The sequence below is a fragment of the Arachis ipaensis genome, chromosome B6 (assembly GCF_059453495.1).
Source record: "Arachis ipaensis isolate K30076 ecotype BB chromosome B6, ASM5945349v1, whole genome shotgun sequence".
Classification (NCBI taxonomy): domain Eukaryota; kingdom Viridiplantae; phylum Streptophyta; class Magnoliopsida; order Fabales; family Fabaceae; genus Arachis; species Arachis ipaensis.
Window position 1 is genome coordinate 151,777,370 of NC_142441.1, and position 72,089 is coordinate 151,849,458.

Sequence of the window (72,089 nt, forward strand, 5' to 3'; positions counted from 1 at the left end):
ATCTTTCCTTCTCTTAGGGTTTTTTATTTTTTCTTAATTCTGTTTTTAAATCCTTTTTATTTGTCATAATTTGTTGTTGTGATTCTATTTTAAAAATTTTCAAGTCTTAGGGTTTTATTTTTTTAATTCAATTTATTTTTTACAATTTGTTGTCATAATTCTATTTTTAATCTATAATTTGTTACTTGCTGATTTTTTATGTGTAGTTTTTGTTGTAATTTTTGTTCTTGCCTCTGTTTTTATATAGCCAATTCTAACCACTTAATTCTCTACTTTTTGTTATTCATTTTTTGTTGTATTCAGTTTGCTATGTATTCGTAAATGGGGTTCTTTTAATTTAGTTGTTCTATCTTTTTGGTGGGTTGAATTTTTAAGCTTCTGTTGGCGACACGAAGATGAAGGGGTTGTCATCCTTAGAGTAATGAAAAATTGGGAATATATGATATACATAATTTGGAGAATTGGGCAAAAGAAAATTATAATGATGCAAATCCATACTTACACAATGCCAATGTTTCCTTTGATTTGTTGAACTTTGAACTATCTTAGTTATTCTATTGTATTATTGCAGACTATTTTTAGCTATTTTGCTCCACTCTCAGCCCTCAGTCTTGCTCATTTTCATGATTAATTGAACTTGATTTTTTCAAAATAAGTTCCACTAATTTGTCATGAATGTCACAACCTTCATAGCAATTTTACTATTTTTTTTATACTTCGGTCTTGGCTCTAACAGTTCTTGCAATTTTTAAACTTTTTTTCTGAAATTAATTGAAAAATCGAACAAACCGAACCAAACCAAACTTATTTTAATTGGTTTGGTTTGGTTCAGATGGTCTCGATAAAAAAACTGAACCAAACCGAACTGCAGTTTAATTAATTAATTGGATCAGATGACTTTTTTCTATAAAACCGAACCAAACCGCACCGCGAACACCCCTATTGGTAGGGGGAAGGCATCCTTTGGACAGGCTTTGTTTAGGTCTGTGTAGTCGACGCACATCCGCCACTTTCCGTTAGACTTTTTGACTAGTACGATGTTAGCCAGCCATGTCGTGTAGGGGAGTTCCCTGATAAAGTTTGCTTCGAGGAGGGCTTTGACTTGTTTTTTGACCTCGGTTGCTCGATTCGGGGACATTTTCCATCATCTTTGTGCCACGGGCTTGGCTTTGGGATCTACGGCCAGCCGGTGAGACATTAGGTCAGGGTCTATTTCTGGCATGTCGGCTGGTGTGAATGTGAATAGGTCTCTGTTTTGTTTTAGGAGTTGTGAGAGGTCCTCTTTCAGGTCGTATGGGAGGTTTCTATTGATAAAAGTGTACTCATCTTTGGTTTGCCCTATTTGCAGTTTTTCCATGTCACCTTCTGGTTCCGGCCTAGGTTGGCCGTCTTGTCGAGCATCCAGGTCGGCTAAGAATATGCCGGCCGCGTCACGGGACTTCTTTCACAGAGCTAGGCTGGTGTTATCGCATTCTGCTGCGATTTTCTGGTCTCCGTGGATGGCACCGATGGAGCCGTCTTCTGTTGTAAACTTCATGCGGAGGTATTTGGTGAAGATGACGGCCGAGAGGTCGTTGATTGTTTTTCTTCTGAGGATGACATTGTAGGCGGTGGAGTCTTTGAGGACCACAAACTCGGATAGGATCGTCTTCCTCTGTTTTCCCGTTCCTATGGTGAGGGGAAGGACGATGGAACCGTCTGGTTTGAGGAAGTTGTCTCCGAGTCCCGTGACTCCGTTGCGGTGTGTTTGGAGATTGTCGTTGCAAAGTCCGAGCTTGTCGAAGGCTCCTCTGAAAAGGATATTAGAGTCTGCCTCTGTGTCCACCAGTATCCTTCGGACTAGCCCAGTTCCGATTTTTGCCGAAATGACAAAGGGGGCGTCTTCCGCTGAGGTTCTGTGTTGGCAGTCCTCGAGTGAGAATGTCACCGCTTTGTCAGCGGTGGTGGTTGGGGTTCGATTTCGGACTGCCAGGACTTTGAGATCTTTCTTTAATATTGATTTTGACTTGCCCGAGGTATCTTTGCTTGTGATAACATTTACAATTATGGTCGGGTCTGCTCCGGGCTTTCCCTAGAGGGTTGTCTCTGTGTTCTTAGGTTGCGTCCTTCTCTTTCTGGTGACTGTCTCTTTCGGCGCGTTTCGGTTCTTTGATGATTTTGGCGAACTCGGGGAGCTTGCCGTCTCTTATTGCTTGTTCGAGAGCGTCCTTTAGGTCAAAACAGTCTTGTGTCCTATGCTCGTAACCTCGGTGGTAGTCACAATATAGGGTTTTGTTGCCGCCGGTCCTTTCTTTGAGTTGTCGGGCTTTCAGGATGATACCTCGGTCTGCTATTTGGTGGTATATCTCGGTGATCGGGGCCGTCAGGGGTGTGTAGTTGGATAATTTTCCGATTTTGGGAGGTCGGTTTATGTTTGCTGATTTGGGATGGTCCTTTTGATTTTCTCTAGGTGGGGGGTTATGCCAAGGTGCTGCGTTGCCGTGTTGGGTGTTGCCGTGTTGCCGTTTATTGGCGGCTCTGACTTGGCTTACCTCTTCATCGTTTATGTATTCCTTGGCGACGCTCTGGATCTCGTGCATGGTCCATACCAGTTTGGTAGTGAGGTATTTGCGAAAATCTTCATTCATGAGTCCGTTGGTTAGGCAAAGACTTGCGACTAAATCCGTGAGTCCGTCGACCGTTAAGCATTCGTCGTTAAAGCGGTCGAGGTATTTTCTTGTGGACTCGTCTTGTTTCTGCGTGACTCCCAATAGGCTGATGGGGTGTTTAGCTTTGGTGATTCTGGTGGTGAATTGGGCCATGAACTTCCGTGAGATGTCGTGGAAGCCAGTTATGGATCCGTTGGGGAGGGCGTTGAACCATTTGATCGCTGGCCCAGCTAGGGTTACTGGGAAAGCTCTGCATCAGACTACGTCGGCGGCACCTTCCAGGTTCATCTTGGCCTCGAAGGCCGTTAAGTGCTCTTGGGAATCTTTGGTTCCGTCGTACTTCATGTCCGTGGATTTATCAAAGCCTTTAGGGAGTTTTGCTTTCAAGATTCTCTCAGTAAAGAGAGTGGCTCCCATTATCAAGTGGTCGTTTCTCGTGCGTTTGGTCTCTCGGTGCCGTTGGTCGTCGTCCGTGTGAGCTGGGTCGCGGGAGACGCTGCGGTTGTACCTCTTGCTATGTCTCCGTTCTGGCGACCTGCCGTGTCTTGGGTCACGCGAGATGCTTCGATTGTACCTCTTGGTATGTCGCCGTTCTGGCGACCTGCCGTGGTGAGATCTTGATCTGGAAGTTGCGTGACTTCCATTTTCGGCGTTGTGTTTTTCCTTGGTAGCAACTCGGCCCTCGAGTTCCTGTACTCGGAGGCAGAGGTCTTGGATTATTTGGGCTGCTTTGTCTCCTGGATTTTCAGGATGTTGTGCTTCGACGATAACGGGGCTGTTCTCTTTGTTATACACTCGAGCAGTTTGGCGGATAGCGCTTGCTATCCTTCCGTGGGGTGTAGCTTCTTGGTGTTCGGGAGTTATCTTGGTGGCTTACGGAATGCTCTTTGAGTTCGTCCGCCATTCCGACTCAATCGGTGTAAGTTCCCCACAGACGGCGCCAATGTACAGGATGTCTCCTGAACAATTTGAGAGATGAGTCGAGAACTTGCGGGTTGAGACGGATGCCGGATTGCTTGATAGGAGCGACGGGGGTGGTACCTGCAAAGACACTCCGACGCTCAAGTCAGGGTGGATCTAAAAGGAGTAAGATGTGTGTGGGATGAATGAATACCTGGAGAGACTTTGGTCCTCTATTTATAGGTGATGGTGAATATCTTATCTTATCTTATTTGGCTAAGATAAGGGAGACGTTTGATTCGAAAGTTGGTTAAGAGCTCTATTGGGCCGGTTTCGGACCTTTTGGAATGACAAAGTGGGTCGGACCCGGATAATCGAGTCCGGGAACCGTTCCGGATGTAGGATCTGTGGGCTGGATCCGTAACAATCTACTTATGAAATAAATAATAAGAGATCATACTTTATACTCTAAAGTAAAATTTAAAATTTAGAACATCCAAATCTATTTCTCTTTTCTTACTTCACATAATCACATAGCCAGTTCTCCTCGCTTCTTGCTCTGGTTTTAATCTCACAGCTTTTGATACCACCGTCTTCTTTATAATTTACACATGGAGTTTTTGCCACTAAGTTGTATCCGAAACTTTTTAAGTAGAGAAAGTGTTAATAGGAATGAGAAACTTTTTAAGTAGAGAAAGTGTTAATAGGAATGAAACGACATATAAAAAACGGTCTATATAATAGTAACACGTTATTTAAAGAGTTAATTTTTTAAGAGAAAACATTTGTATTTCTTTAAAAAAATTATTTATAGATATATTAAAAATTCCTTTTTCTTATCATTTTTTTCACAATATTAGTTGCCCCCGAGCAACTACTAATTAATAATGTCTTATACAATGATATATCTTTTTTATATTTTTCTTATTTTAAAGAATATACATATCTATATCTACTAATAAAAACATAAAATTAAATGCATAAAGAAGAATATTGAAAGGGGTGTAAAAAAATATGCATAAATAAATAAAGAAAAACTCTCTACATGAATATAAATAAATACATTAAATTCATGAGTGGAGTAGTTTTATTAAATTTGTAAAATAAAGTTTAACTTAACCCATTCGTCTATCTCTTGTTTATACAACATGACTATGTGTACATAAAAAAAAGGATCAATATTCAACAATATCTTTGAAAATCGATATAAAAAAAAAGAAAAAAAAAAGATAAAATAGAAATAAAAAATTAAGGAAAAAAAAAAAAGATGGTTCACTAAATTATCTAGTTGATTTTTTTTATTACGATTAATTCATCAAAAGTGAACCAGATCTTCTGGGATCCGTAATATTAATCTTCCAATGTTGATCGGGCAAACCTAATTTGGAAGCTTTTCTTCTCTCCCAATTGAGGTTTGTACGACGTCGTTTTGTGAGCCTACACATGCGTTGAAGCTTTTTGTCCATTTGGTCATGCAGCTTCCACCACTTATGATGTGCCACGTCACTAGCATACACCCTTTGGTCCTCAACGTCCCAATTGCAATCATAGTCCCTATAACAATACCATGGCTTTAATCCAAGGTAGTGTATTGAGTATAGCTTTGGTGGCTCTGCTCCAAATAGATGGTTCTTCTTGCTTGCTTCTAATGTTGTGTTGGCCCAAAAATTCTTCAAGTAGTTCACCCTCCTTGGTAACCTGTTTACATACACACTTCATTAAATATATTCATACAAAATTTAATTAATTAATTAAGTTATAAGATTCGAGTGTATGACATTCTTAATTTTTTGGTATACAAAAAGTTTAGCTAGCTTCAACTAAAGTTACATTGTAAGAGTCATGATGCACCTCTTTAATACTAGCTAATTATTTATATAAAATTGTCTTTGTATAACAAAAATAATAGTTTAAAATTATTAGATGATAATTTAGTTAAATATGTTTAAAAAATTTAATTTTTTATTTATTAAAGAAAATATAGATATTTAAATAAAAAATTATGTTATGTATACATTAAAATTAGTTACTAAAGTCAATTATCAGTATAAAACTTATGTTAAAATATAAATACATGTGTTTATAGTTAAGGTTATGGAGAAAAACCTGTGCCACCAGACAAAAATCTCGTTAAGGAAGCCTTGGTCACCACCATTATATGAAACAATATCATATCTACTCTCCATCAGCACATTAAATGTGCAATTTGAAGGCTCAATCACCATAATCCCAGAATTAAATATACTTTGATCATTCCCAGTGGCCGACATTTGCGGAAAATGAAACAGAACATCAAGGTTCCTCAAAACAACAATGTCAGCATCAATAAAAATAACCTTGTCATAGTCTGTTAACTGCCACAACCGAAATTTACTGTAGTTGTACTCGTTGTAGGAGTGTTTCTCCGCCTTTGGGTTTCTGATCCGAGTTATGATTCGGATCTTCCACCCAGAGGTGGAGAGCGCACGACGCTTTGCAGGAGAGATGGAGTTGTCGAGAAGGAGGATTAGGTCACGCTTGGTTCCCGTTCGGAGGAGGCTTTGTGCCAGCATTATTGCGCCGCACACATAGTCGTCGGAGGAGTGAAGCACTGTAGCGTACGCCTCACGTTTTGTTTTTGCATTCTTTCTAACCATTTTTTGAATCTTGGACGTGTCATACACTTTGTCAATCCCTAAAAGCCAAAAGCATATTATTAAAAAGAAAACGTAATTTTACATACAGTGAAAATTTAGGTGCAGTCGACTTCGTTGATATCTGAGAGCCATTAAATAATTTGACTGATTTGACTAAATTTTCATCTAACGGCTCTCAGGTATCAACTTCACGTGAAGTCAACTTCACCTGAATTTTTACCTTTACATATACATTTAATTATGTAACGCCGTGTTAACAAAAGTAAGTATATTTTATATTAACTGCGTGAACAGTTATCTAAAAAATGAAAATATTTAATAACTAAAGAAAATAAAAAAAATAATTAGAATTTATCTTATTTAACATTTATTAATTATTGCGACAATTAATGAATATTAAATAAGACAAGTTTTAGCTTTTTTTTATCTCGCTAGTATTATCATTTAAAAAAATAGATATAATTGAACGATTCCCTAATGTTATGAATGCATCAAACTTAAACTCATATGCATTCAATGTTAAAAAAGAAACATTTTTTTTTTAATTTAGGAAACAATAAAAAAATAACATTTAGTAAAAATGATACGAACTAAGGAGCATACAAAGAAAAACAAATTTATACTTGCTACTAACTAATTTTACTTTAAAAAGGGTTAGGAAGCCATCAATTATAGTGGTTAGCTTAGTTCATCAGATTAGGAAAAAAAGGATGCAGTAGGTTAGTTGTTGTTTAGTGGGAACACATTATAGTAACTTTAATGAGAGAATTATTCAGTGTTGGTAGATTTTCAATTCAGATATATATAAAGATTAATTATTATATCACTTGAAGATTATTTGGTATTTTGGAAATTTTAATTATCAACAACGTGAGTCAGCCAAAACAAAATAATAATGTGTGTGGGTCTAACCATCCTCCAGTTCCCTAACCAAAAGGTAATTAACTAACAACTTTGATAGAAAGATGTTGATAAATTGCAATGCAAAATTGCAAACAATCGAACGAAATTGACTGCTAGTAGCTAGTCTACATAGTACTGATGATCATGATGTCCTTTAAACATATAATCAAACTTTATCTTTACGCTAGTTCACTATATGAAATTTTTTGAAATGCTGAAAAAAAAAAACGTGATGCCTTAATGGGATTTATGTATAAATCACTTATTCACATCCTCTAATGGTTATATATCAATCTTTTATGTGTTTTGAAATTGACTCGTGTTCTTTTAACTGTTAATTTTCTTTCCTGTTTCACACAATGGACACAAATAAATGTTTTCGTTGAAAACTGTCTTGATAACTTATTTCTTTAAAAAAAAAAAAAAAAGAATTTATAATAAATCAAACAAATGCTAATTAGAATTATTCTTCCGTTAACAAACTTTTATAAACTAATGTTAAGTGCTAAACTCCAAAAGAACCAGAAGAAAAATTATTGTTTATATGCTTAGAGGAGTACTACTCTTCTCCAATTGGCATAATAATCTTCACCATATCTATTAATATATAGTAGACTATTCCACCTAATTTTTGTTTCCTTTTATGTAATTTTTTTAACTACAAATAATGTGTGTAGTACAACATTATAACCTATCTGTCTTTTAAAAATTTATTTAAACGAAATTATTAGTTGTGAATGATGTGAGATATCAGCTAATTCAACAACTTCACGATCCTTACATACAAAATAATGATAAATGTAATAAAGTATGGGTGAGGTTGGCCACATCCACGTGTCAGTTATAAATAATAAGAAAAATTAAGAAAGATGCCGGCAATGAAACAAAGAAGCGCCTGTAGCTCAGTGGATAGAGCGTCTGTTTCCTAAGCAGAAAGTCGTAGGTTCGACCCCTACCTGGCGCGATTATTATATCCATATTTTTCATACAATTTTGTCATTCTAACGAAATAGTTTATATCTTTTTAGATACTTTATCATATTATTTATTTTTCATATAATCTTGTCTCAGTTCTAGTTTTTAAAAACAAACATTATTTTATGATTAATCGATTACGATTCATAATCTTTTAGATATCTTATTATATTATTACTCATACGTGAAAGCATATACTTTAATTTGCCGAATAAAGGAAAAATATAATGTTTCTTTCTCCCTCTTTCTCTTTCCTTAACTAAATTGATGATTAACAATTGGCAGTGTTTAGAGTGCTTTCCATATAAAATAAATTTTATTATCGAGCTAGAGAGGAAAATAAAAGATATACAAGATTTAAGCCAATGGACGTTGGTCAAAGCCTAGCAATTTTTCAATAAAATTTAATTTTAATAGATTGTCAATATAAAATTATTTTATACGTGTATTTGATCACATAATATTACATTAGCAAAAATAATTATTTTTTACATTAACAGTATAATAGTTATTTAAGAGAATGATTATGATTGTACGACTATGTAAAATATTTTACACTTAGTGCATCAAAATTATATTTTTTAATATATATATATATATATATATATATATATATATATATAGTTTCCTGAAAATAATGAGAAGTTTATTGTTAAAACTTTTGTTAGTAAGTGATAGTATTTCTTAACTTCTAGCTGAAGAAATGGCCAATGGACATTAACTTTAATTTGAACTTATTTAACTACTTAGCTTTCTTTCAAACCTTAGTAAACTTAAACTTTAACCATATTTCTAGCTATGCAATTTACTCTAAGTAACTAAGAAGATGCATGATATTAAACTTTGAAGGTAGGTTAAAAATAAAAATTACATACATACCTTGTTCCCAAAGAGGCAAAGCCAACTTGCATGATCCAATAGGCAATGAAACCTTTTGCTCCAATCTCTTCAAATCAGGCTCATAGTACCACCAATCACCATCATTCTTAACCAAATCATTGCACCTAAAAATTTCCAACATTGGCCTACACTTGCTTAAAAAAACAACCTTAGTCTTCAATTTCCCATAATCCCTCTTACCCTTATTATTCTTCACAGCCAAATTTGCCACAATTAGATGAACTTGTAGCCTATAAACATTCCTACCCCACCCTTCTTTATTATTGTTGCATGGCAACTTCGCCACAATTATGTCCATGTTTTGATGCACATTGAAATCCGGCATGGGAATATCTGGACAAGATGGAACATCGCTTTCTTCTTCTTCGTCGATCCATTCGGGGAACAAATCTGTCCAATTGAATTGGGTTGATACCTTCTCAAAGTGAATTGGGATGATTGTTTTTTCACCTTCCATGTTCCATTCACTAACATCATCTTCTTCTTCATCAAAGTTCACCATGCCAATGTTCTTCACTCCTTTACCCATAATTTGATCAAAGAAACTTGGCTTCTCTATCTTCATTGCATTCTTCTTTGGCATCTTTGGTGCTTTCACTTGAGCCTCTTCCATCACTGCTTTCATTTTTATGCCTTTTTCTGCCTAAAAATATATTATTCAAGATATTTCATATTAACTTACTAGTTATGTATTGCCATAATATCGAAAAATATTTAAATTTATTATTTTAAAATTCATCTAAATACATAAATGTGATTAGATTAAGAAGACATTATTCTTGTGAAAATTCAGGCGTAGTCAACCTTACGTAAAGTTAATAATTGAGAGTCGTTAGATGACTGATTTGACTAAATTTTCATCTAACGACGACTCTCAGCTGTCAACTTCACATGAAGTCGACTGCACCTGAGTTTTCACCCGTTATTGAATTAAGAAAAAATAAAAAGTGACAAATTTTTTTAAGAGTATAGGCTCACCTTACCTTGTGATGGCATTCACTTATGGAGCATTTGACAAGTGATGCTGCATTCTCAAAATAGATAGAAGAAGATGGACGAAATAGAAGTGTTGCATAAACTATGAGAAACATTGCAAGACAGAACAAGTTGATTCTAATCACCAATGCTTTTTTTCTAGAAGGTGATGTTTTCAACACTTTTTGAAAACTTGATGAAACCTCCATCATCCTTAGGGAGCTAAAAAAAAATTAATGTTAGATGCAATAATAATGCCCCAAATGAGTACTTGACAATATATATGAAAAAACAATAAGTAATACCCCACTTCTAGTAGCCAATTAATGATGATGCTTAGTACAAGTAAGCAATGATTATATTATGGAAAAGTATGAACCAACTCCAAATCAGCCAAAAATAAAACAATTTAATTAATTATAAATATAGTAATTAGTTTTATTTATTTATGATTTAAAATATTGGTTATTAAATATTTCATCACATTCAAATTAGGAGGAGATACGTTCAGTATCATTGTAACGTGAATTACGAAAACTGATTTAATTAGCTTCCGTCTCTTCAGCCTCCTTCCCTTTTTAAATGCTTAAAATATGATAAATTAGAAAATAGATTCAGAACCATCTAATTTACAAAAAAAAAAATTCTAATACCTAACATAAATACTATCTACGTAAAAATTTTGGATTCTTCAAGAGATATTTGACTGGTTTTTTGATGATCTTGGTTCCTAACATTATTGTTATATTATTTAGGGAGTTAGTAGTTGTTAATTAAGAGGTAAATTAATTATGTGTAAATCATAAATAAAGATATGATCGATGACCATGGCGGCCATATATTTTGTTCCATGTGTCCTTTTCTTGTTGGGGATTTTCCTTTTGCTATAGACAAATGAATTGCTTTAGTTATATTTTTGGTTGGTGGATGGCACCAAGAATATGAATTTGTGAACAAATTTCCAAAAAATGACCAAAATGTCATTATAGGATGCTCTTGTCTACTAATCATTTTTGTACCATATCATAGGGATAGAGTAGTAAAAAAGCAAATTCTAATCTAGTATAAAATTGGTGCAGTGGCGTTAAGGGCAGGTCCAAGAACCTAATCGATCAGTTGCCATGTCAATTTCTCTATATATAATTGAAAGGTTATAATTATTTGTGCTCATGAACTAACATATATATGATAATATAATTATAATAATAATATGAAAGCTCTACCAATATTCTTCATATATAATTATGAACCACTTTTGGTTATATTATATATTTTGTACATTATTATTGACATATAAAATATGTTCGTAGGTTGCACGTCACAATAAAAATTATTTTCATGGCATGTTTTCCACACTACTGGTACAACTAATTAAAGATATGGGAATGGTGAACTATCACAATTTTTGTCCCCATTATTTTTATCCTTTTGAGTTTTGATGATTAGACTAACTAGAGTGTGGGATGGACCAATTAACTCATATTTACATTGAAAATTTAGCAAGCAATTAAATTACCTAATTTGGTCAACGGTCAACTATGCAGGTGGAGTTAGTACATTATTTATGGATAAATAATGTGGCAAATCAATTGTTGTAAGCCTTTATTAATTAAGTAGAAAGCAAAAAAAAAAAAAAAAAAAAAAAAACTTTATCAAGTAGAGAAATTCATTTCTACTTTATAAATTTAATATTGAATATGAGTTCTTCTAAATAAATAAATAAAAAGATTTTGTTATGTTCTATTATTTTTTATTTTGTTTTTGCATGAACATAAATTCATTATATTATTATATATATACAACAAAAGTGGATTTTGGAAAACAATCAATTATTCTATCAAGTATTTCCCATGTGCAAATACAGCCACCCCTCACAAAAAAAAAAAAAAAAAAAAGAATTCAATATCTTATTCTATTATTTAACTAAACTAAAGAATGCAATAACTAGAAGTTTAAGTGTAATTTTTATTATTAAAATGTCTTACTGAAAATCGTGATCATTTGATTTGACTATTATGTTATTTGAGGTTATATATCATGATAAGTTCGTTGTTACATCTTTTTTATAAAAGATAGATGAGATGCTAGATAGTCTATAACCATCAATAATTGTCAATTTGTCATCCCTAATTTTAATCTTTGAGAATTGAACTTCTTAGTTCTTACACAACAACCTTTTTTTTTTTTTTTGTTACAAACTTCAATTCCTAGCAGATGGAATTTTCGGAATTGGGCCACCAATAACCTTTCACTCAAAATGACATTAATTGGGTGGAATAATTGTTGTTATTACCAAACTGAAAGCCCTAATTAATCCGTCGAACAAAATACCAAATAAAACATTCTTTGATGAAAAAACTAAAAGTTGTAATCAATAAATTTTTTTAGGTTTTAGGATTTATCCATCATGTTAAGATTACAAATTGAAAAAGTTTTTGGACGGTTGCTCGGGTATTGGATGGGTCAGAGTGAAGCTTCGGTTGATGAGACGGGAAATCGCCTGGTGCCGGGTTACTGGGTTGGAGGTGGAGTAGTCGACGTTCTGAGCTCTTCGTGTGGAGAAGGAGGGTGTCACCTGCAAAGACACTCCAACGCTCTAGTCAGTCAGGTGTGCAGGCGAAAAAGGTATAAAGTGATGTGTGTCGTACTTTGGGGGAAGGATAGGACCCTCCCCATATATACTGTGTCAGAAGTGGGTCCCGCAAGAGCAGACCCACCTTCCTCGAAATTTCCTCTTACAGCTGTAATGATGAGTTGCTAAAGACGCGTGTCTGGGTCAATAGTTGGGCGGCTCATACCCGACCGTTCGAGTTAGGTGGTCTATGAATTGGATCGGCCCACATTATATTTGGGCCAGGCCGTAACAATTTTTATTGAATATACAAAAATTTTAAATTTTTAATATATTTATTAAATAAAAAAATTTAATATCTTTCACTAATAATAAGCTTATCATAATAATATCATGTGCCTTTATAGCACATATTTACTAAATCCTATTTTTTTATATATTTTTTATTTCTAGCATTAAAAGTAAGAATTAATTTCATATAATATTATATAAATAATTAATCTTGTATTGTTATCTTAGTAAAATTAATAAAATTTTTAACTTACTATATATTCATAAAAAAATAATCTAAACACAGAATCTAATAAAAAGACTATATGTAATAAAACTTTATATATAATGCAAAAATCATTTTCTCAGTTACTCAATGATGCAATTAATTTGTAATTGAGACTTCAAGGAAATTCAAGTGCATGTTGCAACAATTTGTTGTTTAATATTTGACCAAGTCAAAATGCTTTCAACTTGAATTATTCAGAATCGGACATGCGTATACTACTATTTCAGAGAGAATAATCCTAACAAGTCCCAATATATAATAATTGAGAGAACATAGCCTTAGAGAATAAGATGGAATTTCATTCTTTATCTCCGAAAACAACTGCAAACAATAACACATTAACACCCACTTTAATGATTGGACATTTGGATACTATTTTATAATTTATATATAACTGTTAATTTAGTCTTCCTAAAATATTTATTTTACTCTCATTTATATTGGAAATTAAATTTTAGTCCCTCCTTAAAATTTATCCTATCTTTGTCCTTGTTCATTTGGCTAGTTTTTTTCCTTTTTCAAAGAAAAAATATAAACTCTCTTGTTATTGTAATTTTAATTTGGGAAAGTACGAGGAGCCAATGGAATATTTATACAATGCGTACAATGGAGGTTTAGGGAGTATTAGAGATATAATCATTAGTGTTATCTTTATCCATCAGCTGAAGCTTTTGGGATGAGTGGTATCATGCATGGTATTAGAGCGCTAGATCCGAAAGGTCAAGAGTTCGATCCTTGGTGAACCCCAAAATTAGTTTAAGCTTTTGGGAAGATGTTTATTATCGCTAGTACTCGGATGGTTATTCTAGATAGTAAAGAGGATGTTCATTTTCTAACTCAATAACTCATTGTACACATTGTATAAATAGTCCATTGTTTCCCTAGCGGGATCCTTTTAATTTTTAACAAAATTTTTAGACTTGAGTAGTTTAGTATGAAAATATTGTATTTTTTAATTTTATTTTTTTTATATAACATTATATGAAATTAATTCTTACAAAGACATTATTGATCTGAATCTGTCAATCCACCTGTTTGATATAGTTCTACTAATAAATTCTAATTTTATTTCATAATAAATTCTCACATTAATATTCTTTAATTTTCATTTTGTGATGCATATTTCACAAATCCTACGGAGTATGATTAATTTTATAAAAGAGAAAAAATATATATATACTATTTTGTGCGGTATATATATTTCTCATACGGTGAAATGTATGTTGCTTAGCTTCATAGCAATTTTTGCGGTTTGCTTGTGACCTTTATTAGATACCAACTTGAAAATCCATTAAATGTATGATACACGTGGTTAAAGAATCTAGGAGATATGATTAATAAAATCGTTTTTTTTTTTTTTATTTATTTCTAGCAGAGTTAATTAGGAATTAATCTCGTGAATCGGATATAGATTCCAATGAATTACCATATATATAAATTATAATGTAGTGTTTATTTTCTCTGATGACTTGTTTAATTTATCCCTCGCTTTTGTTATTATTTAGAGTTATTTATTAAGAATAAATGACTATTTGTATTCATGAAAGTGAAATATGTATCCGCACTAAATCGAAATTAAACTTGTATTTACGGAAGATATTTTCTGTGTGACAAAAATATCCTGTTTTTAGAGAATTGGAGTGCCATGTAGAATATTTTTGTCACATAGATGACATCTTACGTGGGTACAAATTTAATTTCGATCTAATGTAGATACATATGTCAATATTTTTATTTTTTATGGATACAAATGGTCATTTATTTTATAAGATAATAATAAGATATTACTAACGATAGATAAGATAATTGACGCAGACTGATCTTATGAGAGAATCACACATAAGATAATAGACTGATGAGAATCAGAATAAATAAAGTAAATAAAACTTCAGAAGCACAAAAGCTCAAGTAAATTAATTAGCTTAACGAGTAGTTTAGATCATCTAAAATACAAAAAAAAAAAAAAATTATTTAGTGATGAGACTTATTTTTTTTTATAAAAGTGATTAATTCAACAACAATAATTATACTCTTATTTTTCAAATTTACTAACTTATTAATGACCTAGAAAATAATTCTTGATTTGTATGGATCAAATTAAACCAATTACGAATATTTGAATCATTCTTTATAGATATATTAATTTGTTATTTTTATCAGTTTAAATTTTTTTTAAAAATTAGTTTTATAATATAGTATTAGAACTTAGACATAAAAATTTAGAATTCAATGTTCATTGATTACAAAAACAAATTCCAGTATAAGACACCATTAAAAAAAAGTTCATATGAATAAATACTAATTTATTAGAGGATAATACTACATGACTAATAAAATTTATTATTTTTTATTAACTCTAAATATTAAAAGATTAAATTTTTAATCATAAATTTTAAATTCTAAATTCTAATAGTATAAAAATAAAGCATTGGCTCAAAATATTAGTTAATATTGATAAAAGTATTAATTTCTATAATTTTTTTAATAAAAATAAATCAATAAATAAATAAAAATTATTGGAACTTATTTAATACGAAATCTTTGCAAATTAAACACTAATGAGAATCTGGCATTTCTAAGTAAAATGATAAGTTGCCATTTTTCCGCTGATGAAAGAGAAAATAAAAGCTATGATGTAAGCATTGATGATGTAGTTAATTAGAAAAATTTTGTCCTCATATTCTACATGATTTGTACAAAAATATTTAATAGCAAAAAATATTTATTAAAAATTTGTTAAAATCGACAACTTTTAATTTTATTTAATATATTTAATAATAAATAAATATTAAATAAAATAAATTTAAATTATTTGAACAGATTATTTTTTTTTCTTTCTAATATTATCGTATATTTTTGCATTGATTAGAGGAGAAAATGATGAGTTTTCCATGGAGAGAATCAATTTGCTGACAAATATATAAACATACCACATGTGACTCATTTCATTCGAACCCTTGAAATAAATGGGAATAAAAATCATTCATCCCCTAATCTTATGCCGCCGCCTAAGATTTTTTAATTAATTTCCTAAACTCCAATAATTAATTTACAATAATATTCACAAAACTTCTCCAAATTAGTTGTCCTTGCATAAAGAACGTCAAATATATATAACCAAACAGTTACTTAGTTATGCTAAAATATTATTTTATATGTTTTTTATAAAATAATCAACTATTATCAAACATTTTTCATTGCTGAATAATTAAACATGTCATAACAAAATAATTAAACTATTTTTACAGTAATATAATTAATATTTTTATAAAAAAAAAATATTATTTTTATACAGTGCAATAATTAATTAGTAGCTAATTTTTTATAAGGATAAAGTATACTTTTTGTCCCTGAAGTGTTTGACAAAAGTTTTAAAAATATCCTTTAAGTTTTATTTTGTTTTAATTTTATCCCAAAAATTTTCGATTTGCATCAAATATACCCTCAACGGCTAAATTTTCAAAACATTTAAAACTAATCTAACAATAATGCATGAAAATTATGCTTGAGTTACTTGTGTTGAAAGTTATTCTTATGAAATTGTTGTTGAATTGGTCTTAAATTTTTTGAAAAATTAGCCATCAGAATTATATTTGATATAAATCAAAAATTTATGGAACAAAATTGAAACAAAATAAAAATTAGGGGTATTTTTAAAACTTTTGTCAAACTTTAGAGACAAAAAATATATTTTACCCTTTTTATTAGGGGTGCACGCAGAACGGATCGGATCGGATATGGCCAAATTTTCGATCCGATTCGCACTAAAATTATTGGATCGGATCGGATTCAATATCCGCAGTTTTTAAGATTAGATCGGATCGGATATCGGATATATCCGCAAATCACAAAAATATTTTTAAAAGTTTATTTTTATTAAAAAAATATCAATAAAAATCATTTTTCTATTCTTTTACATATGTTTACTCTTAAAATAATATTAAACATGTATTTTTAAAATAATAAATTAAAATAATACAACATATATGATAATTATTAGTTAAAATAAAACATAAAAAGAATATTTACTTATTTTTTTCTTTATTTTTGCGGATACACGTATATGCGGATACCAACACAAAATCCGCAATCTGATCCGATTAGTGTGCAGATCCGATCCGATCTGATCCGAAAGCCTTGCGAATCGGATCTATATCCGCAATTTTCGAATCGGATTAGGATAAACACCGCGAATATGCGGATCGGATTCAATTCATGAACACTCCTACTTTTTATAATTATATGTATTGGCTGATTTTTCTCTCTCTCTAGGAGAACCAATAAAAATGTGAAGCTATTAACGTGATGATGAAGCTAAGGGTTCTATATTGTTGTTATATAAAGCCCTCTTACACTACACATATGATTGGGAGAGAGAGAGAGAGAGTAGAGTGGTATAAAACAAAAGAAGATGCATTACCCTCGTAGCCCAACACCTCATCATCATCAAAACATGAAAGATGAAATAAAGAAAGTATTGGAGAAAGCAGATAAAAACAAGGATGGTTGTTACACCAGGGATGAACTCAAGAATGCTTTCAAGACTCTTGGTTCCAAGATCCCTTCATGGAGAACCCAATTTGCTCTCTGGAATGTTGATTCCAACGGTGATGGACAAGTCACTGGTGATGAAATTGATGCTCTTATTGATTATATCTTTCATCGCCTCAATAATGGTCACGGCAAGCTTAATTAATTACTATTATCCGAACTTTATTATATACTAATTTAAATATGTTACATGTTTTTGAGCCGTAGTTATTATATAAAAATATCTTTGTGTGAAGATAATATTATAAAATTATTAGATAATTTTTTTTTTTAAAGTGGATATATTTGAATAATGTGTTGCATAGAGGACTCGTGAATATCTACTTTAATTTTCATGTATGTCTTATGTAACTGTTTATATATATATAGAAGATAAATAATACTAACTTTCTTTTGGAGATTAATTTCACTTTTATGTTTAAATCAACTTATATATATTCTCTCCGGGGTTTATAAACAAAACCTTAAGAAAAACGGTATGTATATTGATATATTTTGAATGGTAGAAATAAATAAAAGAAATTCTCGTTAAAAGACTTGTAAAAACCCTACTTTCTAATCTCAATGGTAGTCAACAAATTAAAACTACTTCATATATATATAGATTATCACAACACCTTCACAAACAAAAATATCAAGAATTGATAAATTCTATCTTATTTTCTCTAAAATAAAAGAATAAATTATTTTTTATAATATATCTCGTGATTATTGATAAATTATCCTTCAACCAGAACTCCAAAACTCAAACGAAATCGTCGATCCAATCACCACCACCTTTAAGCAAGAGTAACCTGATTCTAAAAGTAAGGGACTAGCATGAAATCCAAAATGCCATTTTTTTATTTGCTTCAATAGTTTAAGTCCCATTATCAATATTCCTATATATGTCTCGGCAATGAACATTTTTTAACTAAATATTATTTTCTAAATTATTGAGTATACCAACGATGACTGTGGCTCCGAATAAGGGTGGGATATTACTCTCACAACCATTCAAATTCAAATTTTAAGAAAAAACTAGGGCTAATAGCATAGGAATTGATAATACAAATATATATTGGAGGCCATTATTACTTTATTAAAACACTTTTTTTTCCTATGCAAAATAATAGTTCGTTTGATTTGTACAATATTATTTCATATAAGACTCTCGTTTCTCATATAATATGACCGGAAAAAAAATAAAAAGTTGAAAATTTGAAGGGTAAAGTATACTTTTTATTCCTGAAGTTTGACAAAAATTTTAAAAATACCCTTAAGTTTTATTTTGTTTCAATTTTGTTCCAAAAGTTTTCGATTTGCATCAAATATACCCTTGCCAGCTAATTTTTCAAAAAATTTAAGATCAATTCAACAACAATATCATAAGAACAACCCTCAATACAAGCAAATCAAAAATAATTTTCATGTATTATTGTTAGATTAATCTTAAATTTTTTGAAAATTTAGCCGTATAGGGTATATTTGATGCAAATCGAAAACTTTTGGGACAAAATTGAAACAAAATAAAACTTAAAGGTATTTTTAAAACTTTTGCGAAATTTCAGGGATAGAAAATATACTTTACCCAAATTTGAAATAATATTGAGAGTATATGAATACATTTAAAACCCTAACTTAATTGATTAGAAATGGTGATTGAATTTGAAAGGATTAAAATTTTAAAATTGGGAAAGAAAATGTGTATTTTGTGAAGATGATGAAAATTATATTGGTTTCAAGTTTCAAAAGAAAAGATAATGTGATTAGGTAATATTGTGAAGGGTGAATTGAATTTTTTTATTAATTAATTCATTAATTTTCACATATTTAACATTTGATTTATCTGTATTTTCGCGATTTTGACGGTTTTTTGTTTATTTATTCATATTTTTATTTATTTTGTATTTATTTAGTATTAATTTTTAACTTTTTTACTAAAAATATTTATTAATAATCACGAGATATATTACAAATAAAGGATAAATTACCTTCTATTTTATAAAAGGTTGGGTAGAATTTACCTTTTCAAAATTTCTATAAGTAAATGTTTTGGAAATACTTTTTGTTAATTTTGTTTAATTTGTACATGGTTTTTCGTGAATTATTCTTTCATCTAAACATAAATTAAAGTAATTCCATGAGATATATTTGTGTTTACTCGAATAGGACAAGTTAATTAGCTTAAAACCTTGGAAATGAGGTGATTATTCAGATTAAAATATTTTTATAAAAAATTAATAATTAAAAATAGTTAAATAATTTGACATATTTATTAAATTACTTAACATAATATGTATCTATATCTTAGTTATTATATTTACGTAAAAACATTACTATGTATGTAATCACTTTTATTATTCGCTCGTTAATTTTCCACGACAATTACAAGGATCTAGTAGACAGTAGTTGGGATAAAAAAAGAGACCTTATCCTCAACATAGCTTTGTTTACGGAAAAATCAAATATTTGGAATAAAAAAGTCTTTGGTCATATCATTCGAAAAAGAACCGTATTCTTCTCCGTATGGAGGGAATTAATAAGAAGTTATCTTTTGGTCACAACCCCTTTCTGGATAAATTTCAGAAAGATCTTTGGAAGGAATATGAAGTCATTTTCATCCAAAAAGAAAGCTATTGGCAACAAATGTCGAGGTGTAATACTATCCAATTTGGGGATAAAAACATTAGATATTTCCATCAAAAAACTAATAGTCGCAAAAGAAAGAACCGAGTCACATCCCTTATGAACAGTCATGGTTCTTGGATTGAGGATCCTGTTATGCTTAAGAATATGGGAGTATGTTTTTTAAAAAATTTGTATTCTTCTGATTAGATCTGTATTCCTTTTTCCTTGACAGGTTTCTTTCCTAGGATTGTGGATAAAAATATTAAGAAACTACGTACGGAAGGAGATCTCAGAGGAGGAGATCAAGAAGGTTGTGTTCAATATGGGAGGGTGGAAAGCACCAGGGAGAGATGGAATTCCAGCTAAATTCTTCCAATTCTCTTGGGACACTATTAAAGATTCTTTGGTTACTTGGGTTCGGTCTATCTTTCAAGAACCTAAGAATATCGTGAACGTTAACCAGACTTTCATCTCTATTATTCCTAAAGTTTCTGTCCCTGAGAATTTTACTCAATTAGGCCTATTAGTCTCTGCAATGTTATCTATAAGATTATTTCTAAGATTGTTGTAGAAAGGCTTAAACCCCATATGTCTTTTCTTATTGCAAATACTCAAGCTAGTTTTGTTCCAAGAAGGGTTAGTGTAGATAATATTTTGGTAGCTCAAGAAGTGATTCATTCTATGAGGACAAAGAATTGCGGAAAAGGATTTATGGCGGTCAAGATTGACTTAGACAAGGCATACGATAGACTCAATTGAGATTTCATCTTACATACCCTCAAGGAGATGCATTTACCAGAGAGCTTGATCAATGTCATTGAGTATTGCATAACTACGCCAATTATGAATCTTATTTGGAATGGGTCTCCATCAGAAGAATTTTGTCCCTCCAGATGCATTAGACAGGGAGATCCCCTCTCACCTTACCTTTTTGTTCTTTGCGTTGAGAGACTTTCCCACCTTATTAACTCTCGAGTTAATGATAGGAAGTGGAAACCTATTATGCTATCTAGGAATGGGCCTAAACTCTCTCATCTTTGTTTTGCAGATGATTTTGTCTTATTTGAACAAGCTAGTAAGGATCAAGTAAATGTCATAAGGGAAACACTTAAGGTTTTCTGTGATAGCTCTGGCCAAAGGGTTAATTTTCAGAAATCTTGTGTTTTCTTCTCAAAGAATGTAGTTCACACCATCAAGCAGGAGCTCAGTCAACATTTGGGCATCAACCTAACATGCAACTTAGGAAAGTACCTTGGTGTTCCCCTCATTCATGAGAAGTGCAACAAGCAACATTTTCAATTCATCATCGACAAAATGAAGGCTAAGCTTTCTAGCTGGAACATGAAGACGCTCTCTTTTGCAGAAAGGTGTACTCTCATCCAGTCAGTCTTGTCATCTATCTCTAGTTACGTGATGCAAACCATGAAGATTCTGAAGAAAGTTTGCAATCAAATAGATAAGATTTGTAGAGACTTTCTTTGGGGTGAAACTGAAGCGAATAAAAAGATCCATTTAATAAGGTGGGATACTATTTTCAAGCCGAAGAGTATGGGAGGGCTTGGTATTCGAAAGGCAGAAGATACAAATGCTTTATTCCTCATGAAATTAGCCTGGGGCCTTATTCAGGATAATTAATCCCTATGGGTCAGAGTTATGAAAGGAAAATATGGGTGTGGAACTCAGTCGATTCCTAAGGTAATTTCTAAAGCTAGTAGTTCGAATGCTTGGAGAGGTATTACAAAGATTTGGAGCCAATTCAGCACTAATGTCATTTGGAGAATTGGAAATGGTGAAAAGATATCTTTCTGGAACGATCATTGGGTGCCAGGAACAGGCTCGCTAAAAAAATTTGCTATAAGTTCCATTGACGGGGATAGGAGCGATGAGAAGGTGGCCGCTTATGCGAGAGCAGAGAGAGACTGGAATTGGTTCAAACTAAATCAAATCCTTTCGGAGGAGATTTTAGAGTTAATCCAGATTATAAAAGTCCCTCATTCTGATTTAGGAGAAGACAGTATCAGCTGGTTACCAGAACCTAAGGGAGATTTCACTATTAAATCTACCTATGAAGCTTATTTTTCAAATAATGAGAACACAGACAAAAATTTTAGAGATGTTTGGAAGCTCAATATACCACAACGTCTTAAAGCCTTTTCATGGCTAGTAATGCATGAGGCTTTACTCACTAATTTCAGGAGAAAAAGGATAGGACTTACCAGCAATGAGTGTTGTCCCAGGTGCCCTGACCAAGAAGAGACCCTGCTCCATGTTCTCCGGGATTGTCACTATATCCGTGAAACTTGGATGAGCAGCGTTGTTAGCAGTCAACAAGGCAAGTTCTTCAACCAAAACTTCCAGAATTGGTTCAAGCACAATCTTTACGTGACTGCTCGAAGAAAGGATGGGAATTCTTGGCCCACCTATTTTGTTACTACCTACAATGCAGCTTGGAGAAACAGAAATGATTTACTTTTTAACAATTCGGACATCCACAGCTCAGACTTTCCAAGAATAATTCAGAACTTAGCCAAACACTATTATGAGCTTCTTCAAAAAACTGACAAAAGCAGAAAAGCCCTTACCTCGACCAAGATTATCGATATTGGTTGGTCTCCGTCAGAGGAGGGTTGGTATAAGATTAATACTGATGGCTCGTTTCTCACTAATTCGGGAACCAGTGCTTGTGGAGGACTTCTGAATGATACAAATGGGAGACTCAAGGTAGGCTTCATGTTTAACATCGGTGCGGTAACCATTACAACAGCTGAGCTCTGGAGAATTTATTTGGGATTAAAACTCGCAATTGATTTGGGGTTAAGAAAGCTTGTTATAGAGACAAATTTCCTGTGTGCTTTCAACCTTATCCACAGCGCTTCTACCTCCCAACATTCGACTACTTCTCTGGTGAGGGAGATCAAATGCCTTCTAGCGAAGCCTGGAACTTTTCAGGTGAACCACATATTTCGAGAAGTAAATTTTGCAGCTGATGATCTTGCAAAGCATGCACATGGCCTCCCCCATAGATTGAGTTGCTTTGAAGAAGCCCCTCATTTCTTATTTCCTTCGCTGGATGCTGACTGACTGCAGAGGGATAAAGTTCCCAAGACATCTTAGTTAATTTGTTTGTTTCTTTGGGCCTTTGGCCCATCCCTTATTAAAAAAAAAATTTATTCGCTCGTTAATAGATCTTCTCATATATTGTTAGAGATATAATTAATCTGATAATTATTTTTGTACTTTTTTTTATTAATTTAAATTTTTGAAAGAAATAATTTTATAATATAGTATTAGAGTTTTTATCATTTAAAGGTATACCATTCGATTTTTAGTATAGTTTGATGATTTTTTTATTAAAAAAAAAAGAATTTAGCATAAATAAAAAAAAAAGAAAGTTTATGTGTGTTAGACATTTATGTTGCTTCTTCTTATTAGTTTAAGTTTTTGAAAAAAGTAATATAATAATATAGTATCAGTGTTTTATATTCAAAAAATCTAAAATTTAATTTTTAGTAACTAAATCCAAAAGAGACTCTTATTTAAAGAAGAATACTAGAGATATAATTATTTATATTACCACTTCTCATTCTTATTCACTTTATTTTTTGAGAAAAGTTATATTGACAATATGAAAATTTATGTAAATTCAAAACAAAACTTATGTGAGAAGTTTAAACTTTTAGAAAAATTAATTTAATTATGTGTAAAACTAAGTCTATATACTTGCACCGCTTGTCAATTTTTTTAATTACATATATTAACATATGGAAAAGTATAAGGTACCAATATACTATCGGTCAACTTATTGCCAACAATAATTAATGATTATATTTTAAACACATGTATAAAGAGACACATTCAGAAAATACATATATAAAGACACTTTTATTAGACACAGTCATAAAAAATGTATTTTTATTAGACACATTCACAAAGACACTCTTATTAAACATAGTCATAAATAAGAGTTGGCAGAAGTTAGCAGAAATACTGTTGGTAACATAGCGGGATTGATTAACATATAGATTTCCTTTTATTGAATAAAGAGATAGATTAGATATATAAGAAAAATAGAAATAATAATATCAAGGTTAACAAATAAAAATTTTCCGTTTGATTTTTTTTTCTTCCCTCCTTTTTAAGATAATTCTAAGCTAGTAAATATGGTGCATGTGTATCTATCTAGAGGCTTATTCAGTGTGAGTAGTGTTGAAAAGAGATGCATGTATATCTTTTTTTTTTTTTTTTCTGGGGTAGCAATCCCACCTTTTTTTATTCATCATTTATATAGTTTAGTATTGTTTATTGGTTAATTGTTGGTTAATTTATAATATAAAGTGTAACTTTTCTTATTATTAAAATTGGACCTAATTAACAATAATATTCATTTCAATTTATAAGTGATTTCAAAATTTTTCTATAAATGAATTTTTCTGTTATTACAGTGTAAAAAAACATATATTCCAAGTGAAAGATACGATGAATTGATGCAAACTAATCTTGTGACGAGAGAATCAAACATCACATGCCACATAATGTTATATCATATTTGACCCAAGAATCCGATTTGGACTGGTTGAGAATGAGAATAAAATAATGCAAAACTTCAGTGGTACAAAAGCTCAAGTGAATAAAAATAACGGATTTAGTAAAACAAAAAAATGCAAAATAATAAAGCAAAGTTATAACTACTTTTGTTCTTATAGGGGAAATGCTAATTAATTTATTTATTGGAAGGGATATAATTGTGTGTTAGGTGTCAGATATTAATATATTTTTGTATAAATATATATATAATATTTAATTTTTTTAATGTATATTTATATTCTAATATATATTTTATACTAGTAACTGATTTTAGTGGCTGATTTTAATGTACACGTAATATAACTCTTTTAAAAAATATCATTTATAATACAATAGCTGAATTTTTATAATTAAAATTTTACAATTTAATTCTTATTGTCCTCTTTTTTAAAAAAATAAACTAGAATTTAAGTAGAAGACAAAAATAAGAGTCATATCCCAAGTTTATCTCGAATAACTTTTGCATCGAATAAATTAGTCTATATAAAAAGATTAATTTTATGAATTAGTCTTTTATTTTTTTAAAATATTAAATAAATTAGTTCCTAGCAAAATTGTTACAGTCAAGTAAATTGACAAATTATTTTTTTTTCTTTTAAAATTTTAGACGAGTTAATGGCTTAGTTATACAATTAATAAGCTTTTAGAAAATTAATGATTAATTTTCCACTTTTTTAAAAATGCTAGTAAACTTTATCTAGTTCTAGTTTATATCTGATATTCTAAATAATTATAGATTAATTTATCAAGTTTTTTTTTGTTAAGTATTAATTTATCTTATACAAAATTATTATTAAGAGACCAAGTTAATAAATGGCGATATGAAACCATAATTTTCCATGAGAATCTGGCTTTTCTTAAACGAAGGGTACTCATCAAATAAAAAAGTGTTCCTCTTTTTAATTTGGATTCTCTGATGAGAGGGAAATTGAAAACCATGATGCAAGCATTGATGATGTATGATTCATTAAATTCATTCCATGCATCTTAACATTATTATTGTTTCTAAAAATAATCAAAATTAAAAAAAAAACATTTTGCATTCTATTAATTAACATTTTGTTATATATAATTAAGATTTTACGTGTCAAAATAATCTTAATTGCACTAACTTAATGAAAAAAATATACAATAATATTTTTAAAATTTAATTTTTTTTAAAGGGAGATTGATTAGTCTCTATTCTTAAAAATTATTTTTAAAAACTATTTAATTTCTATATATTATTCACGAGATATTTATATCTGACATATCAACATATCACTATTGGACAACTAATTACAAATATTATTTAGATTAATTCCTCAAATCATTGTGATTGATTAAGAATAAATTATAAAAAAGGTACTTTACTTTTTGGATAAATAGTCAAAAATCAATAAAAAATTTTACTCTATTTACAACTAACTTTATATTATCATTTCAATAACAATAATTATTTTTCACAGCATCTAGATAATTATCAAAGAGATAACGAGGCTTCCAAGAAAAAAAAAACACCCAATTCGGCCCTTGATTTTTTTGACTGATTAGCCCCTGTGAAAAAAAAAATATTGACTTTTTTTTGGCACAAAGACCTCGTTGTCCTTTTAAGGTAATTGTCAAGGGTCGGGTTGGATTTTTTTTTTTTGTCAATGGTCTCGTTGTCTTTCGAGGTAATTGTCAGTGGCTATTTTGGATTTTTCTCAAATTTTCTATACTATTAAGTATTAATACATCAAAATCAATTAGTCTCTACTTTTTCATAGTTTTTTATTATTATTCTCTAATAAAAAAAATGAAAGAATATTATCCAATATTACAAAAGTAGTTGAAGAGATATTATATAAATCATGTTGTCCTAACACATGATTTCCACAACCACATAGCCTTCAAAAAAGAAAAAAGGAAGAAGAGAGAAATTATTAAAGATGTATTCAAAAAACAACCCACCACCTGAAAACATGAGAGCCGAAGTGAAGAAATTATTGGAAGAAGCAGATAAAAACAAGGACGGTTGTTACACAAGGGATGAACTGAATGAAGCTTTCAAGAATCTTGGTTCCAAATTCCCTTCATGGAGAACCCAATTTTGTCTCTGGAATGTTGATGCCAACCATGATGGATTAGTAAGTGGTAATGATGAAATTAATTCACTTATTGACTATATCTTTGATCGTCTCAAGAATGGTCACTACAAGCTTAAGGACAATAATCATGCATGATGCATGCACCCATAATAATTCTCTTGAGGTGTCTAGTTCTTACTTTATATTATAACGGAAATGTTTGGTAACAAAAAAAAAAAAATCAGCCAAAAAAAGTCATAATAAATACTAAATAAGGCAGAGGTTCTGACTGTTTTTTTTGTTTTCCTAGCATTACCCATATTATAAATGGTTCTAAATAGTTAAGTTCATCTTTTTTTTTTTGGTGACTAAATAGAAAAGAAAGAAAAAAAAAGATACAAAACCAAATTAATTGGCTAGGGTCATATCTAAATCTATTAGATGTTGAAGCTCACTCCATGGTTGGCTCCAATTCGAGTGAATGTCCGCGACAGAAGCAGCTGCTTTAGCCATACAATCTGCAACACTATTTGCAGTCCTCTGAATTAAAAGAATAGAGACTCTCCAATTCCAATTCATAACCTCCTGTATATGCTTTGCCAAATCCCATTCCGGAATATCCTTACCAAGCATTCTTTGGTTTACCAAGAAAAGAGCTTCTAAACAGTCTGTTTCACAAATAACCTCACGAAATCCACTCTCCCAAGCAAGAAGTAAACCTCTCCAAATTGCATACAATTCAGCAAAAAGAACACTGCACACTTCGACTTTCCCAGTGCAACCTTTCAACCAACATCCATCAGGATTGCGAATGATACAACCAAAACCAGCATAGCCAGAAGGAGCAAACCAACTAGCATCACAATTCAATTTAACAGAATAAACTGGAGGTGGAACCCAATGCAAACAAAGTGAAGGAGGAGACAGAGATTGATGCATAGCAAAAATAGTGTGAAACTCCCTTACTGAACTACGAATCAAACTCACCACTTTACTAGCACTCCATGAATCATCTATATTAAATAAGTCCTGATTCCTGCTTCTCCAAATCCACCAGATGGTCGAAAAGAAAAGAAAAACATTTTCACTCCTTGCACCTCTGTAGAGCCAATCATGTAAATTCGAGTTATTTGAATACAGGCCTAAAAGGTTCCAGACCTCCTTGGCACTAGGGCACTCCCGAAGACAATGAAGAATTGATTCAGAACCATTCTGACACCGATGACAGGTGCTAGATAAAGCTAAACCACGACCCAAACGAAATTCTGCCGTAGGAATAGCATTATGAAGACTGAGCCAAATCAAGAACATCTAAGACTATAGTTTTTATATACTTTATATGTATGGTTTGAGTTTTGAGATTTTGTAGGGGTATAAGTGTCTTTGTAACGAGCTTCCGTAATTAGTGGGATAGTATATTTGTATTACATGGAAGACTCATGAATTTCTAAACATCTAAGATTATGTATGGGCTTGCTTATGTAGTTTTATGTAACTCTTCATATAGTGGATAAATATTAAATAATAAGACCACTTATATATATATTTTTGGTTGCACACGGTATCTCCTAACCCGACAAACAAAGGACTAATTCGTCGCGAATTGGAACTCTATTTAAGGGTTTATCCGTTGGCCAATAAATTATATTAATATATCTTTTATTACTTAACACTTAAAATTTATATATTGGCCCAACTAGAATGGGTACGTAGTAAGTCGATCATTCAAATGATGTTAAATTCATGAACAAAAAAACATGATCTTAAATTAGTTATCCTAACAGAAAAAGTATGTAGAATTATAAAATAATAATGATAAATATATAAATAAATACTTCTTTTATATCTCTTTTTTTTTTTTTGTCAGGGTTCTTTTATATCTCTTAACTAGATGTTTCAGATTATTGCTTACGCAGATCAGTTAACTAAGATCAATTTAAAATGGTTAAAAATAAATTTTTTATTAAAAAACTTCATTGGAAAAATTCTGGTAACCTTGGCCCCTCTTGCCAACCTTATAGAATATCTTGCTTTTTTTTTTTTTTTAAGTTAAGATAGAATATCTAGCTAATCTCAAACATAAGCTAAAACTATTTTTGGTCGTATAACGAAGGCCTTAAGAGTTTGGACTAAAGAAAAAAAAGCCAAGCCCAGAATAAAATTGGGTTTCACGGCCATAAGTCTAATTAACATTTGGGCTTTCAAGCCCATAAGTTGATACACAAACCCAGGCCCATAGTTTGGCACGTAGGGAAGCTTTAGTAGGCTAAAGAAAAAAAAAACTATTTCTACTCATGAATGTTTTGAATGCGCTCTGAATAAATGCTGACAAAACTATTCATAAAAAAATAAAATTAAATTTATATTCATGAAAAATAAAAATTTTGTGACAAAAATATTCAATTTTTAAATTTTTGCTGACTTTCTAAAAAGATTAACCAAAATTTTTAAATTATCCTTGCCTTTTATATTTAACCTCTAACAAAATCTATAACAAAATTTGAAAAATCTATACCTAACTTTAATACTATTTAGGATTTTAGTTAAATTTTATTAAAAGTCAACAAAAATGTAAAGATTGAATATTTTTGTTACAAAAATTTCTTCTTTTATAAATATAAGTTTAGTTTCTTTCTTTTAAAAGTGCTTTGTAATTTGCAAATGAAGAAATGAAGTTAAAATTTTTCAAACATGGTTACAAGTTTTACAAAATCCATGTTTAACTCAGTAGTATAGTACTATTTTAAACCTACATCAATACATTATTCTAATTTCAGAAAATCTTCAGGTCAACATTTTTTACTAATTTTGACTAACATTTAACTAGTATAATTGTCGAATTATTTTTAACAAATAAATTTTATTAATTTATATATATAACTTTTAATAAATATAAATATAAGTTATATATTTCATATGTATAAATTCTCAATAAATATAAATATAAATTATTAATGATTAATGATTAAGTACATAATTCTAAAATAATAATATTATAGATCAAGACAGACAAGAGTACACTACACAGGTGTAAAGCAAAAGCATATCCACAATATATAAATTATGCCGTTAATTAACAATGTATATACTATAGATTTTGATAGTTAATTAAGAAGAAAAGGATGAAACAAGATGCGTAAGGATGAGAGCAGCAGCTCAGCCATACAAATTAAAGTCCATATTTTATTGCTAAACAAATTTAAATTATTAATTCCTAAAGTAAGCGCAAATAGAAGAAGGAAGATGCTCCTCAAGATTGATGGTTTCAAATTATCATTAATTATTGTGACACACATGATAAACGTAATTAAGTTATATAGATATGGGAAGGTACAACACAACATATGGATGATGATCCTTCTAAGAAATTAACTTCTCGCACATTTGATTTAAAGAATAGAATGACGAGTATATCTTAAAATATTTATTAAAGAAAACGATGCTGTATGTCTTGCAAACAAGTAGTAATTAATCAAATGTATTAAATTATATAATAATTCATTCTTAATTATTATTTTATATAAAGATATTTTTATGTAATATACGATAGATAGCATGAGGCATTGGCAATGATTCGTTAGACAACATAAAAACAAATTGCAAGAGTTAAAACCGTCGCTAAATCTTAAGAAAACACTGCAACATGTCGTTTTTGTTGTAACGTGAATAAATAAAATTAATTTATTTATTATATTCGTTTTTTTTTAAATGACGAACTAATAATCCAATATAAAATTTAGAATTTAAAAGTTTCTAATAGAAACTAAAATTGAACCAAATTGATATTTAAAAAAAAAACTGACATATTAATACAATTTTATTAAAAATAATAATAAATCAAAATACAAAATTGTAGTGTCCACCTTTTATGTATCCCATGACTAGATAATACATTACATGCATAATTTAAGAAATGTAAAGAAAACTTGTAATAAAGTTTCTAAAGAAAGTTCCTAAAGAGGTTGCAACACACAGCATCTGTCCTTATACAGCGCACCTGATGTGTAAAGCAAAAGCTATTATTATTATTATTAGTTTGCAATTTTGCATGGTTTAATTTAATTTAGGGTTAGCCATACATTCTTATATATACTTTTTTTTTTTTTTTTTATCTCCGCCGAAGTTTCTGAGATTCCGGTTGAAGAACCTAGTCTGCCACCAACTAGCTACCTAGTTTATATTATATTGAAAAAATTTTAAATATACTGAAAATACCGGTATTTTATTTGTTTTAACCGTTGATTTTAATTAATATATATTATATATATTTTATAATTTAGATTAACGGTTAAAACAATTGAAACACCGGGTGAATACACTTAAAACTCTTCCTATTATTTATATACGATTTCTTTGTTCTCTTCATATTTTAATCACTTATATATGTTAAAAAAATTTGTTAAATAACTAATATTTTTCTTTAACTGAAAATATATATAGAAATAAATTTTTGGTTAGTCAATATTAATTATTTTTTTAATTCTAAAAATTTTATTTTTTCAAAAATTTAAAATTTAGGGTTTATAATTTAAGATTTAAACTAAAAATTTATTATTTAGAGTTTAATATTTAATATAATTAACATAATTTTAAAAAATTAGTTAATGTTGGCCAAAAAAATAATTTTCTAATATCATTTTTTACATTTAAATTAACACTAATTAATTAGTCTATTTTTTCACTAAAGTATTGGCTCTTTAATATTTAGAAATTTAAAAGATTCTAACGTGTAAGACTTTCTTGACGGGAACTATCAATAATCATGTTGAATTACTTAACTTGATCAGATGAAACACTAGACTTTATAGCTAACAATTATATATAGAGAGAATAATCAACGATTCTTGTTCATGTTCATCAATCAACAAAGCAAAAACATGCATCCATGTATCTATGTACGAATTTAGATCTGTAAGAAAATATCTTTTTAAGTATGAAAATAAGACTTTTACGCCAATTTATTTCAAAATTAGGCAGCGATATATATATATAGTGTAAAATATGACACTAAAATTACCTATATAAATATGAATAAAAATAGAATTATTTTAGTTTTCACATATTTATATAAATTTTTAAAATAAATTAAAATCTAAAAAATATCTATTTTCCACTTTTTTTTTAAATAAAAATTGAAAAGATCTTAATTAGTAATACAAGTATCTAATATTTGAGTATCAATATAAAACTAGATATAATTAAAAACATCTTCTCTTTCTCTTCTGATCTAAAAGAAAAAAAGAAAAAGATTCTCACCCTAAAAGAAAAATAAAATACAAATTGCAAATAAATAATAATATTATAACATTGCCGCATGTTTAACATACAAAAGCTAAACATGACTAATATTATTATATCCATAAACATTTACATATAAATACCAACCCCTTCCCATAGAAACCTACGTACTTCATTCTACAAATAAAAAATCATTACAACAAACAAAAACAAAACACATCAACCTTTAATTTGTTTGTGATTTTGATTGATTAATTATTATTATGGCATTTATAGAGTACAAGAATGTGTATAGTGATGGGAAGAGAGTTATGACGCTTCAACAATTCAAGCAATGGTTGAAAACATCATTTGACAAAGACGGCGATGGCCGCCTTAGCAAATCGGAATTGCGAGAGGTTTTCCGGCTCACGGCCGGAGGCTTGTTCGCCGGTTGGAAGAGCGATAGGGTGTTGAAGTATGCCGACACGGACCACGACGGTTTCATCGATGATGGCGAGTTTAGAAAGCTGGCTCAACTTGCTGAGAAGCACTTGAACATTAGGATCACCAAGTAGATTATATTAAAAAGGAAAAAGGTTTGTATTAGGGTGAAAACTCAGATGCAGTCGACTTCACGTGAAATTGATATTTGAGAGCCGTTAAATGATTTGACTGATTTGACTAAATTTTTATCTAACAACTCTTAGATATCAACTTCACGTGAAGTTCATTTTACCTGAGTTTTCACCTTGTATTAATTAATGCTTTTTTATTCTAACATCTAGATAGTCAATGGAGTGTTTATATTTGATTGTTTTGAGGGGAAATGTAATTATTATGGTATGTGATTTGAATTCATTTTATTTTGTGTAACAATGTTTTTGTTTTAGATTCACAAATTTTACTTTCAAGTGTTTATGTGTGATGGAGCATTCTCACAACTTGCAAATTCACATGTTTCCATAATTAAATTATCCTTAGATATTATTGTGGTATGCATTAAAACCGATCAAATTAGATCAAAACCGAAATTAACAGTTAGATTCTATGAAGAGTTAGTTATTATTGCAAGTCTCATGCCTGTTAAAAGATATGTTTTTAATTTTCTACAAAGTTTCGGTTAGTTTCAAAGTCGTTCATAACATTTAAATCGTTTTATTTAAGCTTTTAACGTTTTAAAATTTTTTTGATATTATCCTGCCATTAATGATTTGTTAACAAAATTGATGGTGGGACAAAATTAATACGATTTTAAAATGTTATAGACTTAAATAGGATAAAAACATTAAGAATAAAAATGATACATTACTTTTAAAAGAATTACCAAATTAAGTAAATTAAAAGTAAATTTTTAACAGTATAAATTCCATTACGAATTCAAAATTTTTACTCATTATAGAATATTTGTACAATTAGTAGTAGATAAATTTTTAGGAAAAAAAGAAGCATGATATATATGAAATAAAGTATAAATTATATATTTTATCTCTAATGTACCAAATTTATTTGATGTTAAATAAATTTTACTTTTAATTTAAAATAAATTTTAGTTTTATTTTTTAATAATATTAATCTAGATAATTTATACTTTATTGTATATGTATTATATTTTTTTTCTCTTTTTAAAAAATTTATCTACTAGACATTCTACACGTATAAGTAAAAATATTAAATTTGCATGCAATTCATTCCGTTAAAATTTTCTAATATTTTACTTGATTTGATAATTTTTTTAAGAATAATGTATCGTTTTTATTCCTAATATTTTTATCCTATTTAAGTCTCTAATATTTTAAAATCATATAAATTTTGTCCTAACATGAATTTTGTTAACAGATCACTAATGATAGGACAATATTGAGATGATTTTAAAACGTTAGGAATTTAAAATTTAAATAGAACGATTTAAACGTTAAGAACAACTTTAGACCATATCCCAAACATTAAAGAAAAAAAAAAAAAAAAGCAATACTTTACTCTATTTATAAACATGAGGCAACCATTACTTGTTAAGTTAATTTAAATATCCATGGTAGAATACACTTATTTTTTCTTCTTTTTTTTTTTTTGGGTATTTGGAACATAAAGTTAATTTTGAAGCAAGATACAGGCAACTTGCCAAAAATACAGCCTGCACTTTCATAAATGATACATATAAATGTTGATTTACATAACAAAAAAAGAAAAAAAATTATGTCAAAAAATCACACACAAATTAGAAAACAGGTGTTAAAACACTTCCTCTGATTTTCTCTCTCTTTTTTTTTTCCGAAAAAAATAGCTCAACACAATAAAGTGGAGCATAGTACAATATAGAAGAAACAAAAGACACTTCCTCCTCTCTTCTCACTATTGTTTCCCCCCTTTCTAATACTATATGCTGTGCTTGATAGTGACATTGGTTAGAAGAACTTATTGGTTAGAAGACACTTCCTCCTCTCTTCTTCACAAATCTCCCATCCATGGAGTGTTGATAAGTGCCAACAAATCAATCCATATATCTTTACAATGCTGTGGTCATTGGCCATAGCTACAGATTCACCTGCATTAATTACAATTTTCTATTTTAATCAAAATGTGCTTAAACAACTACTAAAATACACCAACATAGCTATAGGTTTTCAAATATCTCTAAGACATTAGGAAATTCAATGTCCTATAGTAGTCCAAACCCGGAGATGGGTGTTAAAATTTCACATGACCTTATTATGTGATCAGTGACGGATCCAGAAATCATCAACAGTTAAATTTAATTAGTACGCAATCTAAGATAACGAATAATGGGGACAAAATATACATAATAATCCAAACACCATGTTTTCCAATTTAGTCACATAATCACATCACACCATACACAAACAATAACAAGTTCAAATACTTTGCAATGAGTAGCTTTTGAATTCTTGTCAATATAATCACAGAGTAAAACTGATTATTTCAAGCCGAAAACCGTATTTACCTGTACAATTCCTGAAGCAGCACAGCCACAACTAGACAGAGATTTAATTCTGCTAAGATTTATGACACCGAGGGCAACCGCAAACAGTTCCATGAATTGAAATCCTCCTACAACCAAGTTTAGGCAAGAACAAGAACAAGCCCAAGAAATAAGTTACCCAAACAAATACTTGTATTAATCAATAATCAGATATACATATCAAAAGGGCAGCCTAGTGCACAAGCATCCTGCCTTAAAGCAGAATTCGGAGAAGGGCCACACACATATCAGTACAAATGTAAAATGATCCAACCCATCAAAACTCCTGTTAAGTATTTGATATTGTGATCAAGGGAAAAGCATGAAATTCACACGAGCGCACACAGACATAAAAGTTCCTTTTTCATAAGTAAACCTGCTCAGACGAGTCTGTCGGGGGGAATATTCCATCTACAACGGCATGAAGAGAAGGATATGATTGCGCGTCGAAACAATTTACAGCAATCTCTCCCTGAAAACACAGACGTATATAACAATGGAAGTTTGTCAAGCCTAAAACATTTCAAGAAATTTTAGCATTTCTTTATGATCAAATAAATGTGTTAGTCCCTATAAATTTGTTGAGTTTCTTTTACCGGATTAGTTCTAATAGTTTTGAAGTTTGTAATTGAAACCTCATACATTGTTTGAAACAAGTCCTTACTCACCATAAGGATATGGTTACTAAACAATGCAATCATGAAACTGAACAAATCCATGTAATATTATAATAATTTATCAAAATTCTCAACCAAGTCCTTATAACTTAGGAAAAGTCAACTAATTTGAAGATTTTATAAACTATAAAGGTTCCATTATCTATTTTAGAATAATAAGAAGAGTTACCCTGGGATTGATTATGAAGATTTTTCCTTTAGGGATTCCAACCTTAAGGTAGCTGAGTTCATCAGTATCCCTATTTCCGAAACCAGCATAGAATGGATTGCAATCAGGAGGGAAAAGTGCCCTTATTTCCTGCATGCCTCAGAATTCAAATTAAATCAACACCATGCAGAAACTATTAAAGAATAATGTCTATTGTCATCATAACCGACAGCTAGAAGCGGACCTCTAAGCATGCGATTTTGAATTCATGAGGAGCTCGCCGGATAACTGAAAATAGGATGTAAAAAAGATAAGGTTTCATAGTTCATATGGCAAGAACATACATGGTAATTGAAGGGAAAAAAATGAACCATAAAACAAAGCTGCACGAGAGAAGTGTAGACTAGTGACCTTCTCGATACAGAGCAGGAAAAAGTCCGTCCGGGGAAATGACGACCGGACCATCTGGTAATACTTTCCCATCCTGCATTATAACAAAAGTAAGAAGGCAATATGTAAATTTGTTCTCTTTACTTCTTTAGGTCTTAAACATGCTTTTTAATTTATTCATCACCTGTTTAAGGTTGAATAGGAATCGTCTGGTGTGACAGGCTTGAGAAATTGCACGAGCACTAAGAAAAAGTAGTTGGTATCCATTATCCTGCGACGCGTGATATAGACAGACCAAAAATCATAAGACTGTTGTCACAATCTAAAGGAGAGTTTTGATCATAATACTCCCCATAAAACTAAACTAAATAATCATTGGAACCATTAAATAGAAGCCATCAAGTTGCATATATGATCAGTAAAGTCGCTTATATCGCAACAAAATGTTTTCACATGTTTCACTCTCAAAAACAATTAAAACATGAAACAGAGGAACCAACCTGGATAGCAGAGAATAAATGTGCAACACCGGTTTGTGACCAATCGATTCCGACTAAAGGCATGACCTGACCTAGAACATCAGACCTGCAAGACATGAAATAAGATAAAGAAATTTACATTGTCACACCATAATCTGAATCTTGAGTGTATTATGTATTAAATAAAAACTTTCTTGTTCAACAAGATATCTATCTTCACCTTGTAATTGTTCCATCCACATCCGATATCACTATGCGGGTGTTCCATTTCCACAAATATATCCGAGCATCAATCTGATATTCAATGATAGAAATATAAATTAGCATACAAGAAAGAATAATAAAATAGAGATTTCAATTAAAGAAACAAACATAAAGGAGAAGGAGGACCTGCTGTGTCCCCAACATAGCTGTAGAATAACGAAAGGTTACCAAGTTCCTTCCTTCCTGCAGATTCAAGGATGCTAGCTGTTCAGATGTTGGGGTATCTGCCCTAACCTTGTTGGCTTTTCGATGTGGCCGATATACACTAATGGTGCGAGATTTTTGAAATTTAGGTAGCTTTTCAAAGTCCGCAACATCAAACATATCAAGGACACTATGAGAACAATCCCTTTGCTGAGCATGCAAATCATCAACCTAAAGAAGAACATCAATGCATGACTTTCTACCAAATCAATCTATGCACAAATATTTAGAACCAAACAGGTTGTTTACCTTAGATGAATGTAAACCATTCTCCAAGGTACCACCCCTAGTGTTCTTTCTTTCTCGACGAGGTAGCTGGTCGAATTTCAGATTCGTAGACCACTTGAGGTCCAAAAGGTTGGCTGCAATCTCAGCACGTTCTAATAAGTCTTCTGCATCTTCATCAACTTCCCCATTGAATGACCTTTGCCCCAACACAAGCCTAAATAGCCGGGATCCGCGAGAATTAGTCCTGTTCACAATCTTATCATTGTTCAAGGCATTCATATCAGCTACAAATGATCCATCCGGATCAAACTTGCAACTTTTTGACTTGAAATTCCTCTTCCTGCCCCATGGTAGGACAACATCAGCATCTTCGCCGGACGACGATGATTCGCTAGATCCGGAATCTTCATCCCCTTGTGGTTCACAATGTGTATCCCTCAAAAAGAAGGCTTCCCCTTTATGGTTCATGTGCATGTGGAAACCGGCTTTGGATCCATTGACACTGATGCTAACCTTCTTCTCATCAGCCTTGAGAACCCTGTGGAGTTTCCCGAATCGAACGAACCAAGGAGAGGACTTGAAGCTGCCATCTTTTTGTTGAACTACAACAATGTCCACAGCACCACCATAAGGGATGAACGGCATTGAAACAGTCGAAACTCCGCGGGTGATAAAGCTCCCTAGCCTCTCCACAGCTTGCATTTCACCCACCAAAGGCAGTTACTCCAATCCTAAAATGAATTCATCCAAATTCAAACAACAAAATCATTCCAATGAGACACAAATGAATGCATCAAAATTCAAACCAACCTCAACATTACAACAATAGAAAACACAAAAAAAAAGCCAAAAGGGTATCTCTAGTTTCCTTAAAAAACCATAAAAATTGCAACTTTATACATCAAAAACCAACCTTTAGTTGAAATCAAATATATTTCCCAAAACACAGAAATACCCAGTTCTTAAATTGGACAGAGAAACATCATTAATTATTCAAACATCAAATTCAACAACCCATGACTTAAAAGAAGGAAGCGCCAATACTATGAAAGAATATTCTATATGAATGATTCCAATGTGCCAACCGCAACATTTTACAGGAACATGAAATGCATAATAAGAATATTCCTAATATCCCTATAGCTTTAATCAGATTCCACAAATGAATAATAATAATAAAAATGATTAAGGAAAAAAGATTGAAAAAATTACAGTGGGTGTTGGGGTCGGAGAATAGAAGGTGAAAGCGGAAAACCAAAAAACATGGCAGTTTGAGAGAGAGATGGAGTTTGATGGTGGTGGGACCCATGCAGCTACGGTAAAGAAAATATTGCGGCTTTTCCTTCCTTAACCATAGAAACCATTTAGTTTAGTTTTAGCAAAAGACTTGTCATAAATTAATTCAATTCAATGGAGGGTCCAACTCCAACAACATCACATTCACATTCACATTATTGTCTTCTGTCTTTTTTTACTTAATTTGATTTTCAATTTTTATTCCTTCGGTCAACCAACTAAACTCAGCTTAGGTTGTCATTTTACTTTCTTTTTGCCAAATTTGATGTTAGAATTTGTTGCTTTATTTTTTATGGAAAAGTATAGGATGCTAATATACTATCTGCTAATTTATTATTAATAATAATTAATTATTATATTTTAAATACATGTATAAAGAGACACATTTAGAAAATATATTTATAAAGATATTTTTATTAGATACAGCTATAAAAAAAATATTTTTATTAGACACATCTACAAAGACACTTTCATTAAGCACCTTTATAAATCAGAGTTGGCAGAAGTTGGCAGAAATACTGTTGGTAACGTAGCGAGATGCATTTTTTATTCATTTAATCAATCGATCAACTTCATTTATTTAGATTATAATTTAGGTAAAATAATATTTCACTTATATAATAATATGCAATTTATTGTTTGTATAAATTATTTTTATACGGACAATATATGAAAAATATATTTATTTTTTAAAATTAAATGTTATAAAAATGTACTAATCATATGCTATATACTCACTCCACCATTGTCTTTTAAAAAACACTTTCATAAATGTAAGATTTTTTTTTTGTAATTTGTGTAATTTTTTTTTACGTGACCGTATATAACATCATTAGATTCTAACTTAGTAAAAAGGGATTATATTCTAATTAATTTAATTAGTTCAATTTACTTTACAAGAACAAATTTCAAACGCATATTTTTGTAGAACTTAATTTTCAGCTAATTGTTATTTTAGAAGGGAAAAAATTACGTCTGAATTTCATAATAACTTGTTACATCAGAAAAAAAAATATTAATCTAATAATACTTGATAGAAATACATTAAATAATAAGAAGGCTTTTAGAGTTCAAGTAGAGTCAAGAGTATATTTTGTAAAAAAAAAAAAAATACAATAAGGAACGATTAGGAGGAAGATTGAATCACTAGCTGAAAAGCTTGGAAAAAAAGTTAGAAAATAAAAGCTTTTATGCCTTAAATTTAAAGAAATTGGTGGCTCTTGAACTAGTTCAGTGGCGTGTTAACATTATTTATCAAGGATAAATATATGTTTTCTTTTTGGTGTGAAATTCATTTAAGGAAAAATGTAAATATTTTATGAAAAAGAAAACAATATAATTTTGCCTCTTACTTGTCATTTATCAACCGTTAATGTAATAAACTAATAATGTAGTCCCCACCATGGCTTAAATATAAAATTGTAATTTACTAATTGAAGAGAATATTTCTTTCTTTGGCACTAGTTGAATAGAACATTACAGGAGTATGTCATTGTCACACAAAATTAGAAAAGGCTTATTGGCCCAAAATTCAGCGTCACAAGAGTATGACATGGACCCAATTAAAGGCCCACTCATTGATAGCCATTTTTGGTCAACAAGCTTCATGGATAAATGGGCCAAATATTTTGAAGCCCTTTTACAAATATTGACCCACAATTCAGTGTCACGAGAGTATAAATTTAATGCATATATCAGGGAAATGGATCCTCTCCAATTTTTTTAACACTTAAAGAGAATAAAGTGTGGATTGGTCAAGTGGTCAGCTCACTCGTCCGCTTGAACAAATGCCGGGGATTCGAATCCCGCCTTGTGCATGCAGCAACTCGTTGGCCAGCGGCAGATTCTTAAATGGAGCTGCGATCCGCGACGGATTAGTTCTTGACCTGTCGGGCTGGTGGGCAACCAAAAAAAAAAGTGTGATCTATCACCTTTAATTCTCTAAATGGGACCAAAAATAAAAGAAAGAGAGAAAGCAATAAAATGTGAGACTAAACACTCGATACCATTCAATTTTTTTTTTCCACTGGAGATGATCCAGTGCCATTGGTAGTGCTTTTAGTTTTTTTTTTAGTTTTTTTTGTTGCTGTTTCTCTTCTTTGGGTTTCTTGGCCCATTCTCTCTGACCCAAAAAAAAGAACATACAAAAACAAAATGGGTACAAAATATTTTGAAGCCCTTTTACGAATTAAAAGAAAAATGGGTTTAAGTTTGACTTAACTTTCTATCCTTTTGTTGAATCCAAATTAAAAGACAATGATTATATGGTAAAAATATGTTATTTTAATTTTAATAATACTTTTTAATAGTTATTAAAATTCTATAATCACTATAACAGTAAAGTATAGACATCATAGCATACATTTAACTAATTGGTTTTATAATTATTACATCAACAAAAATAATTAATTTTTAAATTTATTATTTAAAAATTTATTTAAACACATTAATATAATAAGATAATCGTGTAAAAGTTTTTAGTTGATCGTTACATTAAAATTAAATTCATAATAATCACTTGTAAACATTGTTGTGACTTGTGAACTCTTGTCATATAATTGTTGTACAAAAGTTTAAGAACTTTCATTATTTTGTCATGCTGACATCATCACGTCTATATATCTATTGATTTAATGATTTCCTTCTTTTAGTTTCACAATATAATTATGATTAAGAAATAACCCCTACTTTCCCGGGTCGTATGTTTCTAATTTTCACATTATGTGTGGGGCTCTACAACTTAGGATTATTTCATCTTCTTTTTGACTTTTTCTCTATCTTCCTTCAACTACTAGGTTTAGAAATTAAATGAATTCAATCTTAGTTAAATTATGCATAAATACATTTTTATCTTAGATTAAAATTCTGGCCTTATTTAAAAAATAGAGAGACAATAAATGTGGAATTCTAGGTTTTCTAGTTACAAAAAATTTGATATCATATTATTAAATTATTTTATCAATAATTGTTAATTATGTCAATAATTTGTCAGAGTCATCTTTATTATTTTAAATAAATGATCAAATTAGTCCTTGAAAGATTACTCATTTTTTAAATTGGTCTCCGAAAATTTTTTTTAATTAAATTTGTCTTTTAATTATTTTAAATTAGTCATGTTAGACTGTTAGTCCTTCTGTTATTTTGTTTGTTGATGGTATCAAATTTGCTAATGTGACACATTAAATGACATTCCAACACATATCTATCAGTTTTAATTAACTATTAACATAATAAATTATGAAATTAGATCAAATCAAAACCTAATTGTGAAGAAAATTTGAGGTATTGGAATCCCTCAATTTGGACTGGGGTGAAAATCAAATTCGTCCCCGACCTTTTTTTGTTATTAAAATCATCCTCAATGTTACAAAACGTTATAAAATCATCCTTTTGTTCATAAACAATATTTCTTATACTATTTTGCCCTCACCATTAACCTCTTAACTCCTTCTTCATCATCACTGAGCCTCTTACTTTCTCTTTTTCTCAGACTCCTGTTCTCCCTCATCACTAACCCCTAACCACATCAACAATCCAGCAAGAGCAATAATTATAAAATAAATAAAAAATCCAACAATAGCAACAATCACAAGTCTAACTATCACACTTCCACTAGAAGAAAGAAAATTAGAAAAAAATAAAAGAATGAAAAACAAATTGAAATCCAAGAAATCAAGTAAAAGGAAGAAAAAATGGAAGAAAAATTTGGCTGAAATTCAAGAAATAAAACATAGAGCTACTGCAACAACAACAAACCACAAAACACGATTTTTTTTTTCTATATTTTGTACCAAGACAAACCAAAAACACAATATTTTTCTCTGTAACAACAAAACACAGAAGCCACTAGAAACCAATGGAGCAGTTCCCCTCAAAACAAACCCTAGAATACCCAACACCCACTTTCCCCTCACGCATGGAGCACTAAAGCTGATGACTTTACTCTTGCCGAAGACCTTCTAGAAGCAACGGATATGATGCTAAATGCGTGTGCCTTCGAAGAAGCAGAATAGAAAGAATAAAAACACAGAAGGAGAGAGAGACAGAGGAATCGAAGAAGGAGAAGATGTTGAGCAAGACGATGCTGGCGACGAGCAATACCATCGTTGACCACGACCGAGGACGAATCAGAATCGCTATGCGCTGCGCCGGAGGCAGCAACGGCAACAGCGACGCGTAGGAAATCGGCAACGGAATGGTCAAACCCGCACATCCCAGCTCGAGCGAATGCTTCGAAGAACATAACCGGGCGAGCCACTGGGAACACCGTCGTTGTGTCGGCGGAGGCGGCTAAGGGGGAGAGTGTGAGGTCGAGCGTTGGCGGCGTGGGTGCCAGCGGCGGAGGAAAGGAAGAGTCTAGGGACGAAAAAAGTGTTTAACCCTTTTATAAACTAATCATGTTAATAGTCAATTAAGACTTCTATGCATGTGTGTGTTAGGTGTCACTTAAGGTGTCACATTAACAAATTTTGACACCATTAACAAACAATGTAACAGAATGACTAATATAACTAATTTAAAATATTTAAAAGATGAATTTCATTAAAAAAAAATTTTTAGGAACCAATTTAAAAAACGAGTAATTTTCAAAGACTAACTTAACTATTTACTCTCATTATCTTCTAATATAAATTCAAACTTCAAGTATGTTAGGCTTAGCGAGTTCCTAAAATTAATTATCAAAGACATAAGGCTAATTAACTTAATTTTAGTAAACTTAACATATGAGAGTTATTAATAAAATTATTATTGGCATCTCATCTCTATTATATTAAAAATTCAACTAATTAATCATTTGACTTGCTCGGAGCCTCTGACAAAGGTAATTTATTGAAAGTATCGTAACCACTAACCAAAAATAAAATAAGACTTTATTCCCAACCCAAAACTTGAATTTGAAATACTCTATAGTTAGAAAATCAAGACATATATTTATTCTCTATCTTGATTAATCTCACATGATTACTTTATTATGTGAAAGTTTGAAGTTAAAATTCTTACTTTGTTGAATTATAACAAACCAAACATGATGAGGAAACTTACTAGGTAGTTGTCTCTACCTCATCAACTAGTATATATTTTAATTAACTATGTTTAATTTGAAACTATAATGATACAAATAAAGTGAGTGATGTCGTCCATTGAAAATACAAATTAAAATCCTAATAATGAAGGAAAGATGCTCTCCAATTAAATTATGTAAATATTTATTTTTGTTTTCCATATTATTCTCCGACTCGGTAAGTCAACGACTAATCTCTGACACTTGCTTAAGTAGACTAGTGAGCAATTTAATTTAAAATTATGTAAATATAATACATTTAGCTACAAATATAATAAACTAACTTAAATTGATTAAATGATTATCTTACTCGTCCGCTTAAACAAGTGTCAAAAATTCAAAATCTATTTTATATATGTAATAATAAATAATTTATTGGCTAATAACATATTCTTAAATAAAGAAATATAATTCAAGAACCATTTGTTCGAAATCTATGCACTATATGTGAAAATGACATAGTAGAAGAATAGCTAGTGGCTAGCTATGTTCATTGCACAAGAAAAAGAGGCAAAGTATTTATCACAATTTCAACAATTAGGGAGCACCTATGCCAAGTTGTGTTCTCCTTTCTCGCTCAATAATTAACTCATCCCATGATGTAACAAATTTAACTTGTCCAAATAATAATATATAGATGAGCCTTTTATACAAATACTAATCACTCAATTCACGTGTGTTATTACAGTGAGCAATCACATCTCAAGAAGCTAATCTAAACCCACGTAATAACAACAGCTAAAAATAAAAGTACTTTAAAAAAAAAAAAATTAGATGACTTAATTTGAGTCAAATTAGTTCGAATTTAGTTCATTTATTTAAGATAGACTAGCTACTATTTTAGATTAAAATAAATAAATAATTCGGCATTAAGTAAAGCCACCTTATATTATGTGATATAATCACAATCCCACTAATAAGGCACTAACTATAGTGGAAGCCTATATATATATTTCTTTTGAAGACAAATAAAGTCATAGTTTTTCTTATTTAATTAACCAATCATATATGTCCAACCATAGAAGAAATTAACCGTAATAAAATTTTCTTCTAGATTTCTTAACCTGAAATAAACCCCACCTCTTCAGAACTTGAAACATAAATTAATTCGAAAATATTTAATAACAAAAAAATTAAAATTTATTTTTTTAATATTTATTAAATAAAATAAATTTTAACTGTTTTTTTTAACATTACTAAAATTAGTTAATGTGAAAGCTTGAAAGAATTGAAGAGAAATTAATAATATATTGCTCACTCCGAGGCTCTGTTGTTGGCTTGCTGTCTCTCCTAAGATTGGTCATGACTATATCAAACAAATTAAAGAATTCAATACAATATATTTAATTAATTAATTAATTAATTAATTAAAGAAAATGGATAAAGAAAAAGAGGAGAAAAAGTTTCCCCACCCATCCAAATGCTAGTGTGTGAAAGTATTTGTCTCATGCTACATTCTTTTTTCTTACTATCTTATCTTGAAAAGGAGAAAAAGCTAAGAAATGAACACTTAGAATATTATTATTATTATTATTTTTCATTTTTATGGCATGTGTATATCCAACCAAATAATGCCTCCATGATAAAGATGTTGACCTTATAACCATGCTTACAAAATTCTTTCAATTTTATGCTTGTTGCATGTATAATATGCATGGACCACCACCTTGTTACACGTGTGTGTGGGGCCTACACTAATCCATATTCAATCATGTAATTTATTTTCTAGTTGTATTTACTTTTAATTTATTCCACTATATCAATCCTCGTCTTATTATTATTAGATTAAATATTTTATATGAACTTATTTGGTCGGCTAAAAAATTTAAATGATTATAAATTTAGCGTAATATCTCAAAATATTGTTTGTAGATAAAATACAAAATATAAATTTTAAACTTTTTGCAATTTGTGACACAGAAATTAATAGATATTTTTTTAATATAAAAACAAATATAATTTTTTTAATAGAAGCATATATATATTTATACATATATTTTTTTATATTTTTTTAAAATATTAGTAAATTGGGGGTATTTATCCTCACAACTTATAATAGAGATTTGTTCCGTCTAAATGTGAGATCCAAATTTCTTTTGATGAAGGTTTTGACTTGTTTGCTGGAATGATAAATTGTTTGACGTTTTTGTGTGGACGATGATAGAAAATTATCTACATGAGACTCTAATATTTAAGTTAGCATAAATTTAAAATAAGTTTAAGTGAATTTAAAATTAAAAAATACTTAAATTTAATGAGATATTTATAAAAATATACTGTAGATAATGATTTAGTCATTACTTCTGAATCTCTCTACTTGAGTAATTGGTAGTTTTATCCTTAGTATTTGAAAAATTATCTCGCATTGAGATAATGACTGAGTTACGGATATTATTTGAAACAATAGATAATAATGTTTTACTTGTTATGCAAGTCGAGTCGTTGAATATGGATTACAACACTCGTACCCTAAGTAGATTGAGTACGTTAATCTGGATGGTTTTTTTTGGATTAACTTAGTTAGATCTAGTGTAGAAGCGGAGCCTCATACATCACAAGAGGACAATAATCTCCCCCAACCATCAAATTTTTTTATAAATTATATATAAATTTTAATTTAATTTTTCTAAAATTTTTATTTTATTTTTTATTCACTGTAAAAATTTTTTTTTGCTCCTCCCTCAAAGTTAATCTAATTCGTGGCCTTCTCTAGTTACTTTGTGAAATTGAATTAATTTTATTTGAATCATATAATTTTATTTTTGGTCATAATAAACACATAGTATCACAATATTCTATTTTTTGTTAATATTGATTTAATATATATATATATTATATCGTATTTTTAGATGAAATTTAATAAGAAGATTTTATTATTTTATGAAAATAAATTTAATAAAATAAGTTTTTAATACAAAAATTTAGCAAAATTTTTATTTTAAAATAGAGATAAATCTAATTTTATAATGTGGACATATATATATATATATATATATAATTGCATATTTTGTAACACAACTTAATGAATCCGTCTTCAACTCTATACCATACCATTATAAATTATTCCCAAACCTCATCTTAGTGAATTATACTCAAATTAATCTCATCTTAAATTGATTCTTATATTTGCATCGGAGTTATTTTTATATCCAATCTAATAATAATAAAAAATATTATTCATGTAATATAGGTTTTTGTTTGGTATTTTGGTACCTTTTTCAGGTTAGGGTAGTGGATGTATGGCTGAGGACTTGGCTTGCACAAACATAGATAAGTACAGTGTGAGTTGGGGCTCACTCACATGACCTATTTGCCCTAAACGACATGGATATTTAATTATTATTTGTGTATCTTTGATGTTATTAGTATAATTCATTATTATTAATTAATGAATGGTTATGTATGAAAGTGACCTAAATCAATAATCACTAATAATACACTATTATTCAATCCCAAAAGATGGATGCCTATTACCCTATTCCCTTATCATCTTCTCCAACATTTTGATCTCAAATCATTTTCAATTATATAAATACATGTGTTATGGACTCAAATTTATAAAACTAACCTATAAATAGATTTAAAAAAAAGTTCTTAAACTTGATGAGCGTTAATAAATAGCATGGATATACATAATACTTTGGTGACATGACACTTTGAATGTATAGCAAAATATTTTTCATATAATATTATTGGAAGAGTTTTAGGTATACCAAAAATATTAATACGGTGTTTCAATTGTTTTAACTGTTGATTTGAATTATAAAAAATATATATAATATATATTAATTAAAATCAACAGTTAAAATAACTTACCGATATTTTCAGTATATCCGATAACTTTTCAATATTATTACAACAAAAACATCATATTTTGCAATAGAAATCAATCTAGCTAGGACAAAAAATTTTTCTCATATTTTTGTTTATAAATTTGTTTTAATTACAAATGTATATATATATACATTCTATCATGCAAGTGCAAAATCAAGTGACTAACTAATAAGTAGGCCTTTAATAATATATAACTACTTCACACTTGATTTGACATAATTAAAAATCATGGGTATAGTTTGTGGAAAAATTCATGGGTATTTTGTGGATTTAAGTAAAGGTTTTTATAGGTTCTTAGGAGCTATTTGTTCTATGAACATCAAACACGTTGAGGTGCACGTGGGGGAGCCCAATAATACACTTGGAACAAAGCCAACAAGCAACTATACAAGGCAAATCTTATTCAAAGATTCCTTTTTGAAATATGGGTTTTAATTACAATTTTATTTTCTTTATTATTATATATATTGTTATTATCAAAAGTATTATATACATATAAAAAATTAATTATCATATATTTGTATATAAATATTTATAATATTTATTTTTTAATATATATAATATTTTAATATATATTTTATATAAATAATTAATTTTGTGACTAAGTTTTAATATATTTAATTTGTAGCATGCTTATTAGTTTGTTTAATTGTCAAATCTCTATTGTACGTACGTGCAAATTTCTCTTTCTGGGGACCTTCTTCTCAAATCATCATTGAAAAAAAAAAATTATTTATTATAAAATAAAAAATAAATTTGAAATTTTTTCTAAAGTGAAAATTGGCCATGCCAATCCCATCTTCTTTTGGTGGCCAAATTTGGATCTTTGTGACCCCATTTCCAAAACCAGCACCGCATTTGCTGTGTGAATTGACAATAATCCAATAGATTAAATTTATTTAGGACTTGAATCTGTGTTTTTCCAGACATTTGATAAAGGCCCAAATTAAAATATTTATTCATAATTAAAAGAAATTTTCTTTTTCCTTTTTCCGATGTTAAATTTAGTAATAGTTTGACCTATGCACTGAGATTGGTCTAATTTTTATACAAGAAATTAAACACGCTATGAGTGTATCATATACACAAACAAGGATACACATGTATTTTTGTTAACAAGAAAGTAAGCGTTTGTTTATAAAGACAGGACATTGAGATAGGAATACAATGACATAAAATTGTGTTTGGCAGAGGAGATATGGACAGAGATAATATATTCAGAGACATTGAATTAGTGTATTAGAAAAGTCTAAGGGGCCAGCAACTTTATTGAATTCTGACCAGCATATAACCAGCAAAGAAAAGTGAGCCATTGAATGAAATTTCACATCAATCTCACACCATTAAAATCATCATTGATAGTTATTTGATGGCTATAAATCACAAAAATTACTGTCCCCTATATTTTTCTAGTGTATTTTGTGTCCATCCTGACAGGAAGGACACGGAGACACTAACAAGGGACACAACTTATTTTTTATTTTTTTCTTTCATTATTTTTGTTAATTTTTCATAATTATATTTTTTATTATTATATTTTTTATCTCAAATTTTTTGAATGAAAAAAAAATGACAATAAATTGGATTTTCATAATTTGTTCTAGTTTATCACCAATTAGAATATAAGAACACAAAATTTTGTGTCTCTATCCATTAATGTCTTATCCTATCCTGTTCTCAGTGTCTTGTTATGTCCTGTTTTCGAAAACAAACGCGGCCTAAGATATTATGCGAATACACATCCACATGATGATACATTCATTCAAATAATGTCACAATAATTTTACTATATATAATATAAGCTAGGACCCGGTCAGAGTTTACACTTCACATACAATAAAAAAAAATGTTTCCAAAATGACCAACTTCTTCTCTTTGACAAATACTATCTACTAAATCCCTCTCTCTTTCTCTTTCTCTTTCTTTCCCTGCCTTTCAACTCCCTTTATCCCTTTCTAATCTAAACCTTCTATTTTTCCTCTTCTCATTCATTCAAAGGAAGGAAAAAAGGTTTCAAAATATTCTCCTTCTGGTCACCAAAAAGAGAGAAAGAAAAGGGGAAAAAAAAAATTTTTTTTTAGACCTAACAATTCCATAAATATTACACCAAATCTAATTAGCTTCTTCTAAATGGCATCTTTTCAACAAGAAAGGAATAGAGTAGAAGAAGAAGTAGCATCATCAAAGTTAGTATCAAATTCAAATCAAAGTTGTTCTTCTCCACCTTCAAATAATACTTCATCATCTTCATCACCATCTCATGAATTCTCCTTCACAATCTCTCTCAACTCTCATCACCATCATCATCATCATCATCATCATCATAATAGTTCCTTCACCAACACCAACAACAACATATTCAATAGTACTAAGAACAATAACAACAATATTGATTTATCTCCTGCTGATGAAATCTTCTTCCATGGTCACTTGCTCCCTCTTCATCTCCTCTCACACCTTCCTCAATCTCCTCGTTCTTCATCAAACTCCATGGACAGTTTCACCCTCCCCATAAGAGAGCTTCTAGAAGATGAAAACGTTAACCCCATCAAAGAAAATGGCACCAGCAACAACATCATCTGCAACAACAACAACAACAAAGAAGAAGATGGTGACAACAAGAAGAATAGTAGAGGTAACAAGCTATTCAAACCTTCTTTCTCTTTGTTTGGATTGAAAAAAGGGCCAAAAGGGTCATCAAAAGTTAAAGAAAAAGAGGAAAAGGAGAATCACAAGAAGAAAAGATTGAATTTTGATGTGATCCATGATGCAATGAAGAAGTACTTGAGAATGGTTCAACAACCATTAGTACTATTTAGAAGGAGAAGTAATAGTAGTAGAGACAAGTATAGGATCAATGGAAAGAGTTCTTATTCTTATTCTTCAGGGAATGTTACACCAAATAGTAACAAAGATTTGTTCAGAGGTTATTGGAATCAATTCTCAGCACCAGCTTCAATGAGAACATCACCAACAAATAGTGGCCTTCTTGTTCCAACACCAACAACTCTTCATTCTTCTCATGGTGCTAGAGATAGCACCATGGAAGAGTTACAAGCTGCAATTCAAGCTGCAATTGCTCATTGCAAGAACTCAATTGCAAAAGAAGAGAAGAAGCTCAAATGTTCCGAGATTCGATCTAGTCTGATCTAGCCTGACCTGTTGGTACGAGTAAAAATTTACGAAAAAAAAAGTAAAATAATTTTAAATGAAAATATTTTTTCATTCTCAAAGTTCAAGAGGAGGCTCAAATATAATACACTCGTATAGGATAAGATTTTTTTTCCCCCATTATATTTGGTTTCCTAGTATGTGTCTTATGTGACTGATTCTATGTGGTATTTGAGTCATTTTGTACATAATGTACAATCATTTGAGTTCCAAAAGAAACCATAGCTAGAAATAATATCTGAAAAGATTAATAACTTTTGCCATGTACTAGTGCAATTATTTGTACATTATCTCATAATTTTTAATATGTAATATTATATACAACAAATTGTACTAACCTTTTTAAGATTTCAATTATATCACACTCATTGTTCTTGTATTTAATAAAATATAAGTAATTATTTTAGAAAGATCAATATATAAATATAATAAATAAATAAATAAAATCTATATAATATCACTTAGGCTTGGTTTGGTAAAACTTTTCGAAGAGGTGCTTGTGCTTTTTTAAAAGCTCAAGCTCCTCATTTTGTGTTTGGTAAATAAAAAAGATCATGTGCTTGTGCTTGTAGCTTTTAAAAGATTGGGATACTTTTAAAAGCACCTAAGATAGAGCTTTTTAAAGTTGGCTTGTGCTTTTCAAAATTTAAAAGTCTAATATAACCTCATATGTTAACTAATTTTCAAATTTAATGCTTGCATTTATGTCTATTATAGTATTTTTTAATTTTAAAAGCTATTTTACCAAATACAATTGTTATTGCTTGTGATTATTAAAAGCAATTTTTAATTTGATTTACCAAACATTAATGCTGCAACTTTTAAAAAGCTATCTTTTAAAAGTTAGCTTTTATAAGCTACTTTTGAAAAGTAAAAGCTTTACCAAACTAAGCCTTAACCTCAAGAGAGAAGGAAAATTTAAGCTCTTTTATCTGCATCTTGCTGTTTTGTTATTATGTGAATGAAAGACGGAAAATTGTTTAGCACTAGTTTTTGGGTTGGGTTGGTTAGCACTCGTCTGATTTGTGTACTCTAAATTTTCAAAATTTTTTAAACACAAATCGAAGGATCCGATTTATATACATCTCACAATTTTAAAAAATATCCAAAATTATAATGTTAATATATATCATATATCTCACTTTTATATCTAAATTTTTTAGTTTTATATTACAATTTTTAAGGTTTACTCTTTTTTTTACATAGGAAAGTTTGAGATGAACAAATAGATAGTAGGCAGTGATGTGCATTTCTCATCTTTCAAAGCCAGAGCCCGGTGTTATCCCTGATTTTTTTTTTTCACAATATTTTTCAGATTGGTAAATTAAGAATTAATTTATGGTGAATTTATATTTTATTTAAAGGTTCATCGTTAACTAATAAATTATTATATATATAAAATAAAATTATTTAAACAGATTAATACACTAACAACTAGACTAATACAACTTAATTGTTACGCTTGAGATTTTGTTCAAGAAGATCAATAATGAAGACCCTTTTAAGAGTTTGTGATGATGCCGCTATTATATTATATCAAATCATATCATATCATATGTTACCCTTCAAATCATATATAACACGAGTCCAATTGAGTCGTATTTGGACCATATATGCATATGCTAGATTCCTTGCCAAGCAATCGTTTCTACCATGTCACAATCATGCATGTCAAGGAACATTGTATCCAACTCTCACACTAGTTCTTAGACACTAGTACACTTCTCTTAAACTAAAAAATAACCTATGATTTTTAAACGATGTAATACCTTAATATCGCTTTATGTTCAAGACTGAATAATACTATATTGAAATTAAATAAATCAAAGTAATTGAATCTAAAGAATGTTATTTCCAAGTGATGTGGGACTATAATACAATAGCTAATAATGAGCTGGTACAAAGCAGAACTTTTCAATGATTACAAGTTCCAAGAATTTCTCATATAATTAGGCTTTGCATCTTCTAACTGTCGGTGGCATATGTATATGTCCATAAAGGTTGCGAGCAAATGCTTCTTGACAAATGACACATTCAGAATTACAACAGAGTAATGTTGTATGTATATTTTTTTATATTGTATATTATTTTTATGTATTTTTTATTTTTGGTATTGAAAGTGATCGATAAAAAATGAGAGAAGATAAAATATTTAATTTTTTTATATAAAAAAATATAAAAGAGTGATTTAAATATCATTCCTCGTTAGAATATGATCATTATTACTCTATCCATCCAATCAATATTTACCAATTGACAATTATTATTATTAGACAGAGAGTGAATCTAATGAAGACATTCTTCGATGTCCTGCTTTTTGGCAGGGGAAGTGACCACTGAACTATTGGAGGAATAGAGAGTCCAAAACCAAGTCTCATAGCTATATACAGAGAATAGCTCTTAGCCTCTTATAATTCACATGTATTAATAAAGAAATTCTAATTTATTTTACGAAATAAATGGTATTTTTCGTTCACATTATTTATTTATTTTTTCATTTTCATTTCTTCTCTCTCTTATTTTTTTAGATTTAACGAACGAAATCACTTAATAAAAATTTATCCTTAAACATTTTTACTAACATTTGTCCTTTATTCTTTTCGGGTAAACTAATGTAGCCTATGCTGACAAGAACATTAAACAAAGATACGTGTTGTCGTGTGGATTTCTTATCCCTTACGTATATAAAGTTTTTTTCGAGTCTTGAAATCTAAGTTCCTTTAGAAGAAAAAAAGAGAGTATTGAATTTAAAAGAAGAAAAATAGTTATTGACTACTTTTTCGACAAGTTAGACTAACCTAGCCCTAAATCATATAATTCTCTAAAACTACATCTTTCAAGTGCTTTGTAACAATGCACTTAAGATATTTAGTATATAGAATACTATCTTCTTAATTGAAATATATTTATTTTAATAGATTATTGGCAATCTAAAATTTTGTTGTATATTATATGGTGAAAACTCAGGTGCAGTCAACTTTATTGATAACCGTTAGATGAAAATTTAGTCAAATCAATTAAATTATTTAACGAAACTTCACTTGAAGTTGATTGCACCTGAATACTATATATATCACTTTAATTTTGATGCACTGTAATTTTACACGTGCATCCAATTATGTAATGTCACATTAGTATAAATACCTTTTCCGTTGACCACGTGAACGGTCATCCAAAAAAAGAATGTGATTGTACTTTACACTATCAGTGCATCAAAATTAAACTCTATATATATATATATATATATATATATGTTTAAACGCTAGCTTAACCGAGTTTGAACTTTGAACCCAGTCAATATTAAAATAATAATAAAAAAATTCATTGAAACATTAATGAAAATATTGAGCCACGCTCGAGTTAGCTCCATAATAATAATAATAATAATAATAAAAGAAAAGAAGAAATACAAGGAAAAGTGCTTTCAACAGTGGATTTGATGGGGTTTGAAAAATGTGTGTTGAGTACAAATATGACAATTCAACACAATAATAGTAAGTAGTAACATCATCAAAACTGAAGTTTATAACACAACATATCACTTCAACTTGCGGCAACCTGGTAGACATGATTTCAGGTCTGTTGTTCCTGCTGCTCATGCATCTTAACACATGAAAACAACAAAACTGGGAGGGAAGTAACATGTACCTTTCTTTTTCTTGGAGATGGAGGAGGAAAGTATCTAATAAAGTATATTACAAATGGCCTATATTGTTTGTATGGTAAAGAAAAAGGGAGTGATAAAAAAAATCAAATGCTACAAGAATGAATCATTCAAAAGGCTTAACATAAACACAGGTCTATCCTAGAGCAGAATTGATCTATGAATTCTAATTGATTGAACTCCCTATATATCATATCACATTACAATAACGAAGCTCACTTTCCTTTGAAGGTCTATTTAGTGATTCCAAAGAATCCATATACAAATGAATGGACCCTGGATAAAAGAAATTATATCGGAAAGAATGAATTACCTCGGACGTCCTATCGTGCACTGCAGCTTTTACGTACAACCTTTTCACAACACTTGGGTGGTTGCTATTCAACACTTCCAGGTCAGAAAACTTCAAAACAAAATGGTATTGGTTTTGGTATGGATATTCAGGTTAAATTCCAATTTAGATCCAAATTACACGAAGCCCATGTGATGATAGGGAGTCACAGTTGCCTGGAAGTTCGAAGTTCTAGTTATATCAACAATCTTTATAACTCTCAAAAGGCAAATATACATGAGAGTTTAATCATCATCACTTCCACTGCTATGTCTACCTGAAATGGAAGTTTCAAGGGAGTTGATTAGATTATGGACAAGTAAAGCTGCACAAAAATGGTTAGAGATGAACTACTCGACAAAAGACCTGATGCTTTTTTCCCTTCCATGGCTTCTTTCTTATCTTGACAACTTGTACAGAGGAAAGGTCCATCCCATGGACGCAGTTTACGAGGGTTGGGCGCACCCTCAAATATTGAAACACCCTCCCCTGGTTTTATCTCTACTTGACACACTGCACACATAAACAACTTGAACATGTTGCAGAGAGGATATTTTGTATCTAACCTGCATTTAAGATAAATCATTTCCCATGTCATGAGAGAAAACGAGAAAATGGCGAGTTGCTAAGTTGAACAACGGTTATATAAAACCAAACCTCTCGGAAAGCATAGCAGATCCTTCTTCGTACAATTCCTCTACCACATCTGGCTCCAAGTAGTCTTTCTCGTTATAAGAAGATGACTCAGATGACTTTTTACGAAACATGGACTTCATTATTCCTTTCTTCTTTCGATGTGGTGCAGGAGCAGGTGGCTTCTCATGCGGTAATATATCAACAACGATGCAGGTTGTATCATCTCTAAGTCCTTTTGCTTCTACAGCGTCCTGAAGATAGAAAGAAACAAGTGAATAAAGTTTAATACGTAATGATTCATACTGCCGGAATCGCATGAAACTCACTATGATACAACAGATGAACATATTTTTTATATAGGATTCAAAAGACTCACTTTAACAATATGTGATGCTGCTGTCTCCGCTGACATGCCACGACAAGAATCCAAGACTGCTTCTGCAGATAGAGAATCCCAGACCCCATCACTGCAGATAACTAGCCTGCCTCCAGCGGTGGACAACTGAATAAACAGATAAAGGAGGGAAGGCAGGAATTATCTTACATAGGGATTTCATTGAAAACAAATGACAAATTCACATCAAATATAGGTAAATCAAATCATTAGCTCCAGTGAAATTTCTAAACCATCGTATTAGTGGAACACTTGCTTTATACTTTTTTGTTGGACATTGTGGGGAGAGGCGATTTCTCAATTGAAACAAGATACATATAAAGTTTTGCTTAGAAGACAACAGGTTAGAGTAGTGACAAACCTTCACTTGCTTTACATACGGCACTGGGACAATAAATTCACCAATATCCATATCACCAATTGACCGTGAAAGACACAAGCCACCAGGCCAACATCTTAAAGGCCCAACCTACAAACAGCCAATAATCCAGTAAGAGAATTTAATATAAATGTGTACAAAATAAAATTATTACCAGGTCAAGCAAATTTATTCTAATGAAAATCTTGGAAAATACAAATGGTGGGTACTATTGCCTATCTTCATAATCATATATAAGTTAGAATAACTTGAAATATATACAATTGCACTTCTGTAAATGTAGGCGTTAAAGTGCATTAGTGCACATGGCCTATGTGTTAGGGGGTAAAGTGAAAGTAACCCTATATTTTAATGACACGATAATGTAGTCTGAATGGCCAGGCATTGTGTACAAAATATAAAAAGTATCACTACAGGCATCAGTTTAAATGAAGAAGCAGTTCTCTTTTCTTTTTCTCTGGTGGTGGTTGAAGCTTGTTAGTTGTTATGAAGTTGGTAAAACCTAGGCTGAAAAGGGATCACAATTGAAAGTAGGATTACCTCTGTGCCTCCCCCGGTGTTTAGCCGACCAACCTCACCCCCACTAGAGGTGATTCGGACCCTCCTGATGAAAGTAAAAGAAAGGTCAGTTTGTGCTATACTGGAATAATTTATAATAACTGTTCAAGGGAAACAATTCCATCAACAACTTACTCCTCTTCATTTGTTTCTAGCCTATGATCTGCTGACAAATAATAAAGCCCACCTTCACCAGATTCAAGCACGCAACGTGAATCACCAACTGATGCAACAGTTACAACCCATCCTTCTATAATCACAAACGTTACAGTGGTTCCAGATTTTTGTCCTGCAATGCAAATAATAATAATAATAATAAATAATAAATAATAATAAGGATTTAGCTAAAAAGTGTCCTAACAGCATTGGTTAACAGGATAAACACTTGCATACCCATTTTTAAAAAAGACTTACATACATGGTGAAGAAAAGAGTTAAATAAGTAAACAGTTAGGTTTCTTTGTTTTTTTTTATAGAACTTTTAAGTACATGAACATTCACATCAAGATGCTAAAAAAAAGGAATTAAGGCAGAAAATTGACGAGAAAAATTAGAAATATGTACAAATAATTTTGGAGATATCAAATATTGACCAACTAAGCAAACAATAAATAAATTAACAGAGAACAGAGCAAACAATACAAGGAATGAACTAAGCATACCTTTGTCCTGAAAATCTTTGTCAGTTTTTACAAAGCCTGCAACCAATGCCCTAGGCAATGCTGCTACCCACTCATCTCTGTTAAGATCAGGAGGAACCGCACTTAAAACATTATTTAGAAGATTCTCCTTAGAATAAATAGCAGCAGCAGTTCCATTGTGTCCATCAAATAGCTGTAGAAATTGCAAAGCAGAATCTGTAACTACTAACTAGGGGGCAAAAAAGGCAGAAACTAGGAAAAGAACAACTAAACAAAACAGATTGAATAAGAACAAGAACCACAACAAGAAAACTACAGCTATGGCAAAAAGAAAAAAAGAACTGCTGATATCAACTGAATGATAAAGTTACTAATCCAAGTTGATGGAGATGTCAAATTCAACTTGCTAAAAACTCTTTCCACAGTCTAAGCGGCTACAAACTAAAGTCAAGCACATCAAACACAAGCAAAAGAAAACAAAAGAAACGGATTGTATAATTCTTCATAAATCTATGAAAACTTGCGAACCCACATGCTGAAATCAATCTTCTCCAAGTATAGCGTTTACCCAACAACATTAATCATTAGAATCTGCCATCCTTGCAATGAGACAATCAATGCAACAAGAAGATAACTAATCCCTTCTTTCTCCCACTGATTATATGACATGCCATGTAATAATAAGTTATCATGCAAGTAAATTACATCACTTTAAAATCTGTTGACAAGTTAAATGGAAGTACCGAGGGCCTAGGACAAGCTACTTCTAAAAGATTAAAAGCAGAAGCAACTCTCTATTCCATTTGGATTATCCAAACGGGCAACACAATTTTCAGAAGTACTCACATATCCCAAATGAACTTTTCCCCAAAATGGAGGAGATATCTTTGGATGAATTTCATGAGTAGTTTTACTCATACAGCTCTACCTTGAATATTTTCATCCCATTTTTACCCCTTTACCGAGCATAAATGTAACCGAGGGTTCAATTGTGTCAACTTCTAAAAGAAAGACCATTTTATACAATATAAACTGCAGAAACAAATCCATTTCTCTATTCAAATTATATATAATCTAAAAAGCCAACCCAACCAACTACACACAAAAAATAAAAATCCAAAAACACAACAAAAACAAAAAATCAATAAAAACAAAAATCAAAACTAAAGCACATACAAATAAATGCAGCACCATGAATCTGGAGAAAGAGCAGAAACACTACATACCCCAAAAACAGAAAACGTGGAGACCCCATCCCCCACCACCCTCTGGCATTCAGTTTTGATGAGGGTGAAATCCTCCCCTTTCTTGCTCTGCCCTGCTTGGCCTGAAACAATCTCTGGCTTCTCGATCTTCTCGCTCGCCAATTCGCGCTTCAACAACACCGATAGGGGAACCGTTTGGTGGTGTTCGCCCTTCGTACCACCAGACATTGTATTCTTCTTCTTCTTCTTCTCTTGTGTTCCACTTTCTTCACAAACCCCTCACAAAATTCAACAAATCCCTAAAATACTAATTCCACTTTAATCCTCTATTGCTTGCTTCCGCAGTCGAATCCTGAAATTGAAAGCACAAAACAATCAACACATTAACTAATTAATTAATCAATCAATTATCTTAAAAGAAAAAAAAAGTTAATACTATTGCCCCAGTTTCTGCAATGCTAACGCATATTTTTCATCGAAAAGCGGAATTATCAATTATGTAAATCAAAAACCGAAAAAAAAAAGTAATTGACGAGAAAGTAAACAATACCGGTTTAGCGGAAGGGGAAAGCATTGAATGTCGTTGATCGATTTGACGGAAAAGAAAACGGAAAAAACCGAAAATAAAAATATGATTATTATTATGGTGGTGGTGATTGCGAGAAATTAGCGAGATCGGAAGTGACACAGGATTGGGAAAATGTTGAGAGAGAAAGAGAAAGAAGCATAGAAGTGAATGAAAGGAAATGGAAATGGAAACGGAGAGAGAGAGAGAGAGAGAGAGAGAAGAAAGTTTGTTACGTGAAGAATGAAGAATTGAAGATGGTTATTGTTATTGAGGCGCGCGAAAATGGAAAAAAATGGAGAATGAATTTGTGTGATCGAAAAACGCGGATCTTTCTTCGTTTCTTTCTTTACTTTCTTTCTTCCCAGCTTGCTCTGCTTCAGCATAATGCAAAATATTCTCCTTTCCATTTTTGTTTTCCCAAATATTCTTTCAAAAAATTAAGATGAATATTAAATTATTTAATATTTTGTTTGACTATATCAATTATATTAACTATTTGATCTCATTGAAATAAATAAATTGATTTAGTTTTAATTTACATTAATTTTTTTCTTATATATTTTTATTAATTATTTTTAAAAATGTTATCATTTTTACATAACATATTTATATGATATTTTTTATTTATTTTACTTATTTTATTAAACCAAATAATTATAATTAATTTATTATATAAATTATTTAACTTAGTTAATTCAAATATATATTTAATTTATTGGTACATTAATATTTGAATTGTTGTTTATTGGAATTTTTTTTATTTTTTAATATTAAATATTTGAATTTTTTATTTTAATTTTTTATTTATTTTTTATTTTAATTTCAAATCTAATATTTCTATTAATAGATTCTTGTAATTTATTATCTGATAGTTATATGTTCTTTATCAATTATAATACTAGAGAGACAAATAAATTCAAATTTGTTTTATTTAGTATTTATTAAATTTATTAATTTTAGCAACAATCAATTAATATTAAATACGATTTTGTTAGATAGATAATAATTTTTATAGACAATGTGAACAATGAACTCTAGAATTAACCTAATAAAATAAAAAAAAGCACTCAACTCCTAAATTACCTCATAATCCTTAATAGGATAACCATCTGTACAGCAACTGAATTAAACATCCAATCATTGTGAACTGTACATGAATAAATCGAATTAAAAAAAATAACCATCCAATTAAAAATAATCAACATAATCATCTGCATACCTATTGAATTGAACATCCAACATATCTATTATTCACATTGTTTAGCATTCTCATTATTTACCTATACTTTTTCTACTAAATAAAGTAAATTATGACTGTTTTGACTAATTCTTTTGTTACCAACATTTTTTCATCAATTATATAGTCGTGAATATTTTCTCAATTTAGTAAAAGAACACAATTTCATTCATTCATTTTTTATTTTACCTATTTCTATATTTACTAATTTATTTACTGTAAAAAAGTTATATACGCTAAAAGAAAATTTTATTTTTTTATTAATTATTTTTTATTCGTTAATACATTTTTTTTCTGCTATGATATACTATTTTTATTTTTTTTATTTTTTTTATAAATTATAAAACATTATTATTCATTATTGTACTCTATTCTTTTATTTTATTTTTGTTTATTAAAATTTTTATAATTTTTTATTATAAAATTTATCATTTCTATCTGATAGAAGCTAACTTATTATAACTCTTCACATGTTGAATCTTTTTAATATTTAAATATATTTTTTACGTACTTAATTTCATTTATAATTTAGAAAATTAAATAATGAAATAATATCAATAAAGACTATTATGCGGTACCTTCTTCGTCTTTTTAATTTACTTTTTTTTGTAGATATTATAAGTAATTATATATGACAGTACGTATGTATAAAATGTAGGTATAATTGTATCCTATTTATTCTTAGTAAATTTTTTATTTTTATCTTGAAAATAAGAATATAAATGGGCAAAGTCGAACTGAGCTTTAGTTTTGACGAATTTGGCCCATATTGTAAATTAATGATCCAAACTTGAGCTTTATTTTTTGGTGGGTTGGCCCACCCTGCCCCGCCTAATAAGGCGGCCCTAAAATCCCACCCCACTCTGTCTAACTGTGGGCTGGCGGGCTTTTTTTTTTACTATTAATTATTAAATAATTTCTAAAAGCATAAAAAAATTATAATTTTTATATTCACAAATATTAAAGTCTTTGTAATTATAAATATTGTCCTCAAAGCAAAATAAACATAATCTAAAACATAATTATAAATATTATCTCCAAAACAAAATAAACATAATCCCAAACATTCAATTTTCATCTTCATTTTCTCTTGTAAGTTGAGTTGGAGAAAGTTGGGTTTTCGCAAAAAAATTACAAAAATACCCCTTTACCAAAAAAATACTAAGTCCGGAAAATCCCACCTTGCTCCGCCAAAGCCCGCGGTTTTAAGCGGTGCGGGTTAGGCGGGCTTTTGCTATTTGGCGGTCCCAATTTTCCAGCCCCGTCCACCTTTTTTGACGAGTTACGCGGGCCGACCCGACAGCTTTAAGCCCGATTGCCACCCCTAGACTCTTATCTCTCATAGATTTTTTTTAGGTTGAAACCGGGCATATTTAAAGCCCGACAAGCTCACGAGGCGATTTTAAAAGTTTGTTTTGTAAATTATAGCTCAAAAGAATAAACTTAAAAATTTTAAATTGACCTTAAATGCATTCTAAAATCTACCATTCATAATTTGTAAAGCATAATTCATTTGCATATCAATAGTTAGTCATATATCATCACTATACTTACAATTCATAAATTTTTTCTTTGAACAAAAAAGCTACAATCTTATTTAATCTTAGCTATGATTTTTTTTTTTTGCATTTAATATAAGTGAATATTTAAAAGTCTAAACTAATAATAATTTATTTTTATAAAAAATATTGACAGCTAGGCCAACGAGCTTTTTAGACTTTTTTTTAAAGCATTTGATCTAACTTTTTAACTAATAGGCTTCATAAAAATCCCAAACATAACATATTTAATAAAATGATTTTGAGTCGAGCCGGAAAACGAGCTGAGCTACGAGTTCTTGTTGAGTAACCCAACCTACTTCTACCCAATTTTAAATGGAGAAAATATTATAAATTAGGTTGCACCAATCATTGTAACAAGATATTATGTATTTAATTGTACATTCATCTTATCTTTAGTAATTTTAGTAGGTGTCTATATAAAAGTATTTTTGGGTATAAATACAACTATTTTTATTCATGAATAAATAAAATATGTTGGTATACAAGTAAATATGATAGTAGAATAAATATAAAATAATTTTAGGTAGATTTTAATAAAAACAGTTCTTTATAATAACTTTTTTCGCTATGATAATAAAGAAAGTATTCTAAAGACAAATTTTATCTCAGGATAAGTTACTTAATTAGTTGTTTGGAAATTAAATTTACCAAAATATAACTTTTAAATACTGAAGACGTTTTTACAATTTTTTTTATTTTTATAAGAACTGCCACAGTATGTAATGGATTCAAAATTAAACGTAAACCGTTACACTGCATGGGAATTCGCACTGACCAAAAATCACTACAGAATACAGCGATTTCTGAAGAAACTGTGAGGAAACTGCGAGAACGTTCAATTTTGAATCCACTACACTCTGTAGCGGTTTCTATATAAATAAAAAAGTTATAAGAACCTATTCAGTATTTAAAAGTTGTATTATGGTAAATTTAATTTTCAAACAATTTAATTAAATAACTTGTCTTTTATCTCATGTTATATTATATTTGTTCAAATCAGTTTTAACATAAGAATAAAAAATTTAAAAATTTTACTTATGAATCATGAAAAAAATATCTACAAATTCAATCACTAATATTATTTTAAAAAAATCTTTAAAAAAATAAAATTCTAATATAAATACTTCAATTTAATCACAAACAATATATGACTATGAATAAATAATTATTATACTTTAAAAACAAATAAAATTATTACTCATTGATTTCATTATTTTTAATATTAAAAAGAGTTAAACTTTGACATTTAATTAACTTCATAAATTTTTTAAAACAAAAATTACTATGTATGTTTTTATTCAAAAAATTCAAAAAATACTTATATATTTGTTGTATATTATCTCGTTTAGGACACGAGTGTATATAGTAGTATACATAAAAGAATATGTACTAAATTTATCGTCATGTATTTATGTATAAATACATATATTATTTTTGATAGTATTAGAAAAATAAAAAAAATTAAATTTTATTTTATTTAATATTTATTAATTATTATTAAAATTAATAAATATGAATAAATATTGCGGAAAAAAATGACGTATTTTAATATCACTTTTTTAATATTCTATTCTATTAACCAATTATATACCATTATATAAGAAACTTTTGAAGGAAAAAAAAATTGACAATACAATAAGGGAAAGCATAAAAATGTATATATTAATTTATAAAATTATAATATTTATTAATTAGTTAAATTTTATTTAACATACTCATATGATTTATCCTAAGTCACCAAAAAAAAATATGATTTATCCTGAATATTTGTTTTTTCTCTCTACAATGTATGACAAAAACTTTGAATTCTAAAATCTAAAGTGACTCTATCAAGAGAAGACTTTACCCATTCATCACTCTAGGTCAAGTCAATCATTCTTATGACAGGACATAAAAAGAAAAAACAAATTAAAGAAATCATTCATTTTCAAAATATTCAAATCCACATTAATATGTTAGTAGAACAAGAGAATCAACGTCCCTTATCTTAAAACTTCTTGTGTAAGTAGAAAAGGAAAGAAATTAAATAAAATGAAATGAAATAACATAGCCGTGGTTGATGGGTCTAAAATTCTAAATGGTTTAGATGGGTCATGGTGGACCTTATATATTGCATTATTATTATTATTATTTATTATTATTATTATATTACTTTGTTTGTATGAATTGATCCAACCTAAATCTTTGAAACTTAAATCGAAAGGACCCGCAATTAACGCCACCAGTTATTATAGTTTTTGCTTCAAACACTATCTTTGTGCGTGCTTATCACTGCCAAATAATGCTAGCTAAGATTACAATATAATAAAAAAAATTTATATTATGAATACGTAAAAAAAAATCAACCAACAATTAGTTATTACATGTAAAATACATATAAAATTTGCATTATATTATTATAAATAAATTTAGTTATTAATCTATTACAATTTTAATTATTTTATTATAATAAATTTGATTATTTTAGTAGTTAATTATTTAATTAAAAAATATGTAATTTTTTTTTGTTTGCCAACGAGCTATTTCCCACGGTATCCCCCAACTCGACAGATGAAGAACTAATCCGTTGCGGATCTGAGCTCCATCTAAGGGTCTGACCAATGGATTGCTGCATGCACAAGACAGAATTCGAACCCCCGACACTTGTTTAAGCAGACGAGTGAATTGACCACTCGACTAACCAAATTGGTTACAAAAATGTATAATAGTTAATTTGAATTATTTGATTGTTGGTTTTTAATGTATATAGATTTTATTTGGAAAAAAATTGATAATTTTGATAATCCTACCAAAATTAATGTATAATTTTTCAATTAATTTCGATTCAAGTTCCTTAACGAAATACACAAACCATATAATTTGAAAAAAAAAAAGCAAATATCTTTGTTACAAAATAAAATTGTTAAATTTTCTGTTAGGACAACAACTAATACATATACACAAGAGAAAAATAAGAATATAACTATTATGTTTTATCTTTTGATATTTTTTAATTCTAAAATATTTACAATATACTATATATTAATAACCCTATGAGATTAGAAGGAAAAAAAGGAATGAAAGTCAATGTTCAAGAAGCAAGAAGCAAGAAGAAGGAGTATGTATTCTTTTTATTTTTCTTAGATTATGGTGATTTCTTTCATGTGATTTAAAACATGATTATGTCGTATGTATGACCAAATCTTTGTAGTTAACTTATTGTGCATTATTCTATCTCATGAGGGAGTGAGTTTTAATTGGTTCATTGAATTGGAATGAGTTAAGAGTAAGTCATGAATAATATTTGCTTGCAGGCGCGTGACGGCTAAAATTAATCTTATGCATAATATTGTGATCAAACTTCTTAGAAGGAGTCAACTATACTTAATCAACTCCAACACTTTAACTTTATTTTTATTTTATTTTATTTTATTTTTTATAAGTGTCATTTTTTTTAATTGACCGAAGACTGATAATTCATATCCTATCCGCGGATACTGTTTGGATAGGGTAGGTTACCCGACCGCGATTAGGGTAGGGTACGGTTTAGGTATTCTTGCGGGTAGGATAGGGTACAGGTTTATGGTGTACCCTATCTTACCATATCCACACCTCATATATAACACATATTTTTTTATAAAAAATTAGGTATATAGTAAAGGAAGTGAGAATTGAACTCACAACTTCCCTTATGTAATAATTTACCATAAGTGAACAATCACTAAATTAGTTAGTTAATTTAGTAATTTAGTAATTTACAACATTAGTTTTTTAATTTTTATGTTATTAATATGTATAAATTTTAAAATGATTGAATTTTATATTTATTTCAAAAAAATTTGATATTTATGCGAATAGAGTAAGATAGGGTAGGGTTTAAAATTTTAGAATGCGGATAAGGTTAGGGTTGAGAGATTCTCAACCCGCAAGTAAAATAGGATAGAATTTTAATAAAATTTTTAATTCGTGGGTAGATTTCCTACCCTATCCATTGCCAATTCTAAACTGACCTGAGAAACCAACCTAAAAGATTGCTAAACTTTTCATGGAACAATGGCTATATTATTGCTGCTCCTTAAAATAATCTTACTTATGGCTCTAAACTAGCTAGGTTTACATTGATGAAAAGTGGTAGGGTTTGAAGAACATTTTATTTCTTTAAAAAATATGCATAATGCATATATTTTTTGTTTAACACGATTATATATTCAAAAATTGAATTCAAAATCTCTAATTATTAATTAAACCAATACAATTGTACCACTAAGCTATATATATTTTGGTGAATAGAATTGATTGGCTTTAGAAAATGCATGAACATTGTTACAAGCTATTAAATTCTATGGATACTAATAAAAATATTGGCATATTTCTAGAAAAAACCCTAAAATTATAATTTTAAAAATTTTATCAATTAATAGAGTAAATATGACTATTTTTTATAAAAATTAGTTTTTTTTTTGTCACTTGTCATAAAGAGATCATCCTATTAAAAAACCAACATTCTAACAATCAACATTTGACTAATAAATTGATTTCTACTAATTTATTAGCTGAATGTTGGTTGTTATATTTATTTGATAGCAACACTAACTTGGGAATATGGATGTTATAGCTCATGTATGCATAATTTTTTTCTGTCCGTATATAGAAAGAGATACAAAAATGTGAGAACTGATCCGAAATTATATTTTGGACAAGAGAGACTGTATGAGTAGTTCTAATATGAAAAAAGATTTTTTTTAAGTGAAGAAAATTATAAAATAATAAAATAAAAAATTAATCATTATTAAATTCATAATTTTTTTATATGTGAATCCTCCTATCTAAATTCAAGAATAATTAAACTCTTATTTTTTTTTTTTATCAACTTTTTTATTTTAAAAGTCTTAATCCATGTTAACAAGGGAGCGAGAAGGAAATTTAACAGCGCATGAGAGTAAAGAAAATCAAGAAAATCTAGAGAATGTAGGCAAATGTTGGGGCTGATTTTTTTGGTTATGGAAGCTGTGAATGTGTTGTGCGTAGTTATGGATGTTAAAGGTGGTAGATTAATTTGTGGGACAGTTTTTGCTCAAATTTGATGTTAAGAAATCGGACCCTCTGATTTCATTGTTGAAATTTTTTTGTAAGCAAATCGGAGGGTCCGTTTTGCATGGAGGGAATATCTGAAATTTACATGAAGCTTATCGGACTCTTCGAATTCTGCATGAATGAAAAAAAATTTTTCCCTCAACAACTCGCATGGTCTATGTTGTAGTGAACAAGTCGGACTGTCCAATAAGCCTTGCCCTACTTGCACCGTCCGATTTCTTATCTGCTAACACTATATACAGGTAAAACACACCTGATCCCCATAACAGAGTCTTACCCCATTTTAACCTCCATAATAAAATTAAAAAGTGAAATGTTGGAAGACTCAAAAGTTGCCACTTATAATTTCTCTAAAAATATATACCTTGTAGAAAAAATATCTCACCATTTTATTTAATTGAAGAAGTACACACTATAATATCTGATTCAACCAATTTATTTTCACTTATATATTTTGTTCTCACTTATATTTGACTCTACTTCTTCACATGAAATATCTAAACATACGTATATGACATATCCTAATGTTGAGTGGGTATCCGGTAAGGCATTACAATGTGATAGAGATGGGTTGTAGCCAACGTTTAATTCTTACATATGATATTACTATAGGAAACATTTCAAGTGCACCGGGAGTACCGGTGCACTAGTTGTTTTAACCGTTGATTTTAATTAATATATATTATATATATTTTTTATAATTCAGATCAACGGTTAAAACAACTGGAGCACTGATACTCCCGGTGCACTTGAAATGTTTCCATTACTATATATTTTTTTAAAAAAATATGATTATTTTCTCATTTCCTTTTTGGCGTATAAGATGCACAGCCAACTACTCTCTCTGTATATAGGCAGAAGAACTTATACATGCATGAGCTGTAACATCCACCTTCACAAGTTAATGTTGCTATCAAATAAATAAAACGATATTCAAATATTAAATCAAAATACGCGTATTCATATACAGCTCATTACACTACATACCCTCCATTACTTGCGCTACCTCTCATGTTTGAGGCATGCATGCATTATGTTTGTCCACAAAATAAAATTGTTATTTTGTGTGAACGTTTCTTCTTCCTATATTATTGTTGTTCAATTCAATTCAAACTATATATATAGAATACAATGTAGTAATACTTGTCTTGCAAGAGAATATATATATATATAGGTTCTCATGCTGGATAATAAAGTCTTTGGAAATGGATTCTTTCCATTTTTTTTTGTCACTGGAGAGAATAAAGTGTAATCTCCCACCTTTAATTCTACAAGTGGGGCCAGAAATAAATATGAGAGAGAATGCAATGAAGGGTGAGATCTTCCACTGGATACCATCCAGTTTTTCTTTCACTGGAGAGGATCCACTCCCCATTTATGACTTTGGAGTTTAGACCCTCTAAATTTTGAATTCTCAGGTAAAGTATAATCTCTCACCATTTATTTCATAAGTAAGATCAAGAGAAAATATAAGAAAAAAACTATTAAGAATTAAAAATCATACTTTATCGTGAAATTCAAAATTTAAAAAATCCAAATCCAACCTTTATTAATCACTATAAATAATTCATTAAATGATTGCATCTACTCTCACGTTATGTATGATCTGGATTGGAGTCACGCTTTTTGGTTCTCTTCTCTAAGAGTGTTAATTCATATACTTCACCATAACTTTATTTATTTACTTATATTGCTATCAGAAATTCAGAATTGTATTTTTTTTTTTTTGTTCTTGACTTGAAACTTGCTTTGATGCAAACTTTTAAGTCCATTTTGACCTTCATAAAGGCCTAGATTTCATAGGTTATTAGAGTTTATTATCTTTTTATTACAACGTAATCCAATCCAATCTTAACTAAGCCCAAAAACTAATCTAGTAAATATGTAAAATTAATTTATAAATGAATGAAATTTTCTGCAAAGAATTAGTTTAGAAGTTCCAAAATGTCCCAAGTGTTTGGCCAAATTGATTTTTACAAACACTGCCTGTTTGTCATCAACATTTTGCAAATGCACAAGTGAGGATAGTTAAGTGATTAACCAAGCTCAGCTATATCATTTTAGTAGGATCCACACGCAATAAAAGTTATTGATCTAACAGTAATTGCTTCATACTTTATCACTTTACAACTTACCTCGCTTTAAAGGGTCAAAACCTGTATCTCTTTCACCATTCAGTCTAATTTGAATCATAATCCCCCAATCCCCATTACTAACTGATCTCAAGCAGCACTTTCTGAAGTGCTTCTGCTGCCAAAGGGATGTGCAAGCAATCTTGACCATCAGAATCCCTCTTAATCTTGACAAGCTCATGGTCCTTAAACTCAGTCAAATGAGAGTTCAATGTAACCTGGCTGCTAACCAGGAAACGTTCTCGACAAACCGAGTAGAGATCACTGATTGGCATTCCTGAAAACATAAACAAAAAGCCTTAAGACAAAACATCGATATATGAAACGAAAATGATATTTGTACAACCATCATTTCGGTTGTTCACCGCAGCCAACAGATAGTTAACTGTAGTGTAAAAGTTGGTGAATTTTGATAATGATGGCAATTGTTTCTATGGCAGGAAGGAAATAAAGCCGAGAGAGAATGAGTAGGACCACACCATAATCACACTAATAAAGGTCGTTGAACAACGTTATGATTATCCAAATTCCAAATAACGAAGTCATATATCAAACAAGCAACATCTAAGAAGTTGATAAAAACTCGCCTTCTTCAGGGTGAGAGAGTTGATGCTCAGCCAGAACTTTGAATACACTCTGGGCATTTGGTGTCAAACTTTGCAAAACTATGGTAGCTGTTTTGACATTTTGGTTTGCACCACCGTGTGCCAGAATCAGAGGATAAAACATTCCTTCAACCTTATAAGGGGCGAATGTAGGAACATGATACCAGCACCAGTTGAACTGTGTGTGAGCCATGTTCTTGTCCCAATCTAGCAACAGAACCAAGATGAAATAGTTATGCAACAGGTAGAAGGCTTACCCAAAAATATTACAAATTGACATGCATCCTTTAATGTTCAAAATTTCCCAACAAACTACAGTAAAACAGAACAATAATTAATGAATATAATAGCAATTTCAAGTTTCAAGACAGAAGTTTTGGTTCTTCGGTTTTATGAAAGGGTAATATCACTTAGCCATTTTTTCAACTTTAAACAGAGATAAGCATACAAGATCTGAAGACCCAAGAAAATGCACACTATTGAATAAACAAAAAAATAACTAAATTATTCCTGGTTTTGCAAAGGCATTCAATTTAACTTATTTTGCACAAATTAATTAACGAAAGCATTTTCATGTTTCAATTCATATCCTCAAAAAGACCTCGTACAAACGATAGGAAAACAATTCAAATCCTTTAAAAAAAAAAATAAATAGACATAGACATACATTTGAGAAATAGCCAAAGATAAAATAGGAGAATATTTTAGCTATAATTCCAACTTCCAAGGAACAATATATTCTGCAACAAGATATATGGTATAAATTGAACTTACATAAGGGCGCATTCACATGATCAATCGATGCAACAATGCAAATATGGGTACATGCAGCTAATCGAGCGAGATACTGTTGAGTTTCAAAGTCCCTTAATCCAGGTCCATCAATATTGTGAATTATAACACAAATAACATAACCATCTTCTTCTATTTCAGCTTCATCCAAAAATGTAAGAAGATCTTCAATGGATTGAGAAATGGATGGCTGCTGGCTCTTGGGCAAGTCCCGAGAGGAAGCTTTTCGTTTAGCTTTCACTTGACCATGCAGCAATTCCGCTAAAGTTATCAAAACCTATAGCAAGAGAAGTATGAAAGGAAAAATAGTTTTCATTAAGAAGACAAGCTTAAGCACAAGACACTCAGATCTCGTAGACATTTACTTGCATCTTTCAAAGTTTGTGTTTGGATTTTTGTGTTTGTAATAGCTTAAAACCAAAACCATACAAACATCTTAAACACAAAGATTACTTATGAAAACCAAAATGTACACTAAGTTGGCAATGGTGCCACCATCAAGTGTGTTTTTTGAAATTCATGATGGTAAGAGAGAGAAACAAACCTGTTTTAAGTTAATGGTCTGAAGGTAACCGTTTATTACAACTACAGAATATTCTGTCAGAGCTGTTGAAGCAAAATCTTCAAGCAACACCTTCTTAGATCCAAATCCATACATCAGAAGGGAAAAACCAGATCTGTTTAAAATGATGATAAAAAATTAATTAGAAAATAGTGAATATGCCACTCCAATCTATAATATGAATGATTTACAGAATATTCATAGAGTACAAGTTACTAAAGGAAGCATCTACTATTCAACGAATCTCTACAGGAAAAATATAAGTAAATTAGGAATTTATCCCTGAAATAATTCGTAACTTACAATTTAATCCAAATTTACAAAACTCAGAAATTCACTCTGTTTTATTTATTATTTCTTTTTTCAATTTTGTCCCATGAAAACTTGAGTACATATTATTTCTGTAAACATAAGTATTAACTCCCAAGATAATTAGCTTTAGCAACTAAATTGCTAGTATACCCAAGAAAACCCCATATCTTAAAAGCACTTTCTTCTGAAAGATGATCAGATCAAGCTCGAACAAGTAACAACACAGCAATGAAGCTTCATAACAGCTGTGGTAAGGGGGAAACAAACCTTAAAGCAAGAACCCATTCAGGGTACATGTTTTTGTAGGAATCCATTAAGCATGCAATCTCTTTTTCATGCTTTGGTTGAATGTGCAATGAAGCTTCCCTCAGTTCCTACAAGTGGCAAACATGGTTAAATAGAAACAACCATAAAGAAAATAAAGGATCATAGTCCTCTTATGTCACCAGACAAGAAAGTGTTCTAGAGAGAAATACACTATTTGTTATAAAATGATTTACAATTATGCATAGTTAAGTTTCTAATTTAATACAATATCAATGTGAAAAATTATTATGTTATAAAATCTAATCATGTAATGACAGAGTGTTAACTAACAATACAGAACACTTATACTAGAGTTTAATT

General features: G+C 30.1%; 7 protein-coding genes and 1 non-coding gene across 13 annotated transcripts in view; 4 read left to right on the top strand and 4 right to left on the bottom strand.

Annotated features, from left to right (window-relative positions):
- Nucleotides 1-4,595: 4,595 nt before the first annotated feature.
- LOC107605676 (UDP-glucuronate:xylan alpha-glucuronosyltransferase 2) lies at nucleotides 4,596-10,222 on the bottom strand. Of its 2 annotated transcripts, none has more exons than XM_016307632.3 (4): nucleotides 9,946-10,222; nucleotides 8,942-9,605; nucleotides 5,655-6,222; nucleotides 4,596-5,246 (listed from the first exon to the last, which is right to left on the bottom strand). In XM_016307632.3, exons 1-4 carry the CDS (start codon nucleotides 10,147-10,149, stop codon nucleotides 4,856-4,858), a joined length of 1,827 nt encoding a protein of 608 aa, XP_016163118.1. In that variant the 5' UTR covers nucleotides 10,150-10,222; the 3' UTR covers nucleotides 4,596-4,855. The 2 variants fall into 2 exon arrangements, with proteins under 2 accessions (XP_016163118.1, XP_016163119.1); XM_016307633.3 differs by having other exon boundaries at nucleotides 9,941-10,200.
- Nucleotides 7,979-8,051, top strand: TRNAR-CCU (transfer RNA arginine (anticodon CCU)). Its single transcript has one exon. It is a non-coding gene; the product is annotated as a tRNA-Arg (tRNA).
- Nucleotides 10,223-26,684: 16,462 nt separating the features above from the next.
- On the top strand, nucleotides 26,685-28,356 carry LOC148563154 (calmodulin-like protein 5). Its single transcript, XM_088491612.1, has one exon. The coding sequence runs from the start codon at nucleotides 26,724-26,726 to the stop codon at nucleotides 27,015-27,017; it is 294 nt and encodes a 97-aa protein (XP_088347738.1). The 5' UTR covers nucleotides 26,685-26,723; the 3' UTR covers nucleotides 27,018-28,356.
- A 3,903-nt stretch (nucleotides 28,357-32,259) lies between these two features.
- LOC148563155 (putative calcium-binding protein CML19) lies at nucleotides 32,260-32,939 on the top strand. The gene has a single exon (XM_088491923.1). The coding sequence runs from the start codon at nucleotides 32,363-32,365 to the stop codon at nucleotides 32,654-32,656; it is 294 nt and encodes a 97-aa protein (XP_088348049.1). The 5' UTR covers nucleotides 32,260-32,362; the 3' UTR covers nucleotides 32,657-32,939.
- A 1,257-nt stretch (nucleotides 32,940-34,196) lies between these two features.
- Nucleotides 34,197-38,800, bottom strand: LOC107605677 (phosphatidate phosphatase PAH1). Of its 3 annotated transcripts, none has more exons than XM_016307634.3 (12): nucleotides 38,661-38,800; nucleotides 37,470-38,179; nucleotides 37,143-37,391; nucleotides 36,973-37,046; nucleotides 36,774-36,858; nucleotides 36,458-36,544; nucleotides 36,295-36,367; nucleotides 36,128-36,171; nucleotides 35,905-36,033; nucleotides 35,435-35,530; nucleotides 35,041-35,147; nucleotides 34,197-34,623 (listed from the first exon to the last, which is right to left on the bottom strand). In XM_016307634.3, the coding sequence occupies exons 2-11, from the start codon at nucleotides 38,148-38,150 to the stop codon at nucleotides 35,100-35,102; spliced, it is 1,566 nt and encodes a 521-aa protein (XP_016163120.1). In that variant the 5' UTR covers nucleotides 38,151-38,179; nucleotides 38,661-38,800; the 3' UTR covers nucleotides 34,197-34,623; nucleotides 35,041-35,099. The 3 variants fall into 3 exon arrangements, with proteins under 3 accessions (XP_016163120.1, XP_016163122.1, XP_088345442.1); XM_016307636.3 differs by lacking the exon at nucleotides 38,661-38,800 and adding an exon at nucleotides 38,362-38,536; XM_088489316.1 differs by lacking the exon at nucleotides 38,661-38,800 and adding an exon at nucleotides 38,362-38,488 and having other exon boundaries at nucleotides 37,185-37,391.
- Nucleotides 38,801-49,369: 10,569 nt separating this feature from the next.
- On the top strand, nucleotides 49,370-51,145 carry BKI1 (BRI1 kinase inhibitor 1). The gene has a single exon (XM_016307638.3). The coding sequence runs from the start codon at nucleotides 49,771-49,773 to the stop codon at nucleotides 50,791-50,793; it is 1,023 nt and encodes a 340-aa protein (XP_016163124.1). The 5' UTR covers nucleotides 49,370-49,770; the 3' UTR covers nucleotides 50,794-51,145.
- Nucleotides 51,146-54,221: 3,076 nt separating this feature from the next.
- LOC107605679 (Protein phosphatase 2C family protein) lies at nucleotides 54,222-59,593 on the bottom strand. Of its 2 annotated transcripts, none has more exons than XM_016307639.3 (10): nucleotides 59,170-59,593; nucleotides 58,641-58,971; nucleotides 57,436-57,607; nucleotides 56,909-57,062; nucleotides 56,756-56,819; nucleotides 56,198-56,305; nucleotides 55,819-55,944; nucleotides 55,464-55,693; nucleotides 55,173-55,372; nucleotides 54,222-55,083 (listed from the first exon to the last, which is right to left on the bottom strand). In XM_016307639.3, the coding sequence occupies exons 2-10, from the start codon at nucleotides 58,845-58,847 to the stop codon at nucleotides 55,052-55,054; spliced, it is 1,293 nt and encodes a 430-aa protein (XP_016163125.1). In that variant the 5' UTR covers nucleotides 58,848-58,971; nucleotides 59,170-59,593; the 3' UTR covers nucleotides 54,222-55,051. The 2 variants fall into 2 exon arrangements, with proteins under 2 accessions (XP_016163125.1, XP_088347605.1); XM_088491479.1 differs by having other exon boundaries at nucleotides 55,173-55,367; nucleotides 55,459-55,693; nucleotides 59,170-59,570.
- Nucleotides 59,594-69,060: 9,467 nt separating this feature from the next.
- Nucleotides 69,061-72,089, bottom strand: part of ORC2 (origin recognition complex second largest subunit 2) — a 3,979-nt gene continuing 950 nt past the window's right edge. For both annotated transcript variants that reach the window (XM_088489350.1, XM_088489351.1), the window contains exons 3-7: nucleotides 71,730-71,836; nucleotides 71,133-71,265; nucleotides 70,571-70,865; nucleotides 69,779-70,003; nucleotides 69,061-69,468 (exon numbers count right to left, since the gene is read on the bottom strand). In XM_088489350.1, the coding sequence (XP_088345476.1) occupies nucleotides 69,272-69,468; nucleotides 69,779-70,003; nucleotides 70,571-70,865; nucleotides 71,133-71,265; nucleotides 71,730-71,836 (957 nt within the window). In that variant the 3' untranslated portion in view covers nucleotides 69,061-69,271. The remainder of the gene's footprint in view (nucleotides 69,469-69,778; nucleotides 70,004-70,570; nucleotides 70,866-71,132; nucleotides 71,266-71,729; nucleotides 71,837-72,089) is intronic.

What these genes read in the sequence shown, in the direction of transcription:
- LOC107605676 (XM_016307632.3), bottom strand. Translation starts at nt 10,149, where the DNA reads ATGATGGAGGTTTCATCAAGTTTTCAAAAAGTGTTGAAAACATCACCT. An exon ending in TAAGTGAATGCCATCACAAG is followed by an intron (nt 9,606 to 9,945) that starts GTAAGGTGAGCC and finishes ATATATTTTTAG; the next exon opens with GCAGAAAAAGGCATAAAAAT. An exon ending in ATTTTTGTCTGGTGGCACAG is followed by an intron (nt 5,247 to 5,654) that starts GTTTTTCTCCAT and finishes GTATGTAAACAG; the next exon opens with GTTACCAAGGAGGGTGAACT.
- LOC107605677 (XM_016307634.3), bottom strand. Translation starts at nt 38,150, where the DNA reads ATGCAAGCTGTGGAGAGGCTAGGGAGCTTTATCACCCGCGGAGTTTCG. An exon ending in GTGGATGGAACAATTACAAG is followed by an intron (nt 36,859 to 36,972) that starts GTGAAGATAGAT and finishes CATGTCTTGCAG; the next exon opens with GTCTGATGTTCTAGGTCAGG. An exon ending in TCTTCATAATCAATCCCAGG is followed by an intron (nt 35,531 to 35,904) that starts GTAACTCTTCTT and finishes CTGTGTTTTCAG; the next exon opens with GGAGAGATTGCTGTAAATTG.
- LOC107605679 (XM_016307639.3), bottom strand. Translation starts at nt 58,847, where the DNA reads ATGTCTGGTGGTACGAAGGGCGAACACCACCAAACGGTTCCCCTATCG. An exon ending in ACACCGGGGGAGGCACAGAG is followed by an intron (nt 56,306 to 56,755) that starts GTAATCCTACTT and finishes GGCTGTTTGTAG; the next exon opens with GTTGGGCCTTTAAGATGTTG. An exon ending in TCTGCTATGCTTTCCGAGAG is followed by an intron (nt 55,373 to 55,463) that starts GTTTGGTTTTAT and finishes TCTTAAATGCAG; the next exon opens with GTTAGATACAAAATATCCTC.
- LOC148563155 (XM_088491923.1), top strand. Translation starts at nt 32,363, where the DNA reads ATGGCATTTATAGAGTACAAGAATGTGTATAGTGATGGGAAGAGAGTT.
- BKI1 (XM_016307638.3), top strand. Translation starts at nt 49,771, where the DNA reads ATGGCATCTTTTCAACAAGAAAGGAATAGAGTAGAAGAAGAAGTAGCA.
- LOC148563154 (XM_088491612.1), top strand. Translation starts at nt 26,724, where the DNA reads ATGTATTCAAAAAACAACCCACCACCTGAAAACATGAGAGCCGAAGTG.